Source organism: Asparagus officinalis, chromosome 4 (genome assembly GCF_001876935.1).
Source record: "Asparagus officinalis chromosome 4, Aspof.V1, whole genome shotgun sequence".
In the NCBI taxonomy this organism is placed as follows: Eukaryota; Viridiplantae; Streptophyta; class Magnoliopsida; order Asparagales; family Asparagaceae; genus Asparagus; species Asparagus officinalis.
Genome location: NC_033797.1, coordinates 37,949,499 through 38,021,587, shown reverse-complemented (window position 1 = coordinate 38,021,587; position 72,089 = coordinate 37,949,499). Strand labels below are relative to the sequence as shown.

The following is a 72,089-nucleotide window of genomic DNA, read 5'->3' as shown; positions in this document are numbered from 1 at the left end:
GAGCAGTTTAGTCTCTTATACTCATCGGAGGATTGAGAAGTAGTTTATACTCGTATACTCTTCGGAGTCATGCGCTGTCATTCAGCTTATTCCAGCGTTATGGCGCCAGAGTCGATTAAGTCTTGAATCTTGTTCTTTAGACCAAAACAAACCTCGGTGAGATAGAGAACCCTCCTGTGGTACGCACAGTAGTTTGGGTCCGTAATCCTTTTAGCTCTCTCCTGATCTTTAATAGCAGGTAGCTCGATCTCATCGTTATTCAGGAGGTACTCGAAAATATCTGGAACTTCCTCATCTTTGAAAGAGTACTCTTTTTGGAGTCTCGGATATGGAGTCCTTTGCTATTTTTGAGGTTATTGTTGTGACGTCTGATTATCATCACCAGCAACCACATGCATTGACTGTTGGCTTCTTTCGGCCTTCTTCCTTCTAAAGAAGCGTTCGGCTTATTCGCCGCGCACCTTCAAATCTTTTCAAGTCTTGGACGAGTTTAATCCCATAACTCCTAACATGTCCAAAGAGAGGTTGTTGTGGTAGGTTTGGAGGATGAATTCCTCCGTGATCGGATCTCGGTAATTTATCACCTTGCTCCGGAAGCGTTTGACAAAGTCGGCGACCGTTTCTCCATCTTTTTGCTTCTCATTGAAGAGTGTCCTGATTGACACCTCGGTGTCATCATCAAAGAAGTGGGTGAGGAACAGGTTTTCCAGGTCGTTCTAGCGATTGATACTTCCTGGCATGAGACGGTAGTACTAATCTAAGGCAGACCCGTAAAGGATGCCAACGAATGACCGAACCATCAAAGGCTTATTACCAGAGATCACCCCTAAGTGAGACTTGAAATAAATCAAGTGTTGACTGGGGGAACCCTTCCCATCGAATGACGTGAAGTTGATCAGGTTGAACTTTGCCGGATAAGGGATTGACTCCCACTCTCTTGGATAGGGACATGGATTGCCAGTCTTTTTTACTTCCTGAGCGGACATCAAGGCTTTCACCTTATTCTCCAGCTCTTTTATCTTCTCGTCCTCACTCATATCCTTCTTTGGTCAATCTCGAGGTTGGACAATATGGCCACCCCCAGCGTTGTCATCATCGGCGAGACCACCCCAGCGTTGTCATTATTAGCGTGGGACTATCCCTAGCTGTGTTGTTCTCAATAGGAACACCCTCAGCGTCATTATTCTCAGTAGGGCCATCCCCAGCTTTTGGTCAATGAGAGGGTCATCGGTATTGAGGTGCTCATCCACATCTGAATCGCTACCTGCTTGATTCGTATTGTTGTGACGACTAGATTCGCCAATCTGATCAGACAAAGCCCGAATCTGTTGGTCATACATTTCCTTCATTTACTGCATAGTCATTTCTATTTCAATTTTGAATGCTTCTTTCTTCTTGGCTAGACCATCCTTGAGCATTTTAGCTATTTCCTCGGTGTTGATCATAAACGTCTCACAAGATTGTCCGGGATTGGATAAGGTAGCGTCTGAAACGATTGCAGAGTTAGCATCTGATGCTTCATCATTAGAGGATAATCCTCTATTCATCCTTAGATAGTACCTACGCCTAGTAGTCTTTATGCGTAGCCGAGTTAGATGTGCGATATGAGGGGGTCTGAACTAGAAGGTCGAGTCAACTTTCCCTTATCAACCATGTTAATCATGACTATGGATTGTTTAGGTCCGACAGCTTCTGGCTGGAGTCGAGAAATTAGTTGGGCTATTCTTGAATTGACTCTTCTTCCTGGAGAAAAGTCAGGACCAGAACCATTTGAAACAATCGGAGACTTTCCCTTATTGACCATGTTAATGGTAACTTCTGGGAGTTCGTCATCTCGAACGACCGATCTTCTTTTGTAGAAACGCCTTGATTTAGGCTTCGACGCTTTAGTGTAGATCCTTTCGAATACCAAGACCTTCTGTGGAGTAGTCTTGGGGCAGCTACACGCTGATAATACTATCCTGACAATTTTGGTACACGAATAATGGTATTCCGCTTCTCGGGTACTTTTCTTTCGAGATTTATTCGTACCCCCAGCCCGATAGTACAACTCATTAGCATGATCGCCGGAGCAACCTATCATGTGCTGGCACAACTTTCTAGTTATAACGTTATCATTGTCAGACGAATATGTTTCCTTCTAGGGATATAACGATTTGTTAGCGTCTTCAAGAGTCACACATTTGGAGCTACGCCTTTGTGAGCACGGGACCTCAACGGGCTCTTGGACTTCGACTCACAGTCCGATACGATCAGTTACTAGAATTTTCCCTTTATGAGAAGGTTCTAAGTTGTTGAAAGGGTGTGTATGACCCTAGCTTGATAAGTTGCTCGGGATTCCTTTACTGGGCCCAAGCGTTCTTTGATCGGAACTCTGCCTTGATCCTCGTGCAAAGAACCTAAGCGTTCCACCATTGTTATTTTGAATCAAGGTAAGTTCGTATTGTCGTGGGACTTCACTGAAGGTACATGATCAGTCGAAACAAGAAGGAAATTCATTGGAGTCGAAAAAACAGGCACGGGATACCTCCTGGCTAGGCCCAGGTGCGGGTCACCTTGGGGTGACTCGCACTTGGCCGGGTATCCTTGGGGTGACTCGCCAATGGCCGGGTCACCTCTGGGTGACCCGCAAGCTGACGGGTCATCTCAGGGTGACCCGCAAGTGGCCGAGCCACCTTAGGGTGATCCGTTGCTGTTCGGGTCACCTTGGTGTGACCCGTGCTTCGTGGTCTTTTTGACCGTCGTTTCGGACTTTGGCCTCCAAGTTTGATGCAGTCTTGGTTATTTCTTGGCTATGTCTTTCTTTTGCATCTTTTATGCCTTTTGCGTAAGAATTCGCGCATGCGCAAGCAGTATGTGGTGTTTCTAGATGCGTTCCTCTAGAGATGAATGAGTCCTTTTGACTTGGATCCATTCACTTGTTGATGATTTAGAGGAGGGGTGTTTGCTCGCTGCTGGAACACTTGGCGCCTTTTGAGTTTCAGATTTACATCGTAGTAGATCCCGTCAAAAGGCTCCAAAGCCTTGACGAATTAGCGCGCGAGTCGTTGGCGTTGCCTTTGGCATATCCTCTTTGATAGGGTTAACGTGACTCCAGTGGCTATGTCCTTGATTAAGGAGTTTAGATCTGAAGCTTCAGCCGTAGGGGTGTTGTAAGGTATGACCGTAGCGGCAACGGGAGCATTGGTCTTCTTACGGTTGCAAGGTGTGGAGGATCTAGACGAGGAGGACGACAGATACTCCTTGAGCTTGGTCTGGTTGAACTAGTACTCGACCTCTATGTCAACCAGGATCCAGATCTGAGGTTGCGACACATCAGCCTTCGTAGAATGGCTATTGACTCCCATTGTGGTCGCCAGCGTATTTGGTTCAGAAATTGCTATTTTTATTGTCTTGAATCTATTACAACTTCAATCGTTACAATAAACTCAAATAAATAAAAAGTTGATTTTTTTATAAGATCTTCTTACACAATAAAAATATAAATATTACAATTCCTTCAAATAACACTCAACAACAGTTTATCTCCTGTTGCTTGCGTGGGATCTTTGCCTATGCTAGGGTTTATCCGTGGGCCGTCTAAGGATCAAATCCAGTTGGCAGAATTATTAATCAGAGCTCTCACTTCACGAAGGAAGCAATCGCTGAAGTATTGATCTCGGTCAAGCGAAATCAATACTCTTCTCAAGATTAAGACCAAGCCTAATCTCAAGGAATGGCGGTACGAGGCTTCAGATCCCTCGAACTCTCCTTCTTTATGACGAAGAACTCACCAAGATCTCTTCTTTCTCTCTAAAATTCGTGGCTCTTGGCTCTAAAGTTCGACAGCACCTTCTCGTCTTGATAATAATTTGTCCCTTCTGAAAGGAGGCCCTAGACTTATATTTATAGGGCTCCGGATGCGGGGTATTTGGATAAGAATGAGAGATTTGGCCATATCTTCAGTCATAACCACCTACGCATGTTTATATATAATATCAAGTTAGTTGGGAACCTTTGGAATAGAAGAAACTGATCGAAACAGCCTAAAAATACGTTTTTGATGTTACAAGCATTTCTGGGCGCGGGTCAGCCCCTGCTGACCCACAGGGGTGCGGGTCACAGTCACCTCAGTGTTACCCATACAATATTTTAGTTTTAATTCTCACGTCCGGCCTTAGAATGAAGTGATTAAAGATGTGTTAGAAAGCTGACGAAGAGACCTATAACTTTTATCTTTTAATATTTTTTATATTCAAATTACATCATGGTCTAAAGTTTACTTCTTTGTGTGGGTCACCTCAGGGTGACCTGCATGTGTGCGGGTCAATCTTTGGTGACCCACAAGGTAATTTGGCTTTATCTCTCTCATACAACATCGTAATGAGATGATTCAAGATGCATTGGAAATCTAGAGAGTATACGTACAACTTTTATCCTTTGAGTTTTCTCAGATTCAAATCGTAGCATGATCTAAAGTTTACTTCTTTGTGTGGGTCACCTCAGGGTGACCCGCATGCGTGCTGGTCAGTTTTTAGTAACCTGCACGTTAATTTAGCTTTATCTCTCTCATCTGACATCATAATGAGATGATTCAATATGCATTAGAAAGCTAGAGAAGATACCTATATCCTTTATCTTTTGAGTTTCCTCAAATTCAAATCGTAGCATGGTCTAAAGGTCTCTTCTTTGTGCGCATTACCTCAGGGTGACCCGCATGTGTGCGGGTCAGTCTTTAGTGACACGCACGGTAATTTGCTTTTATCTCTCTTATACAACATTGGAATAAGGTGATTCAAGATGCGTAGGAAAGCTGGAGAAGATACCTACAACTTTTATCTTTTGAGATTTTCCATATTCAATGTGGGTCACATTGAAAATAACACCTTTTCGTGCGGGTCACCTCGAACCCTCCTGATTGTATTTGTTCCGTCATTTTACACGTTTTGACATTTTATGTGCGTTCCTTCACCTTTTTTAGCCTTGGATAATCTCGTTCAACTTAGATGATGACGTTTATCATCCTCGCTTCATCTCGAGCTACATGCGGGAACCCATAGGCAATTTTTAATGCCTACAGTGTCATCAGTTGCAGATTTGTTAGTGTTGATGATCGAGATGTTAGTGAAGGATTGAAAATTCTTCTAGTTGATTGAGTTCGTTTGTGACCATTTAGGTGAACTACGTGAGGCTTGATTTATTGGGTAAAAGGATGTGTAGGCAGTCAATTTTGATACAGGCGATTTGATGGGTTGATACTAACATTTTGGAGTTTGTTTGCATTCTCATTTGCATTCCTAACTTGTTGTGGATTGAATTCGTTATCATGAATTGTTTCACTACATACTGTACGCAACAAGTGGGATATTTGGTTTGGTTGGTATCGACTCAGTTTTGGAAAAACTTCGCCGAGGTGGAGAATTGTAGAAACGGCGAGCACATTGACGAGGTTCAGGAAATTTGAAGCTGGGAACATTTTGAGTGATGTCCGGTCGACCGTCGAGTTCGTCGCGGTCGACCGCAAATGTGCACAACACAGGAAAGATTTCGACACAGGCCGCGGTCGATCGCTACAGTCGATCGCCAAACCTTGTAGTTGATTTTATGTTTCTATCTTTTTGGTCGGTCGACCGCGGCTCCCTGGGCATTGATCTGAACATCGATCTTGGGCAGGCAAATGGTGTTGATCCCACCGGTTCATTTTTAGATATACCTACATCCGATGCTGCAGGTGTTGCGACAGAAGGGCCAGACAGGGATGGGGCCTCCCCTATTGCAGATTTTGAAGAGCAGGGATATGTTCCTGCACCGGTCTTCCCAAGACCTGATTCTGGACTGTTAGCCGATATGTTAGCTGAACAAGCTCCCACCGGGACTGTGAGACCACTCTTTGAGAGTGATTCATCCACAGGTATATATCCAATTTCCTCTCTTCTTTGCTTGTCTCAGTCTCCATTTTGACTAATAAAGAAGTGCAACTATATGACCAGGCGCTGTACCTGATTCTGCTATAGCTTCGGGTGTCTTCCCGCCTTCGCCTAATACGACTGACTTGCCCACGAGGGTTGATATACCTTCCATGAGCATTCCTGTCGTTACTTCGGAGCCTGTCGAACCCCAACCCGAGGGGATTTCCGCCGGTATAGGTATACCTCGAATTTCCTTAGGGTCTTTTCGATTGTATTTAATAGTTTCTTGACCTCCCATACTGCTGCTTGCAGGTTCTTGCCCGTCTCTATATGAGCAGGTCCATGCTCTCTTGGCCGATACCAATCCAGATGGGGATGTCTTCCGCACTGTTTGGTTGGTATCGACTCAGTTTTGGAAAAACTTCGCCGAGGTGGAGAATTGTAGAAACGGCGAGCACATTGACGAGGTTCAGGAAATTTGAAGCTGGGAACATTTTGAGTGATGTCCGGTCGACCGTCGAGTTCGTCGCGGTCGACCGCAAATGTGCACAACACAGGAAAGATTTCGACACAGGCCGCGGTCGATCGCTACAGTCGATCGCCAAACCTTGTAGTTGATTTTATGTTTCTATCTTTTTGGTCGGTCGACCGCGACGATTTCGGCAGTCGACCACGAGTCGGGTCTGGGCCTACTTCGGTTTCCTGCATTGTTTGAGATTTCTATTTAATATAAATAGAAACACAATTTGTTAAGGGTTTTCCAATCGTATTGATTGAGTTTTGGGGTAGCTTGAAGGAGAGTTTTGAGCACAGAAAAAAAGTTCTTTCTGAGCAATTTGTTTGAGGGTTTTGTGAGAGATTTGAGAGTTTAGTTTGAGAAATTATTTGTGAGCTTTTGAGTGATCTTGTAATCTCTATTTTATACTCTCTTTTTTTATAGTAAAAACTCATCCCCTTCTTGCCCCGTGGACGTAGGCAATTTGCCGAACCACTTTAAACTTCTGTGTTTGAGTTTGTGCTATTATTAGTTGATTTGTGTGCCTTCTATCTCGGCAAATTTTTGAATCCTCAAAACACGCACAGTTCTCCCAACACCACCTCCATTGCATCTACATGATATTTAGATCCTATTTAGATCTGGCAACGGTTACGGAGTAATTAATACACCCCACTTACCTCCCCTAGCATTATCCTCTGAAAAATTATTACAGTGATACACTAAAATCATTTATTGGCTTCATTGTACCGCATCCTTCATTGTAAAATTGAATTTTTATGATCACTAAAAGTAAAATTTAAAAATAATTATTTAATTAATTTATTTTACAATAGTTTCTTGATTAAAAATAAAAAGACTATTCATCTTCTATCTAAGATATCTTTCTTTATCCACCTGATTTTTGGATATTGACATTGTATTTTCTTGATGTGAAGAAGCACAAAGTAAATATCAGTTGTTAGATCTAAAATTAAAAGATCTAAATCTTAAAGCTATGATTAATTTAAAGAGATTAACAAGAATCAAAAGGTGCGGAAGCATATACCTGAATCCATTGAGGAAAACCTGATTAGGGTTTTTATGATCTTCTAACCTTGGGATTTCTCCCTTATGGATCTCTTTATATGGGGATAAGAGAATAAAAGTGGCTAACCCTAGATTAGGGACCATAACCCCTTATTTATAGATGTTGTACATTTGTAATTTGGCCCCTCAACAAATTACAATTACAACCTGGTATCTGCACATGTAACCCCATGACTTATTTAAATACCCAATTAACCCAAATTAATTGATCACTTTAGTGGGTTATCCTGAAAGATAGCAATACACATTGATTAATCATATGTGCCCACAAATAGATTTATTAGATTAAATCCAACAATCTCCCACTTGGGCACCATATGATTCCTTAAATTGTGTATAACCTTATGAGCTCAAAAATTGCTATCACTGAAAAGGTATTTCCGAACAATCTCGTCCATTGACTATATCAATATAGGATCAAAGCGGCCTTCGTCACATTTATCGTGACTCGACCCATCAATGGTCACATATACCAATACAATCAAACGACATAGATCAATCATGGATGTGTAGCATGAAAATTACATGCAATGTGATCAGTACATGTCTATTTTCAACTGGTCCTCCTTTAGTGAGGTCAAAACCAAACATAATGTTGCAGAGTGTCTTAACTAAATACTTTATTCTGATCAGACAATACAACCAAACATAAAGCACCACAAATACAAACTCCCACTAAAACATAATATCCTCAAATAATACCACACCCATATGAGCAGTATGCTCATGAAAGACCTTAGGTGGCAGTCCATTAGTAAGAGGATCAGCTATCATGGAGTTTGTCCCAATGTGCTCTATAGATATTTGTCCACTCTGTACCCTTTCTTTCACAACCAGGAACTTAATGTCAATATGTTTTGACTTAGTTGAGCTCATGTTGTTATTTGAATACATTACTGTAGATTTATTGTCACAATATAACTTTAGTGGTCTTTTAACATTTTCCAAAATGCGCAGTCCCGTGATAAAATTTCGCAATCATATTCCCTGATTGGATGCCTCATAGCAAGCTACAAATTCTGCTGCCATAGTGGAGGAAGCTACTAGTGTTTATTTGACACTTTTCCATGATATAGCTCCTCCTGCTAACATATAAATGTAGCCTGATGTAGACTTTCTGCTATCTTGGCATCCAGCAAAATCAGAGTCCGAATACCCAATGACCTCTAATTTCTCTGATTTTCTGTATGTGAGCATGTAATCTTTTGTTTTCTGAAGATACCTCATAACCCTTTTGACTGCTATCCAATGATCCATACCAGGGTTGCTTAAGTATCTGCCTAACATCCCAACAATGTACGCAATATCCGGACGCGTACATACCTGAGCATACATTAGACTTCCTACAGCCGAAGCATAAGGAATCTTCTGTATTTCCTGAATTTTAAGGTTACCTTTAGGGCACTGATTGAGACTAAACTTGTCTCCTTTAGCAACAGGGGTGTCACCTGGTCTGTAATCTTGAATGCTAAACCTTTTAAGTACCTTATCGATATAGCTCTTTTGTGATAATCCAAGAATACCCCGAGAGCGATCTTGATGTATCTATATCCCTAATATAAAAGAGGCGTCCCCAAGATTTTTCATCTCAAAATTCTTTGATAGAAATCTCTTGGTTTCGTGCAACATGCCTATATCATTAGTGGCAAGCAAGATGTCATCGACATACAGAACCAGAAAAATATACTTACTCCCACTGAACTTGTGATATACACAGTCATCAACAATGTTCATCTCAAAACCGAACGAGATAACTATTTGTTGAAACTTATGATACCATTGACGAGGAGCTTGCTTGAGTCCATAGATGGATTTCCTTAATTTGCAGACCATATTCTTTGGGTCTCCTGACACAAAGTTTTCTGGTTGCACCATATAAATCATCTCATCAATGTCTCCATTGAGAAATGCAGTCTTAACATCCATCTGATGTAACTCAAGATCATAATGAGCAACAAGTGCCATGATTATTCTGAAAGAGTCTTTCGATGAAACCGGAGAGAAAGTCTCTGTATAATCAATGCCTTCCTTTTGAGTATAGCCTTTAGCCACAAGACGTGCCTTATACCTCTCCACATTACCGTTTGCATCCCGCTTGGTTTTAAAAATCCATTTACAACCAATTGGTTTTGCACCTTCTGGCAATGGGACAAGTTCCCAAACCTTATTGTCTTGCATAGACTTGTACTCTTCATTCATGGCATCAATCCACTGTTGAGAGTTAGAACTTTTCATGGCCTGAGAGAAGTTGATTGGATCATCTTCCAACATTCCACTACTTTCCTCATGTTCTTGAAGAAATACAATATAATCACCTTATAGTGGGATCATAAAACTTAAAGCCCCTAGAGCGTTCAGAGTATCCAATAAAGTAGCTGCTAACTGTTTTGGAGTCCAATTTCTTTTCATTTGGCCTATAAGGCCTTGCCTCAGCTGGACATCCCCAAATATGTAAATGCTTTAAACTGGGCTTTCGACCAGTCCAAAGCTCATAAGGTGTTTTAGCAACTGCTTTACTTGGTACTCTATTCAGAATGTAAGCTGCTGTCTTAAGTGCTTCTCCCCAGAGTGACTCTGGTAAAGAAGAATGAGCAATCATACTTCTTACCATATCCTTAAGAGTCCTATTTCGTCTTTCAGCTACACCATTCATGCTAGGTGAACCCGGCATGGTGTACTGTGGGACGATACCGTATTCCTCTAGGTATCTAGCAAATGGTCCTGGACGTTGTTCACCTGAACCATCATATCTACCGTAGTACTCACCACCACGATCAGATCTGACGGTTTTAATTCTTCTGTTGAGTTGATTCTCAACTTCAGCTTTATAGGCTTTGAACATGTCCAGAGACTCAGATTTTTCATGAATAAGATATAGGTGCCCATAACGTGAGTAATCGTCTATGAATGATATAAAATATTGTTGACCATTCCAGGATTCCGTAGGGAATGGCCCACAAATATCCGTATGTATCAATTCTAAGACATCCGAAGATCTGTTGGCACCTAATCTTTTCACTTTGGTCTGTTTTCCCTTGATACATTCAACACATACGTCGAAGTCCGAAAAATCAAGGGAATCCAAAATGCCATCAGACACAAGACGCTCAATTCTACCTTTTGAGATATGACCTAAGCGCTTATGCCATAATGTCGCCGAATTTTCCTTATTTAATTTACGCTTAGTACCACGTGATTCCACATGCAAGGATTCATTGTAAGAAGCAATTGTATCAAGCAAATATAGGTTGTCATAAATACTCAAGTAACCGGTTCCCACAACATTTGAATTAAAAGATAAACTGAATTGACTGTTTCCAAATGAACAAGAATAACCTGATTTGTCCAATACAGAAACAGAAACCAAATTCCGTCTAAAAGACGGTACTACAAAAGTATCTTTTAAATCCAAATAATAACCAGTTCCTAACAACAACCTAAAGTGCCCAATTGCTTCCACATCTACCGATTGTCCGTCGCCCACAAAGATGTGTCTTTCAACATCACTTGGCTTTCGGTAGGTCAGGCAACCCTGCATAGAAACACTTATGTGAGTAGTAGCACCAGAGTCTAACCACCAAGTGTTTCTAGGTACTGAAGCTAAATTAACCTCAGAACAGACCAAAGCAAGGAACGTACCCTTATTATCACGCCAGGCGTGATATTTTGTACAGTCCTTCTTTACATGTCCAGGCTTCTTACAGAAGAAACAACCCTGATTATCCTTATGTTGTTTCTTCTCAACTGGACCCTTAGCAGCTTCCTTATCATTCTTCCTTTTCTTGCCCTTATCCTTAGAGGCATAGGCCAAATGAGCACTTTCTGTCTTATCTTGCTTCAACCTGTCTTCTTCTTGCACACAGTATGAAATGAGCTCATTTAGAGTCCATTTCTCCTTTTGGCAGTTATAACTGATCTTAAACTGATTGAACTGTGCAGGAAGAGACAACAAAACCAGATGTACTAATAACTCATCACAAAGATCGAGTTTAAGTGCCTTAAGCTTTGAAGCAATATGAGACATTTCCATAATGTACTCCCTGATATTTCCTTTGCTCTTATACTTCATTAAAATCAAGCGAGCTAAAAGCGTGCTTGTTTCTACCTTATCGTTTTTCGCAAAACGCTTCTCAATTTCGGCAAGGAAATCTTTAGCCTTAGTAATCCCTTCGGATTCTATGCCCCTGAAGGCTTCCAGAACACCGCGCTTAATGATCATAAGACTCATGCGATTTGAACGCTCCCACTTCTCATGCTCCTTCTTTGCATCCGGAGTGCTATCCGCATTAAGAGGTTGGGGTTGTTCAGTTCTTAATGCATAGTCAAGATCCATGCAGCCAAGAACAATTAATATGTTCTCTTTCCAAACCTTGAAGTTTGTCCCATTTAACATGGGAATTGAGTTGATGTTAGCAAAAATTGTTGCAGCAGATGCATTAGCTGAAATAAAACAAAAAAATGCTCACATCAATAACCATAATTATTAATCAATAAAATTCAAATAATGACAATCCCCATCCAAGATATCTGGCACAACATTAATATCAAGTCTTTGGACAGTAATATTAACTTGTAAGTGATACCTTGTTGCAATGATCAAACATTGACAATAACTCATGTCAAATAATGAAACTATCTTTGGATCGATTCATTATTCACATGTAAACCTTATAATTGTCACACGCTTATCATCGCAGATGTGTATACAGTCTAAATAAATATTAACCTTCCTTTGGGCCGATTAAATATTTACACGAAAGCATACACACAAACATCTCATATTCCTCATGAACAATCTACACAAGAGAGGTTACTTTGGCAACTTCAATTCTTGTTTCAATTAATCAATTGGAGTGAGAGACAACCTTAATACCTTAGTGTCATAATATTTGAATTAAATAATTGATTAAAAAACCAAATTAGATTTAAATTAAAAGTTTTAATTTAAATCAACTGAATTTCCAAAAACTTAATTGGGGTCTTACATCTTAATTAGGGCCCATAACTTAATTGAATAAATTAAGTATACCAAAGTGGACCCATGAAAAGCAGAGGCTTAACCATAGTGAACACAAAGTTCGCCTGACTTCGAACACGAGGTTCGTCTGTATTGAGTACGAGACTCACTTAAGCACGAACGCGAGGTTCGTCTGAAAATGAACTCAGGGTTCAACTTGAGAACAAACGCGAGGTTCGTTAAATAATGAACGCGAGGTTCAAGTTGAGAACGAACGCGAGGTTCGTTTAGAAAATGAACGCGAGGTTCAAGTTGAGAACAAACGCGAGGTTCGTTTGGAAAATGAACGCGAGGTTCAAGTTGAGAACGAACACGAGGTTCGTTTGAATCGAGCGCGAGGCTCGCCTGAGAACGAACGCGAGGTTCGACTTAAGTTAAGCGCGAGGCTCACCTGAGAACTGAACGCGAGGTTCACCTTAGAACTGAACGCGAGGTTCACCTTAGAACTGAATGCGAGGTTCGACTGAAATACGAACGCGAGGTTCGACTGAAATACGAACGCGAGGTTCGACTGAAATACGAACGCGAGGTTCGTTAAAATTGAGCTTGACGCTCACCTGAGTTGAGCGCGAGGCTCACATGAGAACGAACACGAAGTTCGTTAAAATTGAGCTTGACGCTCACCTGAGTTGAGCGCGAGGCTGCTCACATGAGAACGAACACGAAGTTCGTTAAAATTGAGCTTGACGCTCACCTGAGTTGAGCGCGAGGCTTACATGAGAACGAACGCGAGGTTCGTTTAAATTGAGCTTGACGCTCACCTTATAACGAACGCGAAGTTCGGTTGAGGTAACCACCTCCTTGATGTTCGCCACGTTTTCACGCACGAACCCTTAGGGTTTCAAACTGAAACCGCCGCCATTAAATCAAAAACAGATCTAGAATCGAAAAAATGAGTTTTCTTGATCCAGATCCAAGGAAAAATCGCCGAAAAATTTACTGTTCATCCAAAAAACTTTACTGTTCATTCGAAAAATTTTCGTTACTGTTCACCCGAAAAAAACTTTACTGTTCAGCCGAAAAATTTTTGTTACTGTTCATCCGAACAAAAAAAATTACTGTTCATCCGAAAAACAAAACTGAATCTTTAACCAGAGATTTAAAATCAGAAAACCCAATAAAACTTAAATCCCTAAGAATTAATCAAGGTGTCTCTGATACCACTTGTTAGATCTAAACCAAAACTTAAGATCTAAAACCATATAGCCATGACTAATTCGAAGAGATTAACAATAATCAAAAGAGTGCGGAAGATTATACCTGAATCCATAGAAGAAATCTTGATTTGGGTTTTTGATGATCTTCTAACCTTAGGGTTCCTCTAAATCCGAATTTCTCTTACTAGATGGGGGTGTAGAGAATTAGAGAATGTAACCCTAGGTTAGGGACCATAACCCCTTATTTATAGATGTTGTACTTTTGTAATTTAGCCCCTCAATAAATTACAATTACAACCTGGTATCTGCACATATGACCCCATGATTACATTTAAATACCAAATTAACCCAACTTAATTGATCACTTTAGTGGGTTATCCTGAAAGATAGCAATACACATTGATTAATCATATGTGCCCACAAATAGATTTATTAGATTAAATCCAACAATCTCCCACTTGGGCACCATATGATTCCTTAAACTGTGTATAACCTTATGAGCTCAAAAATTGCTATCACTGAAATGGTATTTCCGAACAATCTCGTCCATTGACTATATCAATATAGGATCAAAGCGGCCTTCGTCACATTTATCGTGACTCGACCCATCAATGGTCACATATACCAATACAATCAAACGACATAGATCAATCATGGATGTGCAGCATGAAAATTACATGCAATGTGATCAGTACATGTCTATTTTCAACTGGTCCTCCTTAGTGAGGTCAAAACCAAACATAATGTAACAGAGTGTCTTAACTGAAAACTTTATTCTGATCAGACAATACAAACAAACATAAAGCACCACAAATACAAACTCCCACTAAAACATAATATCCTCAAATAATACCACACCCATATGAGCAGTATGCTCATGAAAGACCTTAGGTGGTAATCCCTTAGTAAGAGGATCAGCTATCATGGAGTTTGTCCCAATGTGCTCTATGGATATCTGTCCACTCTGTACCCTTTCTTTCACAACCAGGAACTTAATGTCAATATGTTTTGACTTAGTTGAGCTCCTGTTGTTATTGGAATACATTACTGCAGATTTATTGTCACAATATAACCTTAGTGGTCTTTCAACATTTTCCAAAATGCGCAGTCCCGTGACAAAATTTCGCAGCCATATTCCCTGATTGGATGCCTCATAGCAAGCTACAAATTCTGCTGCCATAGTGGAGGAAGCTACTAGTGTTTGTTTGACACTTTTCCATGATATAGCTCCTCCTGCTAACATATAAATGTAGCCTGATGTAGACTTCCTGCTATCTTGGCATCCAGCAAAATCAGAGTCCGAATACCCAATGACCTCTAATTTCTCTGATTTTCTGTATGTGAGCATGTAATCTTTTGTTTTCTGAAGATACCTCATAACCCTTTTGACTGCTATCCAATGATCCATACCAGGGTTGCTTAAGTATCTGCCTAACATCCCAACAATGTACGCAATATCCGGACGCGTACATACCTGAGCATACATTAGACTTCCTACAGCCGAAGCATAAGGAATCTTCTGCATTTCCTGAATTTCAAGGTTACCTTTAGGGCACTGATTGAGACTAAACTTGTCTCCTTTAGCAACAGGGGTGTCACCTGGTCTGCAATCTTGCATGCCAAACCTTTTAAGTACCTTATCGATATAGCTCTTTTGTGATAATCCAAGAATACCCCGAGAGCGATCTCGATGTATCTGGATCCCTAATATAAAAGAGGCGTCCCCAAGATCTTTCATCTCAAAATTCTTTGATAGAAATCTCTTGGTTTCGTGCAACATGCCTATATCATTAGTGGCAAGCAAGATGTCATCCACATACAGAACCAGAAAAATATACTTACTCCCACTGAACTTGTGATATACACAGTCATCAACAATGTTCATCTCAAAACCGAACGAGATAACTATTTGTTGAAACTTATGATACCATTGACGAGGAGCTTGCTTGAGTCCATAGATGGATTTCCTTAATTTGCAAACCATATTCTTTGGGTCTCCTGACACAAAGTTTTCTGGTTGCACCATATAAATCATCTCATCAATGTCTCCATTGAGAAATGCAGTCTTAACATCCATCTGATGTAACTCAAGATCATAATGAGCAACAAGTGCCATGATTATTCTGAAAGAGTCTTTCGATGAAACCGGAGAGAAAGTCTCTGTATAATCAATGCCTTCCTTTTGAGTATAGCCTTTAGCCACAAGACGCGCCTTATACCTCTCCACATTACCGTTTGCATCCCGCTTGGTTTTAAAAATCCATTTACAACCAATTGGTTTTGCACCTTCTGGCAATGGGACAAGTTCCCAAACCTTATTGTCTTGCATAGACTTATACTCTTCATTCATGGCATCAATCCACTGTTGAGAGTTAGAACTTTTCATGGCCTGAGAGAAGTTGATTGGATCATCTTCTAACATTCCACTACTTTCCTCATGTTCTTGGAGAAATACAATATAATCATCCGGAATAGCATTTCTCCTTTCTCTCGTGGATCTCCTTAATGGCACTGGTTCTTGAGGTTGTTGAGTTTGTTCTTCTGGAACAGGGAGTTGTTCAACATTATCATCTTGAGGTTCCGGATTTACTTCTTGAGCAACAACAGGTATAGGAACCTGAATATTGTCAAAAGTAACTGTATGGATTGGATCTGAAGCCAATTCCTCCTCAAAACTAATGTCTCTAACCTTATTTCTCCCCCCAAACTCAACATCCTCAAAGAATGTTGCTGTTCCCGTCTCAAAAATATTCCTTATAGTGGGATCATAAAACTTATAGCCCCTAGAGCGATCAGGGTACCCAATAAAGTAGCTGCTAACTGTTTTGGAGTCCAATTTCTTTTCATTTGGCCTATAAGGCCTTGCCTCAGCTGGACATCCCCAAATATGTAAATGCTTTAAACTGGGCTTTCGACCAGTCCAAAGCTCATAAGGTGTTTTAGCAACTGCTTTACTTGGTACTCTATTCAGAATGTAAGCTGCTGTCTTAAGTGCTTCTCCCCAGAGTGACTCTGGTAAAGAAGAATGAGCAATCATACTTCTTACCATATCCTTAAGAGTCCTGTTTCGTCTTTCAGCTACACCATTCATGCTAGGTGAACCCGGCATAGTGTACTGTGGGACGATACCGCATTCCTCTAGGTATCTAGCAAATGGTCCTGGACGTTGTTCACCTGAACCATCATATCTACCGTAGTACTCACCACCACGATCAGATCTGACGGTTTTAATTCTTCTGTTGAGTTGATTCTCAACTTCAGCTTTATAGGCTTTGAACATGTCCAGAGACTCAGATTTTTCATGAATAAGATATAGGTGCCCATAACGTGAGTAATCGTCTATGAATGATATAAAATATTGTTGACCATTCCAGGATTCCGTAGGGAATGGCCCACAAATATCCGTATGTATCAATTCTAAGACATCCGAAGATCTGTTGGCACCTAATCTCTTCACTTTGGTCTGTTTTCCCTTGATACATTCAACACATACGTCGAAGTCCGAAAAATCAAGGGAATCCAAAATGCCATCAGACACAAGACGCTCAACTCTACCTTTTGAGATATGACCTAAGCGCTTATGCCATAATGTCGCCGAATTTTCCTTATTTAATTTACGCTTAGTACCACGTGATTCCACATGCAAGGATTCATTGTAAGAAGCAATTGTATCAAGCAAATATAGGTTGTCATAAATACTCAAGTAACCGGTTCCCACAACATTTGAATTAAAAGATAAACTGAATTGACTGTTTCCAAATGAACAAGAATAACCTGATTTGTCCAATATTAAATCAAAAACAGATCTAGAATCGAAAAAATGAGTTTTCTTGATCCAGATCCAAGGAAAAATCGCCGAAAAATTTACTGTTCATCCAAAAAACTTTACTGTTCATTCGAAAAATTTTCGTTACTGTTCACCCGAAAAAAACTTTACTGTTCAGCCGAAAAATTTTTGTTACTGTTCATCCGAACAAAAAAAATTACTGTTCATCCGAAAAACAAAACTGAATCTTTAACCAGAGATTTAAAATCAGAAAACCCAATAAAACTTAAATCCCTAAGAATTAATCAAGGTGTCTCTGATACCACTTGTTAGATCTAAACCAAAACTTAAGATCTAAAACCATATAGCCATGACTAATTCGAAGAGATTAACAATAATCAAAAGAGTGCGGAAGATTATACCTGAATCCATAGAAGAAATCTTGATTTGGGTTTTTGATGATCTTCTAACCTTAGGGTTCCTCTAAATCCGAATTTCTCTTACTAGATGGGGGTGTAGAGAATTAGAGAATGTAACCCTAGGTTAGGGACCATAACCCCTTATTTATAGATGTTGTACATTTGTAATTTGGCCCCTCAACAAATTACAATTACAACCTGGTATCTGCACATATAACCCCATGACTTATTTAAATACCCAATTAACCCAAATTAATTGATCACTTTAGTGGGTTATTCTGAAAGATAGCAATACACATTGATTAATCATATGTGCCCACAATTAGATTTATTAGATTAAATCCAACATTGTCCTCTCCCTATTGCATAATGAGTTGGCATGGCCAACTCATTATGCAATAGGGAGGGGACACCTCACCTGTCCCCTCTCTTGGTCTCATATTTTGGATCCTCGTAACAGCACTCTTAATGAAAGGGTTTTTCTATAGGGTGCCCATGGGCACTCTATAAGAGAGGAGAGAGATAGAGAGAAATGAATAGCTTATGGGCCCCTCCTGATTTGCATTAATTTCTGTGCATAATTTATTTCTTTTTATGTCTCTCTTCTCTTATAGAGTGCCCATGGACACTCTATAGAAAAACCGTTAATTAATAATTGTTTTAAACCCAAAGAAGCACAGGCGCATCCCATGCGTCGGAAACCTAAATAGCATCGATGTTGGAGGAGATGTATCTCATCAGAGTTCAAAGATAAGAGTCTCAATTTCAGTTCACCTGCTCAATCATAATGAGCCACTTGTTTTTGCTATCCAGTGCTACTACAACTAATTTGGGAAAAGAGCATTCAATTCTCTTTGCCCCCTTCACATTATACTTCGTTATCCCTTCCTGCTGCCTCGTGCACTGTAATAATAATACGTGCATAGGCTACGAGTATTTAGTAAGAAAACTGTAGCTGATTGATCACTTCAGTTTCTTGTTGCAGGTTTTGACTGCGGAAATTCGTATAGTTTATGCATTTCTAAGCACTAATACATCCATTAGTTAAAATGGGTATTTTTAAAAGTGCATGTACAAAAAGCCAAGATACATATGAATTAAGTTGGTTCATGTTTTAAAAGTTAATAAGCTATTAAAAAATTATCCTGACGTAGACTTGAGCAGCTAATTAATAAACTAATTGCGTCAGGTTAAGGTACTGAGTCCGCCAGCTTATAATTCCATTATTAATTAGATGTGTACGTATATGCACCTCTGTATGAATATACATACTGAATCTTACTTAATTTTCTAGTCTTAATTTCCTCCATTTCTCTTATCTTTCTTTGCTTTAGTGCAGCGCAAAGCGTGGAGCAAATAATGGTTGAATAAGAAAGCAAGGAAGAACCCGCGTTGTGATCACCACAGAAGAACCCAAACATGCAAGGCCCACACTTTGAGGCACCAAAGACTATATCCCTAGTCAGTTACCTCATTTAATTAAAGTTCAAAAGAAAAAGCCAAACCAAAAGACTTGAGGTTGTGGTGTTCACACTTCACTGATTAATTCTATCTCCTCCCCACTCTTGTTACTCCCTATAAAAACCCAGCCGAGCTTACCTTTCACCGCCAGCGTCTCTCGTAACGTTGCCATTAGCTATGGACTACTACCTTGCCTTCTCCGTTCCGATTCTCTTGCTTCTTGCTCCTCAGCAGTCCGAAGCTGGCGGCCGCAGGACCCTGCAGCTCNCCGCCAGCTTCACGGACCGTTGGGATTTGCGCGTCGGTGGTGGCTCCTATGGGCTACGAGTGCCAAGAGCATGAGGTGATTGCGTGTTGGGTAGTCGAAGATCTGTTTGTTGATTGTGAAAGTTTTGATGTTGTTTTGGTGAAATTAATTTCGATAGTTTTCGCTAATTTTTTTGGGTGGTAGGTGACAACAGAAGATGGGTACATATTGAGCATGCAGAGGATACCGGAGGGGAGAGATGGAAGTGGGAGCAGGGGAGAGAGTATGAGGCAGCCTGTGTTGCTGCAGCATGGAGTACTCATGGTACTGTTTTTTTTTTTACTAGTTTTGATGGGTTTGACTCGTATGTAACGTCTAACATATACAAATATTTTTGGATGTATTTGATCATTTCCTCATTCATAATCATCTCTCTTTTAATGAAAATTTAAAGATTTTTTTTTGAATAAAAGAAATGTTAGTTGGAAATTCACTTTGGTTTTAAAGATGATATTCTTGAGAAAATGTAGTTGACTGAAGCTTATCTGAATTACGAAAGATTGTTATATTTGGAATTATCAGATAAACATGATTGGGAAAATGATGTAATTTGGAATGCTACATAGAAAATTCTGCACAGACTAAATATTATTTGGACAATAACTACATCATGGCAAGTATCACCACCCTAAACAGAGTAAGGCCTGCTTTAAATATATATATGGCTTCACATACTAATTATGATACGATAACACACTTATGAGTTATGACCAAGTTCACAACTAGGAACTCTAAATGCTTGTAAATATGTTACTACGTTGGCAGGATGGCATGACATGGCTATTGAACTCTCCAAAAGAATCCCTGGCCTTCATTCTCGCAGACAGCGGTTTTGATGTTTGGGTTGCCAACATCAGAGGTACAAGATGGAGCAGGCGCCATGTCTCTCTCGATCCCTCAACCTCGGTAAATTAGTAACTCTTATTTTATTGAAGCTTAAGTGGCCTCTAGATTCAAAAGTATCAGTTGAAACAACTGAGTATTTGTGCAGGCGTACTGGAATTGGTCTTGGGATGAGCTTGTTGCTTACGAACTCCCTGCATTAGTTAGTTTTGTGCATCAGCAAACTGGTCAGAACTTGCACTATGTTGGGCACTCATTGGTATGATACCCTACATTAATGATTTATCATTTTATGCTTTTTTTTTCTTAACCAAGAAGGCGAAAAGGGACATCTCTATGCACGAGAGAAATTATGTAGTAATTCTCAGTGCTGAATAGTTGATACACCAAAGATTCTATTATTGGATAAGTGCAAAACATGAGAATTTGAAGATCAGTATCCTTATCCAAGGATTCTTTACTTGAATGTACCAACTATCCGGTTGACATGAGCTATGGTCGACCTGAAAATAGCCCGTTTACTTATCTAGAAATTATTTATTAAATTGAACAATTAACCTATGACCTCTTTCTTAATCATGTCAGGGAACTCTGATAGCTTTAGCATCTTTCTCTGAGGGGAGGTTGGTGAACAACTTGAAGTCAGCTGCACTGTTGAGTCCAGTGGCATACTTGACTCACATGACCACCCCTTTGGGCATTCTCGCAGCTAAAGCCTTTGTTGGTGAAGTAAGTTTTAATTCATGACTAATATATATTTAATGATGATGTATTCATGCGTAAAAGATGTTTAATACATCAGTTTGATCTCTATCAAACAGATTATAACCAACTGGCTAGGAATTGCTGAATTCAATCCCAAAGGGTGAGCCTACAAAAAATACATCTTTATGATCGAAACATAGATATGACTCAAGTTATTGCTAACATTGAGCTATTTCTTTCCATTCGTGTAAGAGAACAGGGCAGCTGTATCAAGATTCCTGAGCACTCTCTGCCACAATCCAGGGATAGACTGCTATGACCTTATGACATCCTTTACAGGTACCTTGTGCTCATTACCTACAAAGATAAACTTTTTATCTCTCCAAAAATTTAGGATTTTATAGTAGCATAAATTATTAAATTATTTCCCTTTCCTAATGCTATTTGAAAATTTAGGAAACAACTGTTGCCTCAACGCGTCAACGGTTGAGCTATTCTTGCAATATGAACCGCAGCCTACATCTACAAGGAACATGGTGCATCTGGCTCAGAGTAAGCTCACCATTTATCTCAAAACTGCAAGGGAAGTTTCCCATATTCTTTCGCAGAGAAATGCCTGCTTATTTATGTAGATAATGCCGTTTTCCTCCTTTCAATGGCACTTATATCAGTGATAATGTAAAAAGCCTATTGCTGAGTTTTTTTTAATAATTCTTTTGAGGCAATAGATTTTTCATAATTTTGAGTAGATTTTTTTTTCCATAAAATAGTTTTGTTCTTGTAACTAATTAACAATGTCATGCTCTTCTGATCTTATAGCATTTAGAGATGGCGTCCTCACCAAATACAACTACGAGAACAGAGTCATCAATATCGAAAAATACGGTCAAGGCTACCCTCCAATCTACAACCTCTCAAGCATACCGAACAATTTCCCCCTTTTCCTTAGCTATGGTGGTCGTGATAAACTCTCTGATGTTGGAGATGTTAGCCTCTTGCTCGATGATCTCAAGCTGCATGATGGAGATAAGCTCACTGTACAATTTGTTAAGGATTATGCACATGCTGATTTCGTCATGGGAGTATCTGCAAAGGAAATAGTCTATAACGCAATCATCGCCTTTTTCAATCATAATAATAACAATAGATGAATGAAAGAAATTTACAGACAAATATCTAACTGGTGATGTCAAAAGAATATGAGTTGTGGTTCTGGCCAGTTTCATAAACGAGGCTTAGTATACCTAAAATACTGATGAAAAATGGCCATAAATTGTGACTTATTGTCTTTGATGTAATGAGTACATTTTATATGGGTTTCTGTATTGTTAAATCTGAAATAAAAAATGAAGCACCAGATTAATATTCATATATACATTTGGTGGGGGGGAAGAAAAGGAGAAGGAAAAAGATCTGTAAACGTGATTCTGTGAAAGTGAGTCACCTGAACGGCATTGAAATGTGAAATCTAACGATCTATATATTTCCTTTTCTTGACGCATGATTTTCCACCCAAAGATCTGGATTTCAAATAAAAGATACATTATGTTAACAATACATAAATAAATAAATAAAAGATATATTAATTTTACGATAAAGAAAAATCTGAAGTTGTCTGTAATAAAATTTTGTAATTTCTTACAATAGGCTTATTAATCAGGTGAAAACATCTGAAAATCCTTCCACTAGTATCTTACACAAAAAAGTCTAAAGTTATGATACATATAATATATTTTTAAATGTGTTTTAAATGCTGTGTCCCCTCTAAGATTTGAACATGGGCTATTCTAATATAATCTCAAGGTCTTGTTTCATTATATGAAAATGTCAAAATTATAAGTATGATTGAGAAATTTTTTGAGTAACCAATAAGGATTGGGAGTTCATTTTATACTATAATAATACTATATTAAAAATGAAATCGGAGACATTTGTCTGAACTGACCGCACATGTATTAGAGGAATAAGGGGTAAATTTGTTACATGCTGATACAGTCATATTGCCACCAAAATATTCATTCCCTAGGCTTGGAAATTAGCAATATCAACAAAAGAACAACTCTTTCAATCCAAGGGATACCTCCATTCTACCAATAAAGCTAAAGACTTCAGAATGAAGATATAAGAAACAAACAAAGGGCTACCTACAGGTGTGCGATCTTTTAACTCATGTTTTGTTCCATCATTATCTTGGCCGAAATACAACAAAGTACACTCAAGTGATACATACTTTCATGCTAAGTGTTATATCCTGTGAGATATATATGTACACTTTTGGTTCATTAATGCTTATCAAGAAATAGATAACTTGTCGATATCCTCAAATCTATACACACACACACACACACTTATAACATACAATGACACACACACACACACACCCATACTTATAACATACAACATTTGACACATCCACCTCCAAAATTGTCGAATGTCCATTCCTTTGAATATGCATTCCCTAATTTTGGAAGTTAGTACTCAAACCTGTGGATAATCTTCTCAAACTTTTCTATGGATATATCAGCAAAGAGACAAATGACAGCAAAACCTATAATTGCAGTATATTCACCTAATCAGCCTCAAAAGCTTCAAGATGAAGATATAGGAAGCGAACAAATAGGTTGTTATATAAGTGGATGCTATTTTGGCCAAGACATGCATGTTGGCATATCCTTGAATATGCTGAGAGAAATGCTCTAGTGACGTAGAACATGCTTGTAATGCGTCAAATCTTCCATTTGCATGAGTGGCAAATTATCCAAAATTTAGCACCAAATAAATAAGAAAGGCACAGATAAAATGGTATAGATAGAAATATAAATCAACCGCCTCAGTAGTGACGCAGCTGTACTTGGTAATTGTTTGAAAAAAGAAAATTTTGAACTTGGCATGTTATTAAAACACAAAAAGGCTAAATTACACGAAACTTCCATGATTTTTTTAGTTAGCTATTTAGTCTAAACTAAATCTATTATGTATCTTGTAAAATTTGATAGAAACCCTTCTTTGATTGAGTGAACTTTCTGATTAGAGCTGTTTTAGAGGTGAGATTTTATTCCTTTTATAGCTATTTCTTTTTTTAAAAAATTGAAAAGAGAGTATATGTTTCAAAAATTACTACGAGGACACGTACACTTTCATTTTTGTGCCTTAATTCTTCTATGGGGGAGGAAAATTGTAGGTACACCAATTTCTAATGGTGGTCCTAGTAGTTAAATGAAAAAATATTTCATTGTTAATTGTTAATGCGAAAATTTATAGATGTTTATTATTAAGAGAATTTCTAAGAATTTATTGGCACTTTGACTATCACTCTTCAAGCTTCACTACAACTTGTTTAGTGCTTCATTTGCATATTATAGCAGTACATAAGCAGTTATTACTATTCAATTATTACATGCTAGATTTTTCACTACTTTTTATTCTTTTTTTTTGGTCAATGAAGAAATTTTATTCATTCACCAATTTGTAAAGTTTTTGTACATCAAGATGCTCAGTAACTGAGATAACTAAAAGCAAAACAAAACTAAAGGGATTCAACCCAATCTTTTACCACATAACTAGACATTTACAAAGAGAGTAGTCATTCCTTGTTTTCGACTGGTAGAGGACTGTTGAGGATCATGGTCATAATATCAACTTTAATATCTCTAATCAATTGGTCCGTGCTTCTGATTTTCTGCTTGAAAATTCTTGCATTGTGCTCCCTCCAAATGCTATATATTGTAGTAGATAATGCAATTCTCTTAACTCTTTGTTTGAAGCTTTTTCCTCCTCAACGTGGTACTATACCAATTCAAGAGTAGATTCCAATCAGAAGTTCTCTAATTATATTGAAGCCAATCCATAACACTATTCCAAACACCCTTAGAGAAGTTGCATTCAAAGAACAAGTGATTGCAGCTCTCCATACCTGCACCAAAGCATAGGCAACAATGGTTGATATGAATAATCCATCTCCTAAGCAATTTATCATGGGTAAGAAGCATGTCTTGGACTGCTAACCAAAAAACAAAAGAATGCTTAGGACAGCTCATCCTCTCCCAAACTGTGTCATGCTATGACACCTTGATTGTTGCGGGGGATAGAGCAGAATACAGAGCAGAGAGTTGTAAATTAGAGTTTTTGTAACAAGAACAGATTAGTTGTTACAAATTTTCAACTCCTCCATAAAAATTCAAGGCTTTGTCTCTGACTTTTAATAGTTGTTTCCACATCCATGAGTCTCCAGCTCTCACATTCACTTGCCAAATATTTTTGTTTTTTAAATAGGTGCCATAAAAACATTTAATCCACAATAACACTTCTCTAGTATGAATATACCAAAGAGTTCTCAAGGCAGTAGCTGTGTTCCAGATGGTAGCTGAAAAGATCCCTAAACCTCCATGATTTTTCCCCAAACATACTCTATCCAATGATATAAAAGGGATCCTGAAGGCTTGATCAAATTTTACCCATAATAAATTCCTGCATAGCTCATCAATTTTCTGGATGACTTTAACTGGTAAGACATAACTAGATGTCCAGTATATTTGAACATCTAGAATAACACTTTTGATAATATGTAATCTTCCAGCATATGATAAATTCCTATGCTTCAACCAGTTTTGAAATTGACTTGTGATTTTATTGAAGAGAGGATTGCAGTCCATATATGATAACCTTTTGCATATAAGAGGAACACCAAGATACTTGATTGGCATGACTCCCTTTGAGAAACCCAAGTAATTGTGAATGGAAGCCTTGACATAATCATCAACTCCCCCATAGAAAATGGAACACTAACTAGGATTTGCTTCAAGGCCTGTAGTTGCACTAAAGTTTTTGACACATTGATAAAGCTTTTACACTGAGTAGAGGTCCCCTTTACTAAATAAGAGTAGATCATCAGCAAAAATTAGGTGAGTGATCTTTAGATTACCATATTTTGAGTGAAATTTGAAATTTTTATCATGTTTTAACAAATCCATACTCCTTGAGAGATACTTCATTCCCAGTATAAACAAATAAGGGGGGTCACCTTGCCTTAGACCTCTTTCACCTCTAAAATAACCATGAAGAAAGCCATTAAGAGTATTGGAATACTTCGGGGAGGATATACAAGTCATAATCCATTTTGTTATCACACTAGGGAAACCCAGTCCATTTAGCATTTCTTTTAGAAAATTCCAGCTGATAGTATCAAAAGCTATTCTAATGTCAATATTAAGCAGGACCCTAGGTGATAGATGCTTCCTGCCATAGCTTTTGACAAGCTCATGAGCTAGCAAGATGTTATTTGATATTTGTCTGCCTTTTACAAAAGCACTCTGAGCTTCACTAATGATATATCCTGTTATAGGGTGTCCCCTATTCCCCACAAATATGCAACCCCGCAAGCGACACCTTTACCCACCAGGTGGACCGGCCCGGAAGATATTGCTGGTCGACTCAAGACATCTTGACCCCTCAGCTGAGCCGACACGATCTGCCGACTCGGAAGGCGGTGTTAGTCGGTATGAAAATCAGCATTCCAGAGATTCAACACTCCTCGGAGTCGACTTGAAGGACAACCAAGTCGTCACTCCCCCAGTCGAGTCGGCATCATTCCCCGAAGGCGACTCGAGAGGCGGACTCAGTCGATCCTCTTTATATCAAAAGATCGCTACTCAGCGTTAGCTGACACTCCTCCCGAGGATGACCCAGAATATTACTTCTCAATATTATTTAACCTTTGATGATCATCATTATGTCTTCGTCCTCAGCCGTCTGAACACTCATCGGCTGTTGTCTCCCAATGTCGCTGAAGTGACCTTCCATCACTCACAAGCTGACAAGACTCGTCGGTTGCTGGCTCCCAAGTCGCTGAAATAACCTCCCGTCACTCACAAATTGACACGAATTGTCGGCTGCTGGCTCCCAATGTCGCTGAAGTGACCTCGTGTCACTCACAAGTCGACAAAACTCGTCAGCTGCTGGCTCCTAAGGTCGCTGAAGTGATCTCCCGTCACTCATAACCCGACACGTATAGAACAAAGGGTGACTCAACCTCCAGCTCACCCCTCACCACCTCTTATAGTACACTCATAAAGTGACCAATCTACCCTTGGCATCCTCTATAAATATAGATATTATTCGCCATAAAAGGAGGGTTGGTCCGCAAGTTGGCAGGTTGGCAATCTAAAACCCCTAAAAAGCACATGCTGCACAAGGAAGACTACATCGTTCTTCTTTCACCCCACTCAAGTTCACCAACTGACTTGATCGTTGGAGGTACCACGGGGGAAAAATGCCCCGTCCTCTCACGATTCTTACGTGTGCAGGTCATATGTCAGTCTCGAGCTCTAATAACAGGCATAAAGTCGAATTAGGAAGTGGCCCCCTCCCACGACGATTCAACCCCTTGACAACTCAAGGACTCCGTAACTTCAATTGGCTGTGTGATATCAAACATCAACATACCCCATGACAGATTGAACTCTATTGCAAGAATTTTAGAAATGAACTTGTAAAGGCAGTTGCAACATGATATAGGTCTGAAATCAGAAGGAGTTTTGGGGCATTGTACATTGGGAATAAGTGTTATGGAAGTGGAATTGACTGCACCCAACAGTTTTCCTGTTTTGAAGAATTTTTCAATGGCTAATGTGACTTCATCTCCAATAATAGACCATGCTAACTTGTAGAAGAAAACACTATAGCCATCAGGACCTGAAGCCTTGTTGTCTAGCATGAGAAAAATTACAACTCTAATTTCCTCTTTAGTAACTGGTGTAGATAAGCACCTGGCTTGATTTTCATTCAGACAGGGTCCATTATGAATAATGTTGCTATCAAGAATAGATGTTGCAATAGCAGTACCCATAAGGTTCTTATAGAAAGTAATTAGTTCATAAACAATCCCCTCACCATTAGTGATTCTATCACCCATACTATTGTAGAGAACCATCACTATATTTTGGTGTCTATTGGATTTGATAACTGAATGAAAATAATTGGTGCATCTATCCCCTTGGATACTCCAAACTATTCTTGCCTTTTGTTGATAAATTTTTTATTTTTTTATTTTATCTTGATTTTGTTTTTGTTCTTCTTCCCGTTCCATCATTTTCCCCATTCCTTAATTTCCATCAGATTGGCTAGCCTACAGGATCTTATCCAGTATATGTATCCAAAATATACTTATCTGTGCCCAAAATATCATACATCATATTACGGTTTTTACACACTTTTAATTTTTACTCAAATTAATAGACACCACATTTTACTTTTATTTATTTATTATGGAAATCACCTTTAATCGTTGTAATGTTTGTATTGTCACATATTTTGGCCATTTTTGATTAAAAAAGATCCTAAATACCCATAATATCCTGACTCCTCCTCCTCCTCCTCGCGGACCTTACCCTCCATCTCATTAGTCCCTTCATCTCCCTAAGTTTCCTCAACCTCAAATCCAACTCCTTCTCCAGCCATCTCTCTATTTTATCCCCTCTCTCACCCCTCTGCCTCCTCTTCCTTTCCTACAACAACTTCTTCGGCCAACTCCCCCTTCGCTCTCCTCCTTCTCCGGCCTCTCCTATGCACCCGCTTCCTCACTGTTTGCCTCAAATTGTTGTCATCTCAACTCACTAGAGGGAGATTTCGGTGGAGGGGGAGGAGAAGCGAGGAAATTATGGATATTTGGGTTTTTTTTTTTAAATTTAAAATTTTCAAAATGCGTGACATTGCAGCCAAACAACAGTTAGTGGCTGTTTGGTTCATGGATTAGTTTTGATGCGTGTTATAGATCTAAAAAAATCCATATTCATAATCTTGTTTGTTTGCATGCATATTGAAGAGTATTTGGTGAATGACAAATCTAAGCAAAAAATTCTTGTTTAATAGAACATGAATTTGGTTAGGATAATATGGTATAATATCACTCCTTTTTTCTTTTTAGATAAGCCTCAGTAAAAATCAGAATGAAGTTAGCATATTTTTAGGGAATTATAATTAATGCATTAATCTTACACGGCAACTCCAAATTTATGATTAAAAAAATACTACTCAAACAATATATTTATTTAAAATTCAGGATTTTGGTCTTGTAGGTCCCGGTTTTTTTAATTCAAAGTTGCAAAATGCAAGGAAACAAGTAGTCCCTTAAAGGTAAATGGCGATATCTATTAATTTGGGTAAAAGTAAAGAGGTTTCTATGTAAAACCCATGATATTATGATGCATACAGGTCAAAAGCAGTAGGAATCCTATCAGAATCACCCCTATAGAGGCGGGGTGATCTACGCCATAAATAGATTGAATTATAATTCTCTAACTAAATCTTTAATTACCCGTGAATAGTATCAATCACCCCGTTATATAAGGTGTTATGATAAAATTCTTAGCCATGAGATCCTCTACATCATAGATTGTAGAGGATGTCTGCAACTAACGGGCCCGGATTCTCTACAATCAAGATTGTAGAGAAAACCTACAATTAGCTATGTGGACTAATACTATTGGTTTATCTCAATGGCCCCACAATTAAACATTTGTTGTATAATTTAAATATCTAATATTATTTTTGGGTTGCATTGAGTGAGGAGATTTGACTAGTGAATTGTAGAGTTTCTCTATAATTAAGGATGTAGAGGATCTATGCCCATTAAATAAATTATAAAAAAACTCTCTTAATTGTGGGGCATATTGTGTCAACTAATTTTATTTATCCACCTATACACTTAGTTATTCTATACAATCTAGGATGTAGGATCTCTTCTCAAATTCTTACTCAATATTGCGTGTTTTCTAATTTTGCTTTTCAAATTCTTACTCATTCCACGTGGCAGAATCCTATTTGTTATATGGATAAGTTCTTTTCTAAGTAGTTAGATATATTTTTCCTTTTTTCAAGACAAACATTATCTTTCTGGACCACATGCATGTTACATTTATCTTCTTCAAGTTTTTAAGTGATTCCACACTTGTAGATTTTTGAGGGCACCGTGAAATTCATCACATAGTCGTTACTAAGTAGTCACTGACAATACAATAACTACACATATGATTTGCCCTGCCCTGACATTATTATCACAGACCACTATAATCTTACTTGTACTCTCAACTATCACATTCAATAAATTTAATTGAATTAAATTCTTTTATATGTTAGCATTTTTCATATTTGTTTTCTTCTTCTTTTTTTGCTACAACGCGAGGGAAACCGACTTTGCTTTCCAATTTGTACCGTCATAAATATTGGCGGGTATGGATCACATCTTTCATTTTCCTACGTGATTGATAAGATAGGCATGATCAAATCAGGAGACCTGAATGATGTTGGTAGGATCAGCACCCTAAACCACCTGTGCTCGCACTGCCTACGGTGGGCCCCACCAGTAAGCGAACGGCTCTCAATCATCACTTAAAAACCACTTCTACGGGCGGCGCCTTCCTACCTTGGGGGGGTCCCATCGCCAAGTGCAACTTCCTCCACGAATATTCTTCCCCAGGATATCGGCATCTCATCGGAACCCACAAAAGGTGCCGCCAGCATTTATCGTAAGGGCATCGATTCCATCGGAGCTACTAAAAAAGCCCGAACCGATTCCAGTCTCAGCTTCAATAAAGACGGAGAGAGGAGAAGGAAACGCACCGAGTGTTCGACAAAATGCCGGAGAAATCGATAGAAGACGCGATGGAGTCGGCGTCGGGCCCTCACTTCAGCGATCCCGTGCACCAAATCCACCAGGTGCTGGAGCGGCACGAAGGCAGGGTGAGCCACGGGGTCCGGGACCATAGGGACGGCGGCCGGAGCGCCCGCGTCGACGACGGTGGCAGAGGAGCCGACTCCTTCAGCGTCACTATGATCAGAAGAAGAAGCCATAGGGAGAGAAATTCTTGTGGAAAGCTCTTTCTGGCGGATTTCTCTCGAAGCAGTAAGGATTCTGCTGGAGAGAGACGAGTACGGATATATATTATAAGAAACCCAACGGCTGAGATTCGGCACCCCGAGCGATCAAACGGTCAGAACACCCTGCGACGCTTCGAACTCAACGCCTTTAAGGCTGCTCTCGAAACCCCAAACCGACATATCGGATTGGGCACGAGAGGCGAAGCGATCGGTCGCTTCACCATTAATGAGCATTAATGCGCCTGCAAAGTCTTGGCTGGCAAGCATTTGGGCCCACTGACCGACACGTGACAGGAGTTTTCGCCCGCGGTTGGAACTCGAATTCACTACTGCTCAAACTTCGCCTACAGATCAAACTCGCCAGGCGAATCGAGTCGGGTTTCCAACACAAGTCCAACACTATACGGGTTTCGCCCGCAACATAAACTCGCCAGCCGTTGAATTCCGCTTCTAAGCGAAACTCGCCAGCAAATGAGTTCAGTCCTCTACTCGAATTCGCCAACAGTTGAGTTTAGCTTCCAAGCAAAACTCGCTGCGATCAAGTCTCGCCGACAAACAAACTCGTCAACCAATTGAGTTTCACCTTACCAGCAATTCGAATTCGTCAGGGGCCGAGTTTCACCATCTCGGTGAGCTCGACGTCGCCCTGGTTTCGCCGGTAGCGTAAACTCACCAGAGTAGAGTTTAACTTCGAAAGTGGGCTTGTCACCGCATGAAGGACTTCACCCGCGATACGAGATCACCTGCAGTTACAGAGCAAAACACTGGAAAGCGACATATCCAAAGAGAATACACTACGCCTACGCCGCCGTTCAGACCGTCGACGACGATTCCAATGAAGCCCCGAATCAGCCCTTCGTCATCGGTTGATAAACCCTAGCCCTAAACCTAACCCTAGTTGTTCCTTTTGGTTTGATTGGTGAGTTTATTGGTCTTGGTGGTTGTCTTAGGGGTCTCCGGAGGGACGGCGTCAGGGAAGACGACCGTGTGCGACATGATCATCCAGCAGCTCCATGATCACCGCGTGGTTCTCGTCAATCAGGTTAAAAGATTATTCATTTTCTTGAAATTTCAGATTTTGTAGAGTTTTGGTAAATTTTAAGTCTGTGTATTGACTACCTCTGTCTTTATGCTTAACAGCATACAGAGCCCTGTCTACACGGCAAAGACACTACTTTTTGTTGAGTTTCATCTTTTTTTTAAACCGTTGACATGCTGTTGCTCGTCGGTGGATTATTCAAGGACCTCAAGAGCTCAACAATCATGAAATAATCAATGTAAATGATTTGAGGACTCCTTTCTAGATAGCACAGTATCTGCCATGAGAAGAATCAAATTATTGATTAGAGTAGCAAAGTTGTTGCGATGATTGGTGAGGAGAAGAGGGATGATGTGAAGTTTTTCCTAGGAATGAAAGAACTATGAATGATGCTCCTTATCGAGAAAGAAGGATATGGTGATGAGGGTTGGTGGGAGAAACTGAATAAACTCTTAGAGATGCAAATTGGGGTGGATGAAGGACTGCTGTGAGATTTGGGCATTGCCGGGGAAATATAATTATACTAATTTTGGTGTAGGCATCATCGTAAAAGAAAAAAAATGAACTTGAATTTTCAGAACATCTTGCAGGAATATGGTTCTGGTATAGGAGATGCTTTTGCTACACATGATGACCATGACTATCTGTGCGAATTCTTACTAGTGTTACACTCAGTTCTCACTACAGTAAACAAGAAATTAGAGGATTTAATAGAGAGCTGGCTTGTGATGCAGGAGGTCCAAAGTTCAAGACTAGGATCAGCTTACCTGGAGAATTCCTCCCTTATTTAGTGGGTGCCTTATACATTATCTTGGGAGGGTGAAACTTGCATTTGCTCTATAGAATACTGAGAAGAAACCCTACCAATGCATACGTGGGAATGTGAAATTCTTTTTGACGTTATGGATTGATCTAATCAAATGAAAAGTAAGAAGTAAGCTATATTAGGATTCCATATCTTTTTCCCTAATAAAAATGCTTGCCAGGATAAATAGATAAATTAGTCTTGTTAAGGGAATCCTATGTTTTCTGACTTGTGAATTTAGTTCAATAGTGTCACTGTAACATGTCAAGCCCCTTCATTTGTCACTTGCTTAACAAACATAGTTTGCTTGGTCGACCTTTTTCACTATGTTAATAAACCTTTGCAACAGTACGACTGTACAAGTGGTTGGAGAAGTGAAATGTTGTTTACTTGAATGATAATCACAATCATATGAGACAGTTCCAAAGTCTTAAATTGTTCGAGGGAATTTCATGTGCTTTTTCATAGCTATGGGGGAAGGAAAAAAGGACAAGTTTTGTTAATATATCCTTGGATTTTAGCAACAGTATCTAGCAACATAGGCAGCCTCTTCTACTGGGAGTTAAGTTTGCCTTGTTAATTATTTTTTGAGGTTTTTGCTTATATTGCACAATTACCTCTTTTATATATGGCTGGATAATGCAACCTTACACCCTAAGTTTGATTTGTGATTGATTTAGACAGCCTTTCCTGTGTTTAGACTAGCAGGGTAAACATGAAGTTGTTATCTGCTCATCACAGTCTTGTATCACAATTTAAACCTTTTCCTGCATTATTTCTTGGAGATGAGTTCTATTTATGTCATCTCTTCTGATCTATGTTCTCCCTTTTGTAGTCTGGTGGGAATTCTTACACCAGCTTAAACTGCATTAGTAACAAGGTAAATTGTTCGCTGATTGCAGTACTGGTAGTTCATGGAACACACTTTTCGTTGATTTGTGGAACAAACTACACCAATTTTACTAGTTTTAATTTCTAAAATTTGCTTCCTCCCCTATATCCTTATTTATTGCTGTGCTCTGTGATGCTACTCTTTATGGAAATGTATGTGATGATGTTGAGGACATTAATTCTGTTTTATATACCCATGCCTCTATTTTATGCTTTCTGTGACTCTGTTCGATTTCTGGTATGTTGTGCTGGAAATACACATACATGCGGTGGGTTAGCAAATGCTTTGAGTCCTAGATTCAGGATAATATGTGGTGTCTGTTTCCATCTTTCTCCTGAGTGACTTTCCAATGCAGGATTCCTTTTATCGTGGTCTTACAGCTGAAGAATCTGAACGTGTCCATGAATATAATTTTGATCATCCAGGTACTTTGCTAACTGTATTGGTCTGGCCTGATACTATTTCTTGTAACTTTTATATAAAAAGGTATGTATTTAGCAGGGAGTGAACTTTCATTTTTTGAGGTTTCTAATCTCTTATTTTTTTGAAAGTTTCTAATCTCTTTTCTGTCTGTCTTCACAGAGGCCTTTGATACAGAACAACTTCTCAAGTGTATGGGTGAGCTTAAAAGTGGGAAATCTGTCAATATTCCCATATATGACTTTAAGAACCACAGACGATGTTCTGAAAGTTTTCGAAAGGTATCCTTGGTAGAAAACCATGACATTCTCCTTCTTACAAGTATACTCGGTAATTCATTTTTTCAATTAATGGTGTTTGTAGATACTCAAACAAAATGAAACTGTTTTTTTAACCAGTAAACAGTATGTAAACGTGGATTTTCTTCATATTTGTGTTATATATTATAGCCTAAATTGCATGGGTACGGGTACAGGACATGGCAAATTTGTAAAAGTTAGGGTACATGGACACAACTATGGGCATGTACATTATGTATATTTATATGTTTGAAAACTAATAGTTTACATAAGAATTAAGATTGATATAGTTTTTTCATTCACATAAGATCAATATGTAAGAAATAGATGTGAAGTGTAGAATATAAGTCCAAGAAGTTTATGAGGGGTGTTTTAAATTAAAATATGTATTATATAATTGAGTTTACGCCTGAATAAACATATGCCTATATTCAAGAAGTGTCTCAGCATGGGTATGTGTCGGCGACGGGTATGACTTTCTATTAGAAGTACTCTGGTAACATAGATTACAGCTAAGAATTGGTACTTTAGTAGCTAACTTCTATAACTTGTTTCTGGCATCTTTCACTGTGAGGGGATTGTTACATTAGTAACTAATTCTTTGGTGGACACTAACTAGTAGAAAGATAGTTGTTTAAATTTTAGTTAGCAATCAATAACTCAGCATAATATTTATTGATACAGCAGTAGTAAATGATATTACTGCCTCTGCCTTAATCTGCGCAGTAAGCTCTAAAATTAGATGAAACAGAGAATAAATTAGATTAGAGCATGGGTGTCACAGCCATAGGGATACATACAATTCGAGGGATCTACCTACATCCTACTAAACGTACCACAAGCACAGGAATAAGAAATGATTGGTAGGAGATGGGAGTATGTGAAACAAACTAAACTGTTAATGGGCTGCTAGCCTCTTTGCAGCCTGCAAAATAAGAGACAATTCGCAAGCATTCATATAATGCAAATATACTTAGTTATGTTGTCATTTTAGGGGAGGAGGGAGGAAACCATTTCACAAAGCATTAATACGAAGAATCAGTGTGAAGGTAGAAAATAATAATTATTTGGTTATCTTTGTCATTTGAGAATGATGTACTGAGTACGCAGATTTATAATTATTCTTCTTATAGTTCTAACCTTTCCCCCTTCTTAGTTCTTAATCCTTTCTCTCTCACTTTCCCTTTTTAACTCTCAGTTTTACAGCAGGGACGAAGCAGCAGTAGACTGATATGCTTCTCTTTACTTGTCTTCTTTCTTGTTTCTCTTCTATTCTCTTTCCTCTCTTCTCTCCCCCCTCTTATTCGCTTCTGCAGATGCTTGTAGACAGCAGGTATTGCTGGGCTGCTGGCAGGCAACAGAGATTGCTAGTGCCGTTTCTCTTGCTGCCACTATCTGACTGCCGCATCAACAGTAGCAGAGAAAAGAGAAAACCACCATCTGACTGCCGCATCAACAGTAGCAGAGAAAAGAGAAAATAATAGAAGAGACAGTAAGGAAAGGACAATTGGGGGAAATGAGAGAGAAGTGAGAAAGAAGAGAGTAGAGATAGCGTGGAAGGAAGAGGAGAGATGGGAATGGAAGCAGATGACCTTGTTCTTAGATACAGTAATTCTAAACATGGAAAAAAAGAAAAAGAATAAAATGTGCCTAGCCTCCAAGTTTGAGAACTTCACGTGAAGCCCCTTACTTTTCTTCGCTTGTGATTAGGCCCTGAAATCGAAGTTTTCTTGTGTTTAAGCCCCCATCAAGTCATGTTTTTCTCCCATCCACAAAATCCTGTTCATCTTCTTCATCTTCTCCTCCTTCCGCTTGTTATCTCTCTTCTGCCTCTCTCTGTCTCCACCCTACAACCTCCCTCCTCTCTTCTATGTGCCACCTCCACCCTCCTATCTTCTCCTCCATCCTACCTCTGCCCTCCCACATCCATCCTTCTCTCTCCTCATCTGTCCTCTCTTCACCAAACTTCAGTCTCCTTCCTACTCTCTCCTCCATATCAACTCCATCCTCGTCCCTCCTATGCCCCTCCTACTCACCCTTCTCTCTCTTCTCTCCTCTATCTTGTCTCCAATTTCCTCCCCTCCCTTTCCTCCTCCTCCATTCCACTTCCACAATGCTCCTCCATCTTGATCTCCTCCTTTCACAATTGCTGTTGTATCTTTCAGAGTCCGTCTCTCAAGGATAATCTCCTTCCACAACTGTTGTTCTTACCGTTAAAGTTGACATCTAAGCTTTATAATTAGCATCTAGCAGAAGTATAAGAGATAGATGTTAACTATATGATATAGCTATCATGTTTAATAGATAAATGTTAACTATATGTTATTCCCTAAAGTTAACATGTGGATTGGATCATTAGCATGTGAAAGTTTAAAATTAATATATATTCTGTAAACTTAACATCTATCATCAAAGATTGACAACTATTGTATAACATTAACATCTTCCCTCTAAGGTAACATCTATCATCTACAATTAACATTAACATCTTCCCGAACATCTATCATCTACAATTAACATTAACATCTTCCCGAACATCTATCATCTACAATTAACATTAACATCTTCCCTCTAAGGTAACACCTATCATCTACAATTAACATGTGCATTTCTAAAATTAAATTTTAAAAAGCTTAGATGATAACTTTAACTGTTAAGTGTTAATTTCAGCGTAACTTTAAGAGATGACCGTGTTAGCCAAAGGAAATGACCTTAAAGAGTTATGATGACAGTTGTGGAAGGAGGAGATGAGTTGGAGGAGGAGAGAGGAAGGTGGAAGTGGAACTGAAGGGGATGGAGGAGAGGGGAGGAAAGTGGTGATGAGATAGAAGAGAGGAAGGGAGGATGGTGAGTGGAAGGAGGAATAGAGGAGGGATGAGGATGGAGCTGAGATGGAGGAGAGTGGGGGATGAGAATGAAATTGGGTAAAAAAAGAGGGAGGATGGGCATAGGAGAGAGGAGGGGCGGAAGTAGGAGGGCGGAGGTGGGGTAGAGGACGAGAGGATGGAGGAGGGACAAAGAAGAGAGGATGGAGGGGGTGGACTGGGGAGAGAGAGAGAGAGTACAATAGGAGGAAGGAGGAGAGAAGGAAAAAGATAAAGGACATTTTGGGGATGAGGAAAAAATATAGGTTGGACAAGGTTAAGCATATAAAAACATTAATTTTGGGGCTTAGCCACATGTGGCATAGGAGAGAGGAGGGGCGGAAGTAGGAGGGGCGGAAGTAGGAGGGCGGAGGTGGGGTAGAGGACGAGAGGATGGAGGACGGACAAAGAAGAGAGGATGGAGGGGTGGACTGGGGGAGAGAGAGAGAGTACAATAGGAGGAAGGAGGAGAGAAGGAAAAAGATAAAGGACATTTTGGGGATGAGGAAAAAATATAGGTTGAACAAGGTTAAGCATATAAAAACATTAATTTTGGGGCTTAGTCACATGTCTATAAAAGTGAGGGGCTTAGTCACATTAGGTTCTCAAATTTAGGGCACAGGCACATTAAAAAAAAGGAAAAAAAAGGAAAAACACATGAAGATACAAAAAACTTATGGTGACTAGCGAATCGTATATGCTCAACTATCTGGAGACAGTAACCTCGTTGGAAATGCTTTCTCATTATATCTTCACAGTGAAATTAAGGACCTAGGGAGGGGGATAAAGAAGTAGAAAAGCTACTGGTGAGGACACTAGGGTGGGGGAGAGGCTCAATCCTTCGCCCTTATAAGTTACAGGATATTGGGTTTGGACCTGATTTTAGCCCAGACCTACATTTATAAGAAGTTTGCGACCTAAATTGGGTGTCTAGGTGGGGATTAAATGACAAATCTGTGTGGTTGCATAAAAGATCAGTGAAGATTAAAATTAATGGTTTGGGTTTTGCCTAAGGAAAAGGGAAAAAAAGAAAGAACAAAAGAACTAAACGTAAACCCCATTCGTATATGGTATGATATAAGATTAAGCTTTGGTATTTGCATTATATTCAATTTCTTGTGTCCTAATAGTACTTGACGTGATTGAGTCTAGTCAACTTAGGCTTGGTTTAAAACTTAAAATAAATATCTAAAATTCATATATGTCTCATACTCTACAAAATTAGTGCTTGACTAGACCCTTGTCGCTATCTATCACATATGAATTTAAGCCACTCAAACTTGAACAGTCAGGTGGCTTAAATCATACTAAGAATTTTATTATTTTATTTTCTTCTCTTGCAATGGGATTAGTGATTTAATTTGAAAACTGTTATATCTATTCTAGAGAAGTTCCACTAACAGAGCTGAATCAGTTAAAACTTATGTAGGATGCATATCAGTGTGCTCCTAAATTAGAACAATGTTTAGATACCCTTGCTAGTCCTTGACTGTGAATTTTTTTATTTTTTAGTTAAAATCTTAGGAAGCATAATAGGCATATACTTATTAGGGTGTTTTTTTCGTCGCAAAAACCAACTTTAAAATAGGGTGAAAATATGAAATTAAAGTTCAATTTATATTGAAACCACATTTAAAAGGAGTTTCAGTTGCAATGATTATCTGGACCTGTTTTCTAGTTAAATTTTGATTGAAATCCTTAAAATGTCAATGGTTAAGAATACATGTCACATGCCTGGCACATGTATTTTTAAGGGTATTTTGGAGATTTCAATTGAGATTTCATCAAAAAAATAGGTTAAGGTGATTGATTGCAACCGGAAACCCTTTATAGATGGTTTCTGTATGAATGGAATTTTTTTTTATTTTCACCCTATGTTAAAGGTGGTTTTGGGGGGGGGGGGGGGGGGAACCCATTTATTATTAGTATTCTTTGTGACCGTATTAAGGGATGAGCTACAGAGTTCTATGTTTTTATATGATACAGTAGACTAGTTATAAACGTGCCCTGATTTGTCATTCTTTTTAGGTTAATGCATCAGATGTTATAATTTTGGAGGGAATTTTAGTCTTCCATGATCAACGTGTCCGTGATTTGATGGACATGAAGATTTTTGTGGACACAGGTTTTTTTTCTTCCCCTTGCCTTTCCCTTTTTTCATATATGACCGCAAACCTTCAGCATTTTAGTTCTACTATGTTAAATGCTTTTATGAGTTATGTAATAAGTGCTGGTGTTGTGCTGATGTTGTAAAATGTTGTAGCAACTAAGTACATTGTTTGCGTTAAGTATGTGCAATATTTAAATATTACGGCTTGTCATTTTCATTAACAACTTTTCTGTGAGGTGTTGCAAGTATCTTTATTTCAGCTTTGTCATTATATTTTTCGTTTGAAATATTCCTATTATTCGCATTGAATTTGTAAACAAGTACATATTTTGTAAGCTTAATATACCTTTTCTGGGAAAGGATTAATGTTTTGTTGCTAAATTACTAGATTGCTTTAGTGGACACTTTGGAGCTCGATATTGGATTCTTAATCAAGACTCAAGAGATCAACTATTATTTGAAGTATGACATCATCTTATCTTAAATATATAATTCCATTACAAGACTGAGTTTCTGGTTTGGGGGATTTGTGGAGGGCTCTACATCTTCTCATTTAAGGCCCTATAGTATTGAATTTGCACTTTTACCAAGACTTGCATTTCTAGGTTGCCTCGTGAAGCAATCAGATGTAAAATTTCAGGATATTACATTACTATTTACTAACGAAATTATTGCTTCACCTTAATTCCAAGGATGACATTTTCCTTTAATCTGTCAAGCTGTCTGAACCTTTGTAATCGTAGTACATTATAATGCTTGGTAAATCCTGGATCTATATTAATCCTACAAGAATATCTTGGACTACTTTTTCGTGGCAAAAAATTGTCATGTTAACCTATTTTCCATATGCGTCATTCTATCTGTGTCAAAAGCTTTGTTTGGATGCATACAAAAGTATCCACTATCTTTATTACTTGGTGAATAAAAATATGTAAGCTCTTTTACAGAAAAATAGAAATGTCTTATAGAGTCATTGTTTTATTTTCAATATAGTTCCCTACTCACAAGTAGAATAATATTGGGTTTTGGACTCATGTGTATTGGTTGGTGAAGTTAGAGTAGGGATAATCCTTAAAACCAAGGTTTTAAATGTCGGATGTCGGGTTCATGTCGGATGACTGAAATCCATGTCGGATAGCGAAAATCGGGGATATATCGGGGGACATTGACTAAATATCGGATTTTTATATCAGGTAGTGCACATATGTATAATATCGTGTCCTAAATGTAATCTAAGCATTCATAAATTCAATATAAGCATACTTTATAAATTCTATAGACTAAACACATAAAAAATAATAATATATGGATTTAGGTTCATAAATTCTTTCTATCTGGTTCATAAGAAATCCTTAAACATGAGAACGGGTCAAAAGAGTTTTGAGTATTTATCACTAAACCCAACCCCCATAACAAAAAACAGCTCTTAAAAAAAGTACCATATCGGTCGATTTTTCAAAGCTAAAAAATAGACCGATATGCCCGATATGACCCTGATATTTCTGATTTGACCCTGAAAACCGACATACGAGTTGAAAACGTCCATGTCGTGTCGGTCAAGCCCTCAAACCGATATGTCGGCCAACATGTCGGATATGTCGGGCGACATTTAAAACCTTGCTTAAAACGAATGTAGAAACGAGTCAAAACTTGAAAGAAATATGATTATAGCTGCAAAATACCCATGAAGTTGAAAGCAAAAGTTTGCAGAAAGGCTATATAATTTAAGATGCTTCATATCATTATGGAAATTATAGCATGTTTTGGAAATTATAACATGTTTAAACAAGTTAGTTGACATGGGAATGCTTGATTATACTAGAAGATAAGGCTAATAAATGGGTGCCTAGATCTAAGTCTAGCTTCAGTTGAGTATAAGATGAGGGTGACCTGTTGTAGATAGTCTTCAAATGTTCAATGAAGACCGCTTAGTGCTAGTCAAGACCTAGTAGTTTTCCTGTGAAGGCTTATAGTTAGAGGAGTGATTAGGATTGTGGTGAAGGATGCAAATTAAAACAAGCATGGACTGAAACAATAAAGAAAAGGCATGGGATCTGCTAATGAGGAGTATGACGCTCAAAGCAGCGAAACGGAGAGAAGGGCCATCTAGCTGAACACAAAATTTTTGGTAAAATATTTTTTTAATCAATTTACAATAAGATTAATCCATCTGCATGGTAAATTGCAACATACTTTTAGACATCTTATACTAAATCTTATATGGACATTCGTATTTATATCTAGATGGGTACTGAAATGAGTTCCTATGTTTTATATTCATTAGCTGAAACATATAAATTATAATACAAATATCATTATAGCGTGCATGGATAACAAAGATGCGGAGCATTGAAACCTATTAGTTTCATTCATATTATGATGATCTTTTTTTGGCTAGACCTATATTAATTTCTACTTACAAATTCTTCACTTTTTCTTACAATTTGTATCTAGATGCTGATGTTAGGCTTGCCCGAAGAATAAGGCGGGATACAGTTGAGAGAGGTAGAGATGTGAACTCCGTGCTTGAACAGGTACGCAAACTTTCGGCTTGAAGTAGTCTTTTAAATTTTTTGTATTGCATCGGTCTTTATTTTTAAGCTTAACTATATGGCCATTATCTCTAAGCTTTTCTATAATTTTCTATGAGAAAATCTAGGCAATGCATGGATACATTATATTTGCAATAAAGATAACTAGAAATTAGCATGCTTAAGCTCTAGAATTTAACATGTGTTGTTTTACTTTGAGGCATGTATGTGTGTGTATGAAGTGAATTATAAACTTTCCCTCGAACCTAAAAAAGTAGATTTAGAACATCCTTAACACTTCACCTGCAAGGGGATGTTAGCTAGTCAAACTTCTAAAGGTGACCAACAACAAAAAAATAAAGTGACGGGTAGCGAATTGTGAATGGATGACGCAGAAAGTGTTAAATCTTTTTTTTCTTTTAATAGTGTGTAGTCTGACTTCATATGGTTATATATTTATGCTGCATGCATATATGTAGAGACTTATGTTCTTGGGAAGGATTTGGAGCCCTTCTGATGATGTATGAAGGAGCAATGCAAATATGAAAATCTGAATTTGATTGAAGCTTGTACGCGGTTAATGGATCTGATTTGAGAACTTTGTTGAAAAACTTCATTGGAAAACTTGATTAGTTGGTGGAGCATCAAAGTAAGAAAAACTTCGTTGGAAAACTTGATTAGTTGGTGGAGTATCAAAGGAGTAACTTAGGTCCAGTTGGTTATCATTGTGGTCAACAAGGACATGTGGGTTTGAACTTTGAAGGAATAGTTCGCAAGAAGATAAATCACAACAAATTTGAGTTTTGGTGGTGTAGTATCCAAAATTTTGATCTCATTTTGTTGATATTACTTAGCTTGGTATCAATTGAGGAATTTATATCAATATTTGCAAAAAGTTGATATTATATTGTAATAAACTTCAAGGATATGCAAATATGAAAAATAGAGGGGGGTGTTATGCAAAGATTGGATATGAGCCATGCTCTTGACCAATTGGTGGATGTGGCATAATATCAGAGAGGGTAGGGCCATATGCCCATTGATTAAAAATGAGGTTGGGTTGTATGAAGGTTGAGGTGGCAATGCGGAGGGAATCTATTAGGTGGAGAGGGATTTAAACCCCTGCTTCTCCCTATCTTGAACTAGCAGCAAAGAGGGGAAAAAAGACAGAGACATAGAGAAAGAGAATCAGATTGGTGTGGCTTGGGGTTCAAGTACAATGGCTGAACCAAATCCTTGACTACAAATACCCTAAAGATATGATAATAAACTATTAGGAGTTAATGTGTTATGTAAGCTTGAATTTGGAATATAAAGTCTTTTTTCATGGATCATATACATGACAATACTTATTTGTTTGAATTGTAGTTAAGCTTTGTAGGTCCTCTTGATAAGAGGATTTGTGGCCGACTATCACAAGCCTTGATTTTACTATCATTTTTATTAATACTTCTGACTATCACGAGCCTTGATTTTACTATTATTTTTATTAATATTTGTCTTAGTTCGAGCTGTGACAAATGGGGATGATGTTATCATTACGTCATTGTCAATGAAGTAATCATTTACAAAAAGTAAAGATTAGGGGTTCGAGATCTAGCATTATGTAGGTTAAATGAAGAGGAGAGAGTAGACGGCCATGAGATTTTAGGTGGTGGGGGCTAATTTTTGGGGATGATGTCATCGTGATGTCATAATGACATCATCAATAAATATGAACAGAGGCAGCTGTTTGGGATGTGGGTTTTTGGTTGGTTTTAATGTGACTATATGAGTGATTTTGCTTTTTTGAGGTGAAATGAGTTTTGAAGATTAGTTGAAGCACTGGATGTAGGATCATAAACCAGAATAGAAAGCTAAATTAAGGTTTAAGTTAGGCCGGCTTCATGCACAATGGCAACTAAGGAATCACTCCTAAGGCAACTGCAGCTTACATATAGTGAATTCGCAAAACACCAAGGTTGTCATACTTTCTTCTTCTCTCTCCTTTAAGATGCATACAATTCCTTAAATAGAGTTGAAATTAAAACCTTCGCAGTTACTGTTTACGTGAATGGTATTCACGGTCACTGTTTATGCGAATACTGCTTGTGGTTCCTTAAATAGAGTTGAAATTAAAGCCTTCGCGGTTACTGTTTACATGAAGGGTAAACAATAACATATAAGCTCTCAAATATTAGAGAAGAGTTTTACACGTTCTTTTTGTCGTCCATTACAGTTCCTCAAACACCTATTCGAGCCCCATTGACTATAGAGCACCATGCTAGCTCAGATTCATTCATTATTAATCATGTTCCACTAACTTTCGGATCAAATCCATCGCAAGATCAGAGCTCTTGGTCTGATCATCATCACATGTGTATTTGTGCGCTGCTAGATGTCAACTGCCAATGCCACCTCATTTAGCAAAAATGCACTTTAAATATGTGGAATTGGTGATGCCTAGTCTTTTTGGTGTATCTAGTAGTATGAGACTCATCACATGTCTATTTCTTTGCAGATCATCTAGCAAAATGAGCCGTTACCTTATGTCAGTGTTATCCATACATGTGTGTACCTATGTATATATAATCTCATCAGTACTAAATGTCTTGGAAGTTCATTTAGTAAAATATTTTTTCACTTGGGCTAGAAACAAACCAAACAATTAACAAATAAAGGGTATGATCATGCTTCATTAACTTTCAAATCAAGTCCAACTCAAGATCAGAGCCCTTAGTCTGATGCATGTCACATATGTTTATGTGCGTGTCTATAAGATGCTACACGTGAGCTGGTGGTACCACCGCACTTAGCAAAATACATTTCAAAGAAATCAAATTGGTGATGCTTACTCTTTTTGATGTGATTGGTATAGTGGACGTCATTACCTGTCTATCTTCTATAGCTCATCTAGCAAAATGAGCTGCTACCTCATATCCATGTTTTCTATACATGCATGTGTATATATATCTCGTCACCAATGTATATTTTGGTATTTCATTTAGTAAAATAATTTCTCATTAGGGGTGGAAACAAACCAAACAATTAACAAATAGCTTGTCAGTAGTTCGTCTAACTATTCGGTTATGTTCGACTCGATAGTTCATTTAATAGTAAACAAATATATCTTAATCTTCCATTCATAAACAAAGAGTTCAACTAGATGTATATTTGATTTGGTTGATTAGTAAATATTCATTCATGTTTTACATTTTAGTCCCATATAGAAAACTTACTATATACTATTCTTTATTGGTTAAATTGAGGGGTAAAATTAAATGAAGGAATAAGTTGGAGGGCTAATCAACAATTATAGATGCAAGTCAAATTCGAATAAAGCTTTCACATTCAAATCAAATTCGAATTTTGCAAGACTTATCGAATTCGATTATCATAGTTTTCAATTCGATTTCTTTCCACGCTACCTGTTTCCTCATAGCCATCTTTTCTATATATAATATATATGTACTGATGTACATGTATTTATTTACATAGTTGCATAGTATGCGGTACGTAGAAGGTTGTGGTACAAATTCGGGTACACAATTCACCGCTTAGAAAATTTGAATTTTGAGAGTAGGCAAGTTTGGTATGTGAATCGTTGTAAAATTTTCTTGACCCACTTATCATTGTCAAGGTGTATAGTAAAAAAGCTAGAAACTAAAAAGCTAATTATGAATTTCAATAATTTTGCATACGAGATATTTCAATGTGTCATATTCAAAGTTTCTGAATACATAAGAAAAACATTTCAATGTGTCATATTCAAAGTTTCTGAATACATAAGAAAAACATATAAATTACAGACTAAGCCCTTAGTATTTTTTCCCCTCCTTTGAACTTTCTTCCCCTTAGCATCAAATACATCTTTAGCTAATTCCAAATCCAAACGATTCTGAGTGAAAACTTATAAATATGGTTCTGCATTCTTGTTTGTTTATTTTGTGTGCGGTCTACGCCTTTGATTCACTCGATTGCGCGCAACACATTGTGCCTTGCTCATGTGCACACAAAGGAACTTTGCGCTCCACATACTTGTAAGCAGTACACATATAATGGGGAATCAATTTATGTATTAGATGAAATCGGTTCACAAATGTACTGGGAATCAATTCATATGGACTGTACAAGAGTTCGAGGTGGGGGTGGTTTGGGGAATTACACAAATGTGTTTACTTATATTATTATATATGTGTACATATGTGTGTATAAGAAAATTTGAGGTGGCAGCTCATTTTGTTTAATAAGTTACCAAGAGTTAAACTAATGGAGAGGCCCTTTACCCAGTTACGTTAGAGCAGGTGATCACTCACCGTTCTTATCTCTTGGTAGCTCATTTTACTAAATAAGACGATAACTTGTATTTAGTATCTATATATATGCACGAATATATATATATATATATTATATAATATGAGACGACGCCCAGAGGTAGATAAAGAGATAAAAGGAAAAAAAAGCGTACACCGAACGTAAGAACCAGAAGAGTAATATATATATATATATATTATATCCTATATATAGAGAGAAGAGAGAGAGAGAGAGATTCTTAGTCAAGGCTTAAGTTGACGGCATCCAGCGGTAACCTTTCTATCCATTGGATGATACTCTAGGACCATGCAGATATGGAGAGACCTTGTTTATATATTATATATTATATATATATATGATATATGAGTGGATAGAAAGTTGGTGGACAAATGCCTCTTGTTCGCACTTAAGTTTAAGCATAATTCAGCCGCTTTATTATTATATATATATATATATATATATAAATATATATATATATAAATTTTATCGTAGAAAAATTTTCAAATGAGGTCATAAACATTGGTGAGGACTTCGTGTACGTATTGTGATGGTCATCTTAATGAAATTCAAAGGTTAATTATAAAAGCCAATAAGTTAAATCATTAATAGACCGCGTTTTTGTCCATGTCATTTGATGACATGCAAAGACCACGTTATTCTGTTAAAAAATTTGTATGAATTGGATCCTTTTTAAGTGTTAAGTATTTTGAAAAAAAATTACTTTATGAGTGGGGAATTTTATAAGCTTCATCAATGCGAATTTATCGATAATGCGTGTGTACATTATATATCTATATATAATTATATATATATAATATATATATAGGAAAAATAGAGAAACTTGGTACCAGTTGCTTAAACAACTTGTAGTGGGATGTGAACGTAGAATCTTGCCCCTACCATCAGCAGCCTGAAGATAGAGCCTCAACCACCCTTACCAACCATCCAATGTAGGATGTAGGGATAAGATTGACGCACATCATTACAAAGTTGCCTTGAGCAACTTGGTACCAAGTTTCTCTATTTTCTCATATAAGATATAATATCATTGATATATATATATATATAATATACTATATAGATAAGTATTATATATATATGATATATTTTTGAATTTTTTTTTTCTATTTTCTTATTTCATACACGTATGTTCTATTTAAAAGTTATTTTTTTCCTTTTTCCTTTAATATTTGATATTTTCTATATTCAGGTTTTTTGCATTTTTAAATAGTAAAAGGATTTTTAAAACATGTCTTGTTTGGCTATGAATAAACAAATACGAAAATATGTACAATATGTGCTGAACATGTCCAATGTGATTATAATAGTCTGTTGAAAAGGTTTATGAAAACATCTCAAATAAAAAATAAGGAAAATTAGAAAAACATAAATAGAATCATTGGAAACAACCATATTTTATATTTATTTATAGTAGTAGACCAACTTTTTGACCATGTCATCAATGTTAGTCGATGACATGGAAAAACTGTATAAGTATAAGTTTTGGTTTTTATAATTCAATTTAAAATATGGTTGTTTTGAAAATCATCCTTTTATGGATGATTCAAATTATTTATAGTTTTTTTTTGCAAAAATATATATGATTTAATCTACAGATGGAAGACTCCGTTTGATGCATGGATTAAATGTTTTCAAAGTTTGTTCTATTTCATCCCTATACTATTTAGGATGTGCAAAAGAAGAATAAACTACGCAATTCGTGTTTGTCCAATGATGTTATACCCTGTATTTTTACACAAAATCATTGGACTAGAAATCCATTGGTTATTTAAAATGGGGATGAGGGAAGATTTCCTCTTAGAAGACGTGTAAATTGACCAGAAATGTTCTCGTCTTTTGGAAGGATCTTGGTCCCATGTCTTTTCTATGGGGATTTGATGTTGTCCCATCCTTTTCCCACATGGTTAAAGTTGTTCATCACCATTTATAAAATCCTATTAACCTGACAACAAGTATTTCAACTTTTCCCGTGCATCATGTAGGCATAAAATGGATAGAAAATGGTACTTTGTTTTAGGCCTACGCTTAAAAGATTTTTTTTGATTGAAACATGTGATCTAGATAAAAAAGCACTCACCCTTACACATCAAGTTTTGTTAGTCTGAACATTCTACACAATTGAAGTAATTAATTCACTTTTTAGATCATCTATCTTTCACCTTTGATTAAAATTTTTAAACACTTGTCTTTTTTTTAAATCTTTGGGCACTTTAGACTGTGTACATCAATTTCTACAGAGTGAATATTTCATATGAATGATTAAATATTGAATTTGGATGGGAAGGATTCGGTTATAAATCATTCAGGAATCACTTTAACTCTTATCTCTTAAATATAATAGTCGCATTCCTGTATTATATTTCATATCTCGTGTCCATCGTTGTGATATAGATATTATGCAATTGGTTCTATACAACCTAGTTTGTGCTTAAAGTGGAAGCTTTTTATCTCAGTTTTTACTTTTAGTTTTTAATGAACATAAATCTGAGTTTCTTCATAAACTCTTATTTCCTGAAAATTTTAGTTTCTGATCTGTCATAATGTAATTCTTAAGGTGCGTGATTGAAGCTAGGCCAAGTATTAGGTTGTCCCTACTTATTGCTGAATATACTTGCATAAATTCTTGGGTTAATTACCGAGAGACACCCCTGTACTATCGCCAAATTGTAACTTACTACCCTTAGAGTTGTTTTATTGCTGCAGATATTTCCCGAGTTAATTTTTTTTGACCCTTTACATCGGGTCTATTTGCTATAAATTGTAATAGATTTTCACTGCAACAGGACTCTCTCGGGGGTCTATCTGCAACAATAGAACTATGGGGATAGTAAGTTCAATTTGGCGATAGGATATGGCGTCTATCTGCAATTTAACTCTTAATTCTAGTAAGACTATGAGAAAGACTCAATTTGCTTAAATCATTTTCTTATCATATTGACAATTTACATGCTTTATAAAGAGAGTAATTAGAAGTAAAGCACGTGATGAAGGAGATCAAGTGATGATATGTAATCGTCTTGAGAGATTCAAAATGAAGCATTGCAAAAAGTTACATCTTAGAGACATCAATCCATATCTTGTTAATCACAGATAAACATGTAGTTGTCTTTTGCTTCGTAACAATATTTTAAATATCGGCTGATAAACCGATATTATCGACGATTTATCGGTTTTGGGGGCCTTCCGCGATGATAAGTTCGATTCTAGATCAGTTGTTATTTTTGGATGTTTATCGCCGATAATGCGGCGATAAAGTGAGTTATCGGCTGATATTGTCGGCTCAAAAAATCAGAATTATCGGCCTTTTTGTTTGAGTTTTGATTTTGGACAAGAGGCACCTATTCAATGCACTTTAAACCCGACCTGACCCGATTTTCTACCATTGGTTAGTGATGCTAAACATAATTATTTACATTTTGGTATGTTTATATTTCATTAAGTATGACTAGATTATATTTTAGAATATTATATTATGTATATCACCATCCGGCAATGTCACTCTTATAAATACTACTTATCACCGATATCCGCTATCCGACATGGATTTTGACCATTCGATAAATCTCCGATAACCGATATTTAAAACCTTGCTTTGTAATGAAGACTAGATAGAGCACTTTGTCAAATTTTCTACCTTATCTTGCTTGTTATATTTTCTCTTGTAGAAACAAAATGTGTAAATAAAACATAATTATGGAAACTTTCATTTCTATTAGTGGCAGCGGGCTTTGATTGTTTCAGAGATTTTGTTATTATTTGTTTATGAGATAACCTTGTAAATTCATCTGTTTCTCTGCCATTTCATGATGGATTTTTAAGTTATGACAACCGTTTCTCAAAGATTCTATCACTACTTTGACCACTTTTTATGTGTCTTTAGCTATAAAAATATGTTACTGTGCAGAATCTAACTCGCAACTCTGCTGAACTACAGTATGGGCGGTTTGTCAAGCCGGCTTTTGATGATTTTGTTCTTCCCTCAAAGAAGTATGCTGATGTGATCATACCACGGGGAGGTGATAACCACGTTGCAGTTGATCTAATTGTACAACATATTCGAACAAAGCTTGGCCAGCATGACTTATGCAAAATTTACCCTAATGTATATGTCATTCAATCAACATTCCAGGTATTTAGCTTCACCTTTTCTTGCATATGTAAACATCAGCATCCTCCCAAAACACTCATGGTGGAATCTTATATTCTACTAATGCATCTGATAGCTTGTTTGAGCAGATAAGAGGTATGCATACGCTTATCCGTGACCGGGATATAACTACTCCTGATTTTGTTTTCTATTCAGATCGGCTTATTCGACTGGTACATTCTACCTTGAATTAATTTCATCTAGAATGGAGTATATGTAACATAAAATTCTGCGTATGTTCGTAACATAAGCATACCCCTGTCAGGTTGTGGAACATGGCCTTGGCCATTTGCCATTCACTGAGAAACAGGTTGTTACACCTACAGGTATAATTATGAGTTCCTTACATTCATTTTATTTCATCTTTCTTCACCTTTATATTTTCAAGAAAACTTATGCTGTTTTCGTGCTGTACACCAAGTCTGATACACATCTTTCTTCTGCATACTATTCATGTTATACCTATGATGAATGTCGCCTTTTTTCTTTTTTCCTTTTTTTGGGTTTTTTTCTTTTTTTTTTTTTTTTTGGGGGGGGGGGGGGGGGGTGGTTGTGATCTTAATATGATACTTCACATTCATCTTTTGAGCGGTCTAAATCTTGTTCTCCCCATGTCAGTATCCAGTTCCTTCAGCTGAAAACATGTTACTTCTAATGCTCTTAATTTCTCAATGTTTGTAATTAGTTGCAAGGTTACTTTTCCCATCGTACCGTGAAGAGTGCATGTATACTCTGTTATTGAGTTGCGAAATGTTTTGACATGCAATTCTTTCATCTGAATATTTATTTCATTAATATTCATATTCTATTTATGAGTTATGAAGTATTCTAATATGCAATTCCTTCATCTAAATATGCATTTCATGTATATTCAGATTCCAGATATTTCTTTATGTTGCTTTGTCATATTATAAGGTCCTACGATCACTTTATTTTCATCAGCTCTTTTCATTATGATTTATTATATCGTCTTTTGTACTTACCCATATGCCATATGAAAAATACTTCTAACATTAACTTCTCAGTATCCATCTTGTTGACCATTCGATTATGGGTATAGCAGTAGTGCGTCTTGGTCTAATTTGACCAAGATGGGACCCAGATTTGGCTTCATTGTTTTGGCACATATTTAATGCATTGGTTAGTCATTTGGAGTTGAGTTGAATCATCTTAGGGGTTGAGTTTGAATAGGGTTCTTTATAAGATGTTTTTATATCTACAGGAATCAAAGCTCGGAACTAATTCCAAATTCAATTGTGTAAACTGAGTTCAAATTAACGACAACTTCGCCTACAAACCATTGTTGTCTTCTATTGATAATAGACCCCCACCCAACCATTTGAGTTGGATACATGCTGGGTCCAAATAGGCTAGCTCTACCAGGTTAAAGACTTGCATCATTGGTGCACATATACCATCTTCTTGCTTTATCTTATAATTTGACCAAGATGAGACCCAGCTTTGGCTCCATTATTTTGGCACATATCTAATCCATTGGTTAGTCATTTGGAGTTGAGTTGAACCATCTTAGGGGTTGGATTTGAATAGGTTTCTTTAGAAGGTGTGTTTATATCTACAGGAATCAAAACTTGGTACTAATTCCAAATTCAATTGTGTGAATTGAGTCCAAATTAACGACAACTTTGCCTACAAGCCAATGTTGTGCATTGGTAACAGACCCCCATCCAATCATTGACCATTCAACCATTGAGTTGGATATAGGCTGGGTCCAAATAGGCTAGCTCTACCAGGTTAAAGACTTGCATCATTGGTGCACATTTTCCATCATCTTGCTTTATCGTATAATTTGTTTTTCTCAAGCCCTTCAAATTTTTTGTTAGTTGCATGTAGCTTCTGTTACATGTGTAGTTACACGTATGCAAGTACAACGGCTCCTCTTTTTATGGTTGGTAGTATGCGAATATTATTGCTATCTTCTTGCTTCGTTCAGTAGGATGCATCTAAAGTTGATATGCACAAGGTGTTTCTGCAGTGGATGCAGTTTTGGGTTAGAAAATGGCTGAGTGGTTGACAGTGTCAAGACCATGACTAACATTCTAAGTAGGGGCGTCATTGGTGGGAGAGTAATGTATCAACTGACATGCTCAGCTGTTGTGTTTCTGATAAAGATAATGTTGATTTTAGAAAGAGATACAACAGATTGTAGATTGCTTCTGGCATGTTTGAGCTGCATTTAGGGGCAATTGAGTTATGGTCTAAATTAGAAATCTTTTTGTGATCAGGTGGCCAATGAAACATCAACCTTGACAGCTAGGGTACTCGAGCACAGCGTTTTGGCGCCGTGTCCATGTCCGACACGTGTTGGACACGGATTCTCCATGGACATGCCATGGACACGCATGGTTCAAAGCAAAACCCGATTCCGTACTACTTAATACCCTAGACTAGTTTCTTTGGTAATATTGGGTTAAAAATCAATCGGTTTTTTAACCTAGAAATTGAAACCCATTACTTAAATATTAGAAAATACTCATCGTATTATCCCATACGAGCAAAACTAAACGTTTATTGTTAAACCTTAGTTTTAGTTTGACTTAACTTGATTCTTGATTGTTTTAGATAATATAAAGAAACATACACATGTTATAGGTATTTTAATTCAATATTTAATCTAATGTGTGTGTGTGTGTATTATTGAGTGTGTATAAAGCCGTGTCCCCGTATCCTACATTTTACAAATCTGTTGAGTCCTGTGCCGGCAACAGCGTCCGTGTCCGTGTCCACACCCGTATCCACACTACCTAGCTCAACAGCCAGTTGCATGTTGCTAAATTAACCCCTTGCAAAGCTTGATGCAGTGCTTTTTTCTCTGTCCCTTGTGGAAATTGGCATCACGTAATTGTTTCATGTCTTTTATATATTGAGCTTACCTTATTACTGAATCATTGACTATGGTAGTATAAGCTTGTGGTATAGTCTTTGAAGATACTGTTAAGATTTTCTATGCTATCATCTGGATGAAGATACAGATATTTAAAGGATAATGACAAAAAGATTTCATTGCTTATTGTTTTTGTGAAAATTTCTTTCTGGGTAATCCTTTCTTTTTTATCCCAACTTGGAATTAAGCTTCAATTTACCCACCATGAACTTGTCTAAGAAGAGGGGTAATCTTTTTCTTTTTTATCTGAGGTAGCATATTTGGAGAGAGAAAAACAAGTAGGAAAAATCTGCCTGTTACAAAATAAAGTGCCAAAGAACCTTGTCTTGTTCTTTGTCCTTGCGTCATGGCTGTGGTTGGTGGAAGTAGTTGTAAACAGCCAAGAGCCTTCCCTAGTTGTCTTTTGCCAAGCAGCATATGTGTTGAACCCTAGTAATTGTATCTTCGAGTGGTGCTACCTACACAAAGCTTTTGGAGGAATAGAATCTTGTAGGTTTACTTTTAAGCCATTTATGGGAAATAATTACAAGACAGCAAACACTCATTTTAATCGATGATGATTGCATTTTATAGTCATTGCTATATGGAAATTCCTGTTATCCATGCCTTCATCAAAACTACTTTCCTATGCATAGAAATTCTGAAGGATTTCTCATCTATTGCAAGAACTTAAATCACTCTTTTTTTCTTGACAAGTGCATTCAAGGGAAGCTTTCACCAACCAAGGAGTTGAATGATGCTTGTTACCATATATGGTCAATATTTTGGTGTAGCCTATGTGTGCTATATCCGGCCTTTTAACAGTGATGGAGCTTAGATGCTGATGCTGCTCGCACAGAAAGGGTAGGAAGATGGGTTTTAAGGGGGAAGAGATTTGAACCCCAAGATAACAGTTGCTGAAGATAATTTTAAGTTTCAACATATAGTGGTCATATTACAGTTGTAGACTACACATTTATATCCCAGTTAAGAGATTTAAGTTGGTAGGGAATTTCCTTTCAGCCCAGCATATTGAGTCATCATATATTTTTCCCCTTTGTGTATCTGCTTGGAGATCTTCTTTTGGCCAATATTTTTTGATATGGTATTTGCTTTGATAGATCTAAGTTTTGCTTTAATTAATTTTAGGGTGCAAATATAATTGTTCATTGTAATTTTTTTTCAACATTAAAAATTGAATTTTAATTTTAGAAAAATGTTGTTATGCTTATATTAGGCCTATGTATACACACTTTCTGTAATAGCAATAGAAATGTGAATATATATAGTCCTTTGCTTTTAAGAGGGCAAAGGGTCATGCTAACAAATTCTTCTCATGTTTTTATCCCACCGAGAAAAAAAAAGAAGCAAATCTCTCGATCCTTTCTTACTCCAACTACCACTATCTCAACCCCTACCAGAAGAAACTTGTCCATCCATCCACTAAGACCATCAACTCCTCTTTTTGTCTAACCCTCTGATTCTATGCTATGGCCTTCATAATTTTTGTCTAAGCCTCTTATTTCTATGCTATGGCCTTCCAAATTTTAATCAACTTTTGGTGTTTTGTAATTCTGACACTTAATTTGAACCTATCTTCCTTTCAGGTTCTGTGTACACTGGAGTTGACTTTTGCAAGAAACTCTGCGGAGTGTCTATTATCCGAAGGTGAGCCTAGAAACAGGTATTTCTTTATTTTCTTCAAAGTGCTAGCTTTTTACTTGTATTATCTTCATTACATCAATTGAAAATAATGACGGACATTTACTATGATATTTTACTAACAATTGCTGTAAAAAACCGTCTGATACTTGCTAAGGTTTTTTTAAAAAAAATCTCTTCCTGTTATGATAGTTATATGCACCTTACTAGTTTCTGTGGATGTTGTATGCAAGTGGTCTGATGATATATAGTAGAGCTAGAGTGTCCATGATGCACAAAAAGTTCCCGGCAGATCTTAGTTAATGCTGGATGTATATCACGATAATTGATATATTTAGGTTCCAAAGTGATTGGTTCCTCGGGTCCCAAATATTTTGTTCTTTCGTCACCTGAGAGATGCATCTATCACATACCTTGGACGCGAATACATCTTTAGAGAAAATAGTATTAGGGAGTGAAATGGAATTAAGGTTCCACTGTTGACTGTAAATTTTCTTGTCTTCAGATAAATGGTAATAATTTCTTGCCCTGCAATCTGATCTGTGAAAGGTCGAATATGCGTGACATTTTTCTTTTTACAAATTCCTCGGGTAAGATGAATTAACAAAGGAAGGTTCCAATGGGCATTGAGCTACATCAAGATGTCAACCAGCAGTTACTGTAACAAAATTGTTTTTTGGTAACTCTACTGCACGTTTTATGAGCAAAAGAGCTTAAAATATTTTTTGAGCCTGGGAATTTGGCCGATTTCATACTCCCTAGACTGACTTTGGGGTAGTGTCAGCAGAGGCATAGATACAAGTTAACTGTTTTCATTCAACAATGTTGTTTCTGAAGCGTATTGCTGTCTAGATTAATTGCTTTCATGAAGTAAGATTACTTAATCATGAAGCAATCTTTTCTTTTCAGTGTTCTGAAGCTAGAAATGTGCACAATCAAAGTTGTACGTGTCAGATTTCTAATATATACCAGAATTTATCTACTCGACAATGAAGATACATTTTTCGTTTCAAGTCAATGACTTGAGAGATATATAACTAATCTACATTAAAGATCAAATTCATATGTATCACATCAGCCATTGCATTGTATTATTCATATTCCTCTATAATATCATCATGTTTCTTCTTTTCATTGCTAAAAAAGGTACGCCATTTTTCTTTGAAACCTATCAGGACATTGTACTACATTTCTGAGAGTGTTGACATTTATGGGTATGAACTATCATCTATTTCTTCTTGATTACTCGCAGTGGTGAAAGCATGGAGAATGCACTACGGGCTTGTTGTAAAGGAATAAAAATCGGAAAAATTCTCATTCACCGTGATGGAGACAATGGAAAACAGGTGAGCATTCAGATAATTAGGGATACATTTGCTTGAGTGAGAACTTCACACTAAGCTATGTTATTTTCTTTTTTTCATATCAACGAAAATCAGCTGATATATGAGAAGCTTCCCAATGATATTTCTGAACGGCATGTTTTACTTCTTGACCCTGTTCTTGCTACAGGTTAGTATCATTATCGCTTTGTAGCAAAATTATTAAAATATAGCATGCAGATTGGTTATTGGTGAATTTCTCTGTTATGATATGGATCTTTCCTGTTGATCCTCTACCCCACCATATCTATAGGGATGTTGTATCTGATATGAAAACATCAGGGACTTGGATAGAGCAGACTTGTTTGTATATCCCAAGTTCCCTAACTATTTTTATTAGAGTCCAAATCCTTAGAATATGAAGCACAAGGAGAAATGCCCTGTGTTGTGGAACGGATGTGATGAACTTTTAGAGAGCTATGATTGTAAATGAAAGGACAAACAGATAACAAACATAATATAGATTGGGCTAGGCCGGCGTCGCAGACAACACCTAACTGATTTTACATCGCACCTGTTGGCTTCGCACCTGGGACATCACATACCTACTAGAAATAATACTTCCGCACTTAGAAGGATTCACTTCCATTACTCTACTTCCAACTTTTATTCATGTCAATTCTTCATGCTCCTCAAAATGAAAAATACAACTCTTTTAGTAGGAATAAAACAAGTCCTAATCCTAACTAATAGATAACATCAACACTTACAACAGAACAGATTTAATAACTAAATAACAACTTCAATTCTAACTAAATATCTCAACTAAAGAGAAATCAAATTCTAAAATAAATCCTAACTAATGTATCTTCTAGATATCCTGCATCAAATCTCGCACTGCTAGAGAAGCTCGACCTCGAGTTTAAAAGGATATCATTGTTGAAATTTGAATTGTTGTAGTGCCTATATTGAAACTGCAACATTGGATCTATTCGGCTCTGATATTGAATGATGCGGAACAGAGGTGATGGACTTCGATCAGATAGATTTGGTAAACTTTTGACCAAGAAATTTGTTTGAGAACTTGATCGGTTAAAGCCTTAAAGGTGGGTGAAATATGTTTGAAATATAATTTTATTATAAAATTAATAAAAAAAGATTGGATAAACTGGGGATTAGGCTAGTTTCACATGCAACACCTATTTGGATTTGGCTTCACACCTGACACATCATCTGCCTAAAGCAGTCAAGCGGACCTCAATAGGGTTACTGTATATGCCAACTACAACAAGAATGTCAGGTTTACCCTTAGGTAGACGTTAAAAAAAATAAAATTTGCGGAGCATCTTTCAAGTTGGTCATGCATTATGCAGAACAGTAGTGCGCATGGGAGCTAACTTTGATGACATTTATGAAATATTAAGCAAGTGAAAGAGTCCATAGTTAGTCTTGGATGTATCATATCCGTTTGCTAAACTAAATGTTCGCTGATTTTCTTCATTCTGTGGGTTCTTTGCACCCAATTCTAGAATTAAACTACTCTGTGCTCTCCATTATTGCTTTTGTAATTACTTCTTGTGTATGATTAGAACGCTAATCACCTTTTCCCTTCTTTTGGCATAATATTAAGTTATAAGAACGTGAACTCTTGATGCTTCCAGGTAACTCTGCTAACCAGGCAATAGAACTCCTCATAAAGAAAGGTGTTCCAGAGAATCGCATAATCTTCCTGAACCTCATATCCGTGAGCTTTCTGTTACCTTCAATTCAAATGCCAACTTATTGCAGTTTCACTGTGCAGATAATACTTGACTAATAGTCTGATTGATTTCTTGGTGGTTATTCAGGCACCAGAAGGGATCCATTGTGTTTGCAAGCGTTTCCCTTCACTGAAAATTGTGACGTCAGAGATTGACGTGGCGTTGAATGAGGAGTTCCGTGTCATTCCAGGGTTGGGGGAGTTCGGTGATCGTTATTTTGGCACTGACAACTGATAATGGTTTCTGAATCAAATTATTGCAACTGTTTGTGAATATCAGTTGATTTTAAAAACATGAAAATGTATGATAAAACCCTATGATAACACCGTGGAGGTGTTGAAGGGTGATGTTCAACAATTCCCATGGGATAGAATGAGAATTAAGTAAATCTATCCCAAATTGTATTTTACCCCAGTTGTTATTGTCATGGGGTAGATTGTGAGGATTAACATAACACTTCCCTAAAATTATATTCGAAGTTAATTTTCCGTCAATCTGGCCACAATAATTATTAATAAATCAGACTGCTTTCTGTTTCTTGTTCTTGTTAATTCTACTGACAACTTACAATACCAATCTTAGTACATTGGATGTACCGGTAGCATGGGCTTCAGCAACCTTGGCAAAAGAAAGAAAAGTATAAAAGCACCAGAAGGTTCATTTATTCTCACATGAGTTTGAAAGAGTTTGTTAAACAAGTTAGTAATTACACTTTTAGCCTATTGTTCATTATTTTTATTAAATTAAAGTTAATAAAGATGACGACGATGATGATAATAGAAATAATAATAGTAATAATGTCCCTCCTTCACATATAAAGAGAAATTGGTGGATTGCCTATAGGTACAGAAAATTGACATGTGTCACATTATAAAGACACAAAAAAATTAACGTGTGTCATATCATAAGTATTCACGTGCCCCTTTATCCTATCAGAAGATGGCATGTAGATACATAATATTATATTTAAGGATAAATTTTTAAAATAGACCTGTTTAGAAATTTATTTGCAAAAAAGACCTATTTCGTAAATATTTGCCAAATTCGACCCAGTTTCAACCATGGCAAATACGACCCAGTTTCAACCAACTAGCTGAAACTTAGTCGAATTTGGAGAAAAAACTTAAAAAACTTCACGGGACTTGAAGTCCCGTGAAGTTTAAGCCTCAATAAGCAAGTTGATTAGGAGTGCCTAAGCTTCATGAGACTTGAAGTCCCGTGAAGTTATAAGCTTAGCATCGCTCTCTGGATTTTAACCTGTAACTCCACGGGACTTGAAGTCCCGTGGAGTTGGGGCAGGGCCTATATAAGGCCCACGCGATTTCTTATCGCGTTTACCCGACAACAACTCCCTCTCTCTCGGGGGGGGGGGGAATATGGTATTTGCTAATATAATTTGATTAATGCCGATTTAAAACTTATTAATGATTATATCCTAGCAAGTATGATATTTAATAAATTATGAGCAATGATATATAATTAAAACAATAGGCGATATAAACATGCAACAATGACGATATAGCAATATGATGAACAATGAGCACAAAGAAATACGCCAAGGCATTCGTAAACACAAAGAAATGATTACGGAGTTCGGTCGACCCACGACCTACGTCTCCGCTCCTCACCCTCGAGGAGAATCTCCACTATCTTCACAAATGGCTACACAATCGGTTTTCAACGCTCACTGATAAACGTTTACAACACACACAATTGTAATCATACAATACACCCTCTAAGTGTTGGTCTAGCCCATGCCACCTTGCTCAAGTACTTGGATTTATCACCTCTCCCTAGGCTTTACTACCAACGTCACTCCTCTTAGCATTGACCCCGTCTCTCCCAACCAATTCTCTCGGTGTCCTTGTGTATTACAATGTGATCTCACAATAAAAGTGTAAATACAAGATTTGTTCTCTAATACAAAGATGAGAACTCAATTAAGCTCACTCTCAATGTTACAACCCCACAACCCAATAATTATACTATATGTAAAAATACTTAAGCTCAAGGGGTGTGTGTGTAAACAATGAGCAATAATCAAAACTAAACTCAATATGAAATCTAGCTTAATGAAATGGTTAATCAACAAATATATAAAGCTAGAAATTGAGTTTAGAGAAAACTTCTTTGAAAACAAGAGTGAAAGAGATTGAGATTGAAGCTCAAGCACGAAATAGATGATCTCTTCTTTCTCTTGTGAAAACCGCTTCACATAAACACTTATAAAACACTAAACAAACTTGCCCAAAACTTTTATTTTATTTTTCTTAGTTAGTTCATAAGTTTGTGGGTAAGGGGTATATATAGGATCACAAAACAAAGCTCAAAAACCAAGAAAATCCAAGCAAAAAGACAAAAACCCAAAAAATTAGCAAACTAAAAAAACTAGCCATTACAGGCATCAGTCCACTGATACTGTTCATCAATCGACTAATGAGCTGACCGTTACAGGCTGCTCACCCTTTATTGGTTGACTGATGAAATCATCAGTCGACTGATGACCTGCTTCGGTCGACTGATGGTTCATCGGTCGACTGATGGTTCATCGGTCGACTGATGGTTCATCAGTCGACTGATGGTTCATCAGTCGACTGAGCAAAATATTTCAGCCTTGCCAGCCACTTTCATTGGTCGACTGATGATCCTCATCAGTCGACTGATAACATGCACAGTCACACATAAAAACAATAAAATCGAACTTTGAACCCCTTTAAAAAATAGCAAATAAATTCTAGAAATTATAAAACTTTAAAAAATATTTATAAACATGAAAATAAATATGTTACAAAAAGAATTTTTTAAATTTCATTTCTCATTTGTGAAAACTCATCATTTTGCAAAATTGGTCAAAATACGAAATCTCAAAAAAACACATGATTTTGACAAAATGATTTCAAACAAGTTTGAAACTTCTTTTGAATGGATTAATATACTGTATAGAAAATATAATCGAGTCTTTTAATCCGTAAATACATATTGTGCAAACTATCAAAAATATGAAAATGGTAAACATGATTTTATTGATTTGAAATTGTTAAAGCTTGATTTTAATGAAATTATTTCAAGTACGTATAAACATGAAATAAATATGTGTGTATATAGCTATATCCATTTGTTTTATATTTATATTGTTAAACTTGAAAGCAATAAAACATAAACTATGTGTGTGTATAATTTGAGCTCTAAGTATAAACACACAAAGTATAAATATACTAAACTAATTAATATACCCAAGCTAAATGATCTCTTGACGCTTGATCTTGGGCAATCCTCCTCTATGTAGTATGGATGAAGCAATAGTGAGTCTTGGACTTGAGTGCATCGTTCTTCATTCCAAATTCCTTCCATCCTCCAATGAATATGATCGTGTAGGTGCAAGTTCATCCAACCTCCACCGGAGAATCTTTGTGTAGAATACCTAACAAGCAAATATAAACACTCGACTAATATTGTTAGAAATTATTTGTTAATTATCAAAATTAGATTAGATAGTAGGCTCATAAACATGATACCTAACACCGCTGTCACCGCCGAAGTTAACCAGAAATTAGAGCATTGGAAAATTTTAGGTAAAATCTTTTTAAAAAATTCTCCTAATTTTTTTATATATTCTCACTATTTTATGCTAATAACTTGTTTAAATTTAGATTTAAAAATAATTTTTGAAAAATTTATGAATTTTGTGAAGAAAAATTAAAGAAATTTGTGTATGAAGTTAGAGGGGAAATTATCGAAAATTGTAAAAGTTAGTGTATTATAAAGGTTCAACATTTGGTTAAAATTATGGATTTCTGAAATCGATATTAGAGTATTTAATGGTAAATAATATTTTTTTTTGTGTTTTTCGTGTAATATTGATATTGGATTTTTTTTACTCTTTAGAGATAATGATGAACGATCGAATCGTAATTCTTTTCTCATATGATGAAAAGATTAACTATCTCGAGAATAATATGTCTGTATATGGAGGAGGTGTGACAAAGCCGTTGTTTATATCAAAATCATGTACTTTCGATGAATTGGTTAATGACTTACATAAACTTACATTAACCAATCCATGTGAGTATCACCTCAACGTTATTTGCAATTATGCTGTTATGAGGAACAAAACAAGTGGCATTCAAATATCAAGTGACTACGATATGGGTCTTATTGGATTATTGCATGACGAGAAGCGTTCGGTAGAATTATTTATTAAAAAACATTACAGAAATTTGGGCAAATCGGTGAATCACAATGGAGTATACTCTCGCATGTTGAAGGACCTTGAAGTTGTGTATATATTGATTAACTCGCAGATCAATGCTTTTAATGAGATTGAGGCTGATATAAATGAGCATATTAATAACATTCAGGATCCGACGGTATTAGGGATCTTCAATAGGATCAGATAGAGAATAGCAAACGTGTTCCATAAAAATCATGTCGACGAGTTTGAAGGCCGTGAGGACATGTCACGTCAATTTGGTCAAGTGTACACGCGACGACGTAGGACATGTCAAAGGGCGGTGAGTGACGACGGAGCCAACACTTCTCATAGCACGGTGCATGTTGATGGAGCCGGTACTTCTCAGCCTCATACACAACTAGATACTCAGATCATCGATGCTCATCAGCATGGACAGAGGGGACGGGGATAGGGGGGAGTGAGGGGAAGGTGTAAGAGAGGGAGAGGAAGGAGAGAAGGACTTTTGGGATGTACGTGACATTCATATCTGATATGCTTATGAATTTCAAGAACAATATGGTTAGATTGTTCAAATTTGTTACTTTTGTGGATCGATTATTGTTTATATATGTAATTTTCGTGTATATTGTTTGACTCATGGTTGAATTTTATGAATATTATTGTAATTCAATATATATGTGATTTTCGTGTGTATTGTTTGATTTATGTATATTGTTATGAATGAGGCGGAAATTTTATGTATATTGTTGTGAATGAGGCAAAATATTCATGTATATTGTTGTGAAATTTTTTCATGTATATAAAAAACATGCACATATTTTGCGCATGTTTTTTAAAACCTGCAACTCCACGGGACTTCAAGTCTCGTGGAGTTGCAGGCTAAAGTCCAGAGAGCGATGCTCTCTAGAATATAGCCTGAAGCTTCACGGGACTTGAAGTCTCGTGAAGCTACACGAGACTTGAAGTCCCGTGAAGCTTATAACTTCACGGGACTTCAAGTCCTTTGAAGCTTTAGCGCTCCTAATCAACTTACTTATGGGGTCTTAAACTTCACGGGACTTCAAATCCCATGAAGTTTTTAAGTTTTTTCGCCAAATTCGACCCAGTTTCAACCAGTTGGCTGAAACTGAGCCGAATTTAGCAAATATTTTCGAAATAAGTCATTTTTTTGCAAATAAGTTTTCATAGAGGTCTAAAACAAAAATTAGTCCTTTCAAATATGTGACCCTCTGCTTTGACTTTTCAAAAGAAAAAAAAAGAGAAATATCTCCTGAAAAAGCTTCTACACCTCTTTTTTACATTCCTTTTAATAATTTACAGAAGTCTATACTGCCCTCATCTCTCTCTCCTTTCTCTTCTCTTTTCTTCCAAGCTGAGGTCTCTGTGTTGCTAGATGTACGATGATGGCAAATTTCAGTTTCATAAAGATATCTTGAACATTTTAATGTAACCCCACCCTAAAATCATGAACATAATTATTTCAACATAAATTCATAAATCAAGTTTGGAAAATCAGAAATCCAACAAAGAAATTATAGATTCACCTTCCTCAAAATATCTAAGGGGGTATGAACTATATACTTATTACAGCTCGTTTCATTTTCTCTTTTTCCCCCATTCCCAAACATTTCATCACCTCCACCAAGATTGATACTACCCCAGTATTTACGTAGAGGTTACTTTGCATTGCGCAAGAAAATAATCACACAGAGAGAAAAGGAAGGAAGAAAAAAAAACTTACTGCAGAGTATGGGATCATCTAAGCGTGCGCCATTGATTACTTAGTTGCTCAAGTACAATATTGCCAGGGTTCAATAAACTATGCCTCTCTTTTGTATAGCTTGAGTTAGTGTGCTAGTGATCTCTTGAGCTAAGTAGCGCGGGGATTTAATTGTGAAGGGTGACGGATACATTTAAATCCCACTCGGAAATTCTCTGTCGATCGTGGCTAACGTCAACTTGTTGTGCCTCGAGAAACCAAACCAACCGTCGGAAGAGACAAACCAACACAACCAAAACAATAACACAAACACAATAACACCAGTTTTAACGTGGTTCGGCGAGATGCCTACGTGACGTCCACGGGGCAAGGAGGAGGGAGTTTTCACTATTAGAAATCAATAGGAACAAACTAGGGTTACAAATCTCTCACCAAAACCCACAACAGCTCACTCTTGATCTCACCAAATGCTCCTAGAATAGAAGCCCAAAGAAAACCCTCTCAATCTGCTCAAAACCCCTTGCTTACAAACCCTAGAATCGAGATTGGGTATTTATAGAAAACCCAAACGAAACGGGTCTGGAAAACAGATCCAGCCCAAAACCGCTGCGGCGGTCGACCGCGGTCGACCGCCACGGTCGACCGCCACAGGTCCAGACGCCTAATAGGCCTTGTGCACGAACGCGGTCGACTGCCACGGTCGACTGCCACCCTGTCTGCTGCATGTTCTGATCCATCAAATGCCAATTTTTACAAATCTCCACCTCGACGAAGATTCTTCCAAACTGAGCCGACACCAACCAAACCAATTTGCCTCACTTGTTGCATCCTGTACGCCATGGCAACGGACTCATGATAACGGACCCCATCCACAACATGTCGAGACCCAAACGGGAGTGCGAACACTCACCCCAAAACAACTTTGTCTACTCACCAAATCTGCTGCATCAAAACTGACTGCCTACGTATCCTCTCCAAGGAATCAAGCCTTCACGTAGTTCACCCAATGGCCTCCAAAGGCCCTCAGTCCAAACTGCGGCTGATAGCATCATCAACGATCCCAAACTGAAGCGATCCAAACACCTCCAAGCTATATCCACCAGCTGTACACGGATCTACTAACTCGTCATCCGCATCCTGAACAACCTGATCCCCAAACTGTGTCACCTCAGTCGGAATCCCAACTAATGCAAAATGACCTGGAGTATGTGGAGTAAGCTCCACCCAATATGGAGTAGCATCACTCTCCACCCACTGTGGTATCCCTCTGATCTGATCAATACTCTCTACCTGCCAAGAGTCCAAAGTGACAAACCTGTTCAGACCAAACTCAGAAGCTCCAAACTGATAGCCGAATGAACTCCTGAATCCCAAATGTGCAATCAGATCCAATCTCACATCAACGATGTGACCAAGTGCTGGGTAGCCAAATATCCAACACCGACCAAAATCTAAAGCAGCTCCACCATATCTAACAACTCTACATGCAGCAGTCGGCAACCTCATAAGATGGCCCAAACGTGTCAAAGCCTGAATACCAAATCCACTGCTCAACAACCAATGCCGATCCTCCTCCAGAAAAGAACGGCCCACTAGATCATCCATCTCATCACGTCGCCCCACTGTCTCCTCTCCTCTGAAGTGTCTCCAATTGCCATGAGCTCGGCACCAATGCAAGAAGGGACCCATACTAGAACTAGTACGATGGGTAACCTTTCTGCCCATACACCTCCTCCAACTGTTACGGACTACAGGGCTTCATACCAACGAGACTTGGTTGCAACCCATAAATACCTAGTACAATCCCCAACATAGGAAACGAAATAACCATTACCTCCCGATGATGCCTCCTCGGAAGGCCCCCCAATACCTGACTGAACACCTCCAATAAGACCCCTCGATCGGTGGGTAGAAGTGCCCAACACCACCTTAGTCTTCTCGCTCATCCCAATATGCTCAAAGGTCTTCACCCTGCAGGTCATAGCACTCCTCAACAATCTGTGCACGGCATAGCCAATCATATACCCCAGCACCAAATAATGCCATAGTCTAGCCAAAGAAGTTGTCAGCGCTTTATCAATCACCGTGCTCCCAAGCAGATAATATAAGTTACTCCTCCTGACGCCCTTCATCACAATCATGGACCCCGATGTGACCTTCAAGCGAGAATCCGCCAAAGTCACCCTATAGCCTGCTGCCTCCAATACCCCAAGTGAAATGATGTTCTTCCTCAGTTGAGGAACAAACCTCACATCAACCAACTCCCGAACCATCCCATCACTCATCCGAATCTGAACGGTACCAATACCACCAATAGGGCATCTGTGATCATTACCCATAAGAACAACATCCCTTCTTTCCAACTCCTGAAAGCTGGAGAACCAATCTCTCCTAGGGCATATGTGGTAAGTAGCACCCGAATCCAACATCCACTCGGTGGAGTCGGCAACACCAACAGACGAAAGAGTTGGGCACGACTAGCCTGAAGAATCTGAATCTAAAATGTTACCACTAGCCTTGGCAACACTCACCTCTGAATCTTGAATAGCTTTCCCCTTATTTTTCCCGACATGGAATTTTGGGCATTCGGCTTTTCAATGTCCATCCTCTCTACAAAAGGCACACTGATTCCTACCAACTACAGGATGCCCCCCTCTAGACTGTGACCTGTTAGACCCTAGAGGGGGGGTGATTAGGGTCTTATGCTAATCTAATCCCAATTAAATGCTAATTAAAATTATGTTGATCAATTTGATCTTGCAAGAAGAAATATGATATGGATATGAGCAATAAAGATGAATAAAATATACGCTAAGCAAATCACAAACACACGATATATTTACGAGGTTCGGTCACAACGACCTACGTCCCCGCTCCTCACCTCGAGGAGATATCCACTATCACAATCCGGTTTGGAAGCCGGAACTTCTACACACTCGGTTTATAAGATCACCGAAAACTCTCACACTACACAAACACTATGCAATCACACTTTACACACTAAGTGTAGGAACCTACCCCGTGTCCTCCTCCTCAAGTGCTCGATTACAACCTCTCCCTAGGTTCGTCAATCGACGCCACTCCTATTGGATTTGACCCCGTGACTCGCCTCACACTTCTCTCGGTGTACAAGTGTATTACAAGTGATTCTCACAAATAAAAGTTAAATACAATGATTTGTTTTTAAATAACAAGTGAGAACTCAATGAAGCTCACACTCACTAAATCACACCCCACAACCCACACTATATAGTATAAAAATATTAAGCTCAATAAGTGTGTGTGATAACAGTGAATGAAACTCAATAGATATAGCTAAATGAAATAACAGTGAATGAAACTCAATAGATATAGCTAAATGAAATGAAAATGAAATAATAAGCTATAAAAGAGTCTAGAAGACTTCTCAAACAAGAAGAACAGTAGAGATGATTCCAATAGGATTGAATGCCACTTCTTGTTGTAGAAAAACTTCTCTTGAAAAACTGATTGATGAAATTAACTTTTAAACAGCTCTTAAACACAATCAATATTTTGTTAAACACCAAACTTAGATTTCTTAGTTGTAGAGAGGAAGAACAGCAATGGGATATATATAGCACACCAAAACAACAGTAAAAAGTAGGCAAAAGACCAAAAACCCAGTTTGAAAACGGTTAGAAAAACTAGCCGTTAGAAAGGTTCTGACAGCGGTCCGGTCGACCGCGAAGCACAAAAACTCAAAGAATCAGGGTTTAAAGCTGGCGGTCGACCGACGGAATTTTCGGTCGACCGGATTTTCTCTCGGTCGACCGGTGCGGTCGACCGCGAGCATGAGCTCAGAAAACCACTGTCGGTCGACCGGACCGGTCGACCGAAAACTGACATTTGCATATTGACAGGTTTTTGGGGCTGTTTTAAAAATTCATTAAATATATCAAATCGACTCTAAAAATAGTGAAACTTTGGGGAAAGTTTCTAAATGATAAAATAAACATGTTTGAAAAGGAAATTTTGGAAAATCAATTTTCGTTTGTGAAAACTCCCTGTTTTTGAAAAGTGTTCAAAAAACCTGTTTTTCAAGAACATGAAAATTGACATAGAGCTTGTAAACATGTATATATATATTGTGCGTATATTATATGTATATAATGAAGTATGAAAGAGCTGTAAACATGAGATGAAAGTTATTGTAACAACGTTTGATGAAAAATCATTTATATGATAGAAAACATCAAAAATCGTGTTAAGTGTACATATATTGAGCTTAGATATAATCATACAATATATGTAAGTAAACCAAACATATACCTAGGTAAATCCACACATATGAACTTGAATCTTTAACGCTTGATTGACGTGTGTTGAAATACCTGAAAAGAGAGAACATAAACACAAAACACTAGAAAACTTATTAGTAATAAATTGTTTGCCAAATCATCATCAAAACTATAGGGTCAACAATCTCCCCCTTTTTGATGATGGCAAACAATTTATACATGAATATGAAATATAAACTGATAACCCACATATAAGCCAAACATAGACAAATCATACATGAATGATCACATAAACCATATATGAAGATGAATAAGTATATGAGCTATATGAGCTATATGTGGATTTTTCTCCCTCTTTGACAACATCAAAAAAGGGGAAAATGAAATATAGGAGCAATGCTCCCCATGCTTATAAGCACAGATAAAAGAAAATGTATGCCAAAAGCTCCCCCTATCAAATGGAATAAATGACACTAAAGAGTATGTAAAGGAGCTAAGCAAACTAAACAATCATAAACAGTACATAAAACAAAGAACTCATTATTAGCAACTTATTTTCCACACACCAAAAAACATGAATATTGTTTCAACTATGCATTGATCATAGAAGAAATATACTAAACACAATAAATCACAAATCATCACATAAGCATTAGAACTACATAGTTTTGCATAAACATAGATTGTTCCCACAAGATAGCAAACCATAAAAAGTCACATAAATCCATACTGATATAGAGTTTTTACACTCAAACAAAACATAGCTATCAAGTTTTACAACTCAAAATAGAACATCAAAAGCATGAAAATCAATCAAAAAGAACTCCAATAAGCTGCAATATCAATCATCACCATCATCACCATCATCACCACCATCACCACCATCACCATCACCATCAGAAGATCCGGATCCTTCAGCAGAGCCCTCCTCAGAATCAAACTCAGAGCTAGAAGAGGGATTTGGAATCCCGAGAGACTGACGCTGATAGGAAAGAATGGTCCTAACATCTCTCTGGATAGTTGAGACCTGCTTCTGAACACTTGAGAACTGAGTCTCAAGACGATCCAAACGGTCACAAATATCAGAAGAGGAAGAGGTGGAAGCTCTAGACCGGGAACGAGAGGATGATGGCTGAGATAGGTCAGAAAAGGAAATCTGCATCCTAGAAAGTGATACCTTATCAAAGAAGTCCTTCTTAGATTCAATATTGGGTTCATTGGTGAGGTCAACATCGAAGTGTTGAAAGATGAGGGTGAGAAAGGAGCCAAATGGTAGAAATTTGGTATGCTTCGATGCCATATTATTGAGAAAAACAGTTGCCCAATCCATTTTTATTTTAGCAAATATGGCATATACGGCATTTATCTTGTCAAAAGCAAAGTGATCAAAACTACCGGTTTTAGGAATCAAGTTCTGAGCAACGATTCTAGCAATGAGTTTGGCATTTGGATTGAGAGAATTGTTGTTCATAGGATAGGAGCAACCGGGCTTAAACATGAGTTGGTTTACAGCTGGATCACTAAGTTCAACAGACATGAGATCAACGGTTTACAGCTGGATCACTAAGTTCAACAGACATGAGATCAACGTCACCTGTTGGGATTTTAAGAATCCCCACAAGTTCGTTGGCAGAAAAGGATATTCCAACATTTTTAACAGATGAGGTAATGGACAGACTACCATCAGCAGAAGATGTTGTGGACAGGTTTGCATAAAACAGATAAACCAAGAAGGGATAGTAAGGAACTTTTTCTGCCTCATCTAATAATGTAGCCAAACCAACATGGTGAAGAATGGTGAATGTGTCAAACAAAGCTAATGCATCGAATTTTATATATCTGGTTGGAATAATTTTCAATTTGTACAACTCCCTGTATTTTCTAACAAGAGATTTAAACAAAAGAAAGTCCTCATAATGAGAAGCTCTTGTAGAGGATGAACTAGACTCAGGTTTAGATCTCTTTTTGGGACGCATAATAGATTAGGATTATGATTAGATATGAGATATGATTTTGAAAAATTCCTGTAAAAAGAAATTTTGAGCAAATTTAAAAACTTCCCTAAAAAAGAAACTCTAGATTGAGAATATAAACATAAGAATGCAGAAATCAAAAGGAAGAATTTACCCACAAATTCTGATGGAAATCAACAGAGAGGAGCGGCGGTTGAACAAATCGGGCGACCGAAGAGGAGAGTCGGAATTTTTAACCCTAGCTCTGCGATTTTGAGTTGGGAGGAAAAAGAGAAGTCAGATGTTTTGAGAGAGGGAACAACGGCTGGGATTGAGTGGATAATGGATTCAACGGTGATTAATAGTTCGGGTCCAAAACAGATACCCAGTAACAAAAACCGAAACCCGATAAAAACACGAAGCTGCTGCAGTAATTTTCTATCGGTCGACCGACGCGATCGACCGAAACAATTACAGAGAGTTCGCCGGTCGACCGGGTCGGTCGACCGCGAGAAAATAAAGAGCATGTTAAAGAAGAAAATTGGTTTTGAGAGATTTTTCAATTTAGACCTTTTGGAAATTTGTTTTATAAAATACTAAAAGTTTTATAAGATATATATAAGTGTTTTTAATTATAAAAGCATACAAATAATTTATTTTAACATAAATAATATAATTTTTCATTCAAAGCTCAAAAACCAATTATTCAAAATAAAACCAAAACAAAAAAAAACATTAAAAAAATAGTATAACAATCATTTTGGTACCCAAATCATTTTGGTACCACTAGAACTTGGGACATGACCCCTATCATTTAAATTCAAGGCCCTAGGGTTATGAACCCGTTTGGGCGTATTTTGTGCACCTATACGATCAAAGCAAAAATTATAAACGTGACCCATACGATTGCAATTGTCGACCGTGGCGGTCAACCATAACAAATTCCAGAAACTCGGATCATAGATTTTCTTTTGTAATTATTTTTCAAACGAGAATTTCTTTTCAAATCGAAACAAAACATGGCCAAATGACCAAAACGACCACAATAATCACATTTATACACATGAGCATGTTTATGATTTACACTATGTGTGTGTACATGTGTATGTGATGAGGAAGCTTGATGGGATGCACAATCATGAATAGGCTTATCAATTTTTGGTGCATTATGACAAAATTGAGCTAAATGGCCTTTAAGACCGCAAAAAATAGAACATTTGTGAATTTTGTCATATATATGTGCATAGTGAATAGGTTTCTTAGAAGAATTAACATTGAACTTTGCACATAAGTCCATAAGCTTCTTATTATTAGCAATACAAGTGTTTAATGTTGAATCTAAGGTAGATATACGTTTTCTCATTTGATTCAACTCATTATTTTGCATACAAGCATTGCTACTAGAAGTAGGATAAACAAGATTACTCATCATAGATTTCAACTTATCTACTTCTAGCATGGCATTACGTTTTTCATGAAACAAACTAGCATTTTCAATTTTCAAATTTTCATTGCATTCTTTAAGAATTATATTTTCATTTGCAATAAAATTAAACTTAGTAGCTAGTGTTTCATGAGTGGATTTCATATTAACATACTTACTCTTTACATCAATATAGCAATTGTGTAACTTTTCAAACTCAAGAGCAAGTTCATCAAAAGTAATAATATCATCGTTATCGCATACCTCACTAGGGTTACTACCTAGTGGTGTTGTACATGGGGATGAGGCTTCCTTAGAGCTCAAAGCGGGATTTTCCAACGCTTCTTGAATAGCCTCCAATTTTCCTTCATGTGCTTCAATAAGTTTCCATAAAGCATAAGCACTATCAAAATTAGCAAGTTTGTTAGAAAATGATGAGTGAAAAGCGCTAATCAAAAATCCTAACAAAAGCTTAT

The 72,089-nt window shown here is 37.5% G+C and overlaps 2 protein-coding genes across 5 annotated transcripts; both read left to right on the top strand.

Moving 5' to 3' along the window:
• On the top strand, positions 19,435–22,517 carry LOC109837214 (triacylglycerol lipase 2). Its single transcript, XM_020405360.1, has 9 exons — positions 19,435–19,636; positions 19,745–19,864; positions 20,366–20,506; positions 20,592–20,702; positions 21,029–21,172; positions 21,265–21,308; positions 21,408–21,487; positions 21,605–21,700; positions 21,968–22,517. The coding sequence occupies exons 1-9, from the start codon at positions 19,610–19,612 to the stop codon at positions 22,297–22,299; spliced, it is 1,095 nt and encodes a 364-aa protein (XP_020260949.1). The 5' UTR covers positions 19,435–19,609; the 3' UTR covers positions 22,300–22,517.
• Positions 31,822–58,604, top strand: LOC109837213 (uridine kinase-like protein 1, chloroplastic). 4 transcript variants are annotated; one of them, XM_020405355.1, is made up of 15 exons: positions 31,822–31,886; positions 31,972–32,063; positions 33,701–33,745; positions 34,113–34,182; positions 34,340–34,458; positions 39,369–39,465; positions 41,905–41,984; positions 50,200–50,424; positions 50,532–50,615; positions 50,708–50,768; positions 54,931–54,991; positions 56,238–56,331; positions 56,425–56,497; positions 57,969–58,051; positions 58,155–58,604. In XM_020405355.1, the coding sequence occupies exons 2-15, from the start codon at positions 32,016–32,018 to the stop codon at positions 58,299–58,301; spliced, it is 1,287 nt and encodes a 428-aa protein (XP_020260944.1). In that variant the 5' UTR covers positions 31,822–31,886; positions 31,972–32,015; the 3' UTR covers positions 58,302–58,604. The 4 variants fall into 4 exon arrangements, with proteins under 4 accessions (XP_020260944.1, XP_020260945.1, XP_020260946.1 ...); XM_020405356.1 differs by having other exon boundaries at positions 50,230–50,424; positions 58,155–58,561; XM_020405357.1 differs by lacking the exon at positions 33,701–33,745.

Excerpts from the sequence above, each read along its gene's own strand:
- LOC109837214 (XM_020405360.1), top strand. The coding sequence starts at position 19,610 with ATGGGCTACGAGTGCCAAGAGCATGAG. Across the intron at positions 21,173-21,264 it reads CTAAAGCCTTTGTTGGTGAA|ATTATAACCAACTGGCTAGG; the intron begins GTAAGTTTTAAT and ends TCTATCAAACAG. Across the intron at positions 21,488-21,604 it reads CCTTATGACATCCTTTACAG|GAAACAACTGTTGCCTCAAC; the intron begins GTACCTTGTGCT and ends TTGAAAATTTAG.
- LOC109837213 (XM_020405355.1), top strand. The coding sequence starts at position 32,016 with ATGATCATCCAGCAGCTCCATGATCACCGCGTGGTTCTCGTCAATCAG. Across the intron at positions 34,459-39,368 it reads GTTCTGAAAGTTTTCGAAAG|GTTAATGCATCAGATGTTAT; the intron begins GTATCCTTGGTA and ends CATTCTTTTTAG. Across the intron at positions 50,425-50,531 it reads TCATTCAATCAACATTCCAG|ATAAGAGGTATGCATACGCT; the intron begins GTATTTAGCTTC and ends TTGTTTGAGCAG.